The sequence below is a fragment of the Thunnus maccoyii genome, chromosome 3 (assembly GCF_910596095.1).
Source record: "Thunnus maccoyii chromosome 3, fThuMac1.1, whole genome shotgun sequence".
Classification (NCBI taxonomy): domain Eukaryota; kingdom Metazoa; phylum Chordata; class Actinopteri; order Scombriformes; family Scombridae; genus Thunnus; species Thunnus maccoyii.
The window spans coordinates 12,575,955-12,648,043 of record NC_056535.1 but is presented as its reverse complement, the minus strand read 5'-3'; the positions used below and the strand labels follow the sequence as shown (position 1 = coordinate 12,648,043).

Below are 72,089 nucleotides of genomic sequence, written 5' to 3'. Positions count from 1 at the left end.
ATCCTAATTGAACTCTAAGCTTTCTCGCACACACATTCAGGCCGAACTGAAGTCAAGTTTGAAAAGACACGTATAGCTCAGATCAGGTTGGAGCTGACTGAATAGAAAACATACACAATAATGAATATGAATCCTGCTGTGATAATAGATAATAGAGACTACTTTATATTTGAATGTGTTTTGATTTCTACAATTGGCAAAAACCCTGTGAGCTTCACAACAAACTGCCATCATTTTTGTTCTAAATCACTGTCCCCTGTCTAACCTAATTATCCCAGTGAGCTGGGGTAAAGGTAATTTGGCCCTGACTGATTTAGATTAATGCTGCGTTTTCTGCACAGCAGCTGCAAGCAGTGGACCACTGCTTTACTGGTTCCACTCCCTGCCACTTTGCATCTCAATGACAGCCAGAGAGCTCACTCAGTATTCAACAAATGGCATACAATGGGATTTCATGGGGATTCATCTCAGTGACTTATTAGTAGGGTCCATGCAGAGCACCCAAAGCATACAGTATGTCTTTTAAATCACCTTTAACCAAACACCCTCCACCCCCCCCCCCCCCCCCCAAAAAAAAACAAAACAAAACTATAAACTACAAAATTTTTTAATTGCTGGAGGATGGGTGTCTTTACTGACAGGTCTGTCCTGGATGTTTGCTGAATGCTTGGCACTATCATTAGTTTTCTGCTGTGCTTTTTTACTGCGGCTTTTGTGCTGAAGAAACAGTTTTATCTGAATATTCTACTAATGGAGCCATCTGTTTATCTTCTATCCTTGCCAAAAATAAATGATGTACACTATGTTTAACTCACATTCCTATTTGTGTGTGAAAACAAACAAGTAAGATGCAAGACTAATTAATGAGTTTTAAAAGAGATCGGTAGGCCTAATTTTGTAACTATGGAGAGCTGTTTCCAATTGCTTCCAGTCTTTATGCTAAGCTAATCACCTGTAAACGCTTGCTCCATACTCAACACATAACTGTGGGTTTAATCTTCACATCTAACTATTGGCAAGAAAGCAAATAAGTCAGATTATTAGTGTACTGGGACTAGCTACCGAGACATTTTTTTCCAGGACAGTCACTATCACTACAAAGTAGGTTAGTGTTATTCTTAAAAAGACAATATAGAGAAGTGAAGTACACCCTGGATTCACACTCACATTCCTAAGATTCACACAATTAATAGTCTGCTGATCATATAACCTGCATGTCTGTTACCTGTGGGAGGAAACTGAGCACCAGGAGGACAAACCCACTAACCACTGAGCCACCAGAGGGATGTACTATGAAACCAGATTAGTGGGTTAGCGAGGTATGTTGAGCCTAAAGCCAGGGTTTTCGATGTCACAAATGTGTGTCTCTTTTACCTGGCTTGATCAACATGGTAACTTATACTGCAAACTTAACCTGGTCTGGAGTAGGTTATGTTCCGAGTTTCAGCTTAAATCAGCAATAAAAAGTGCTGCCCTTTCTCTTACTACCTGATTTGCAGCCAAGTCTGTTTAACACTGCTGGTACTACAGCTATTAGAACACCGATTAAAAAATTGATTTGTTTTTTATCATACTTACCATTGATTTGATATGTCATATTGTAAATCTGTAATAGTGCAATAGTTTCAGGTTACTTGTGGGATGGGATTTTGTCACAATATTTCGAACGGTATTTCAAATTAAAAATAAAAAAATAAAAAAATAAAAAACTAATGAACAAATACTTTGAACAAAAAAATAAATTAAAATTGATTAGTTTATTGGTATTTGTCACAGATAATACTCAATCTATAATATTAATTTCACTTTGATTGGGCCAAAACCTAAAGTGATTTCCACTTATCCCTCATTATGGGACAGAGTCAGACCTGAATGCACTTCTTGAGTATAATGTTTAAATCTGCTGCATCAAGTTTTAAGTTTAAGAGCTCTTAATGTGGGAATCATTGAGAGTTCATTGAGTGGCAAAATAAGTATATTAACTAATTACGAATTGGTTTTTTAATTAACAAATTTTCTGCCAGCATTCCTCTCTTGCCTTATTTGCAACAACAGTGTTGCTTTTTACTGTGATAATGTATTTATATTCTTCATAGCTCTCCATTATAATGACCTGTTCCTCCTGACTGAATTAGGTGGCACACCATCAGTCCATTTTGTGTGGAAAAAGAGTCAAATGAAGCGCCAAACGCCCCTTTTTATGGGGTTGCGCACAGAGCCTGAAGCAGAAAGCCTGGATTAACAAAGAAAGTTCCTAACCACTGTCGTGATACCACTTATCTCTGATCGTGAGTTTAGAGTTTGTCGAGCCAGCTCACACAAAGAAAGCCTGGGTATGTTGAACTTAGTTCGTAGTACAGCCCTCTGGTGCCCATTGCAAGAACACAAAATAAAAAGCACATCATGACTATTTATGTAAAACTTTAAAACTGAAGAAACCATGTCATTCGCTTAGCCTGCTAAAGGGTTTTCAGATCTGAAAAGGAACATCATTTTAGTTATTCAGGGTTTAAATTTAATCATCGTGTCATTATTGTTTTATCTACAATGAGTATATAAATCCCCTGACAGTAGCTATTATAAAGTAGACACATACTGTAACTCATTTTTAAATCAGCACAAGCTAAATTTATAATAATCTCTCTTTGATTAGCCTCCCTGGTGAAAGTTGATCAGTTTATAATTTCATTCTCTCAGTGTCCTCCAAGCATGACGGATACCTGATTTAAATTCCTCCTGACTGTACAATCCATACCCCATGATCCCTTCTTCCACTGGTAATGGCCATGCCTCCAGGCAGCCTGGCCTCCATTAGTGACATTGATTAACCCTGTGGTGTCTGGCTGTTCACCGCTTGATGGGGCTGGACAGGTGATATGTCTGAGAACAGGCCAGTTGAGAAAAGAGGTAGCCCGAGTGGACTTGTTAAAATGTATGAGTTTTATCACATCTTATTGAGCCTACTTCATTTGCTGATTGAAACAGAGATGTACAAGAATGCAGCTGAATGAGATTTGGTATTGGATTTTCATGGAGGGGCTGACCGGCCTGCCAATTAGGTGTAATTTGAATGGTGCATCTCAAATTTGTTCCCTCTTCAGCTGGAAGCAGACACAAGAGGATCTGAAAACACAGTGGAAGTAGAAACCTGTGCTCAGGGAAAGAGAAATGGTTGCTTTGATGACTGGTTGATATTGCTTGATTAAGCTTAAAACTACATTTACAATTAACAACCAAACTATGCTTGCTCATGTGTCTGCCTATAATCATCAGGTTGTGACCTCAGTTTGCGTTTGATCATAACAACAATGGATCAAAAATGGCTGGTAGCAAAAAAAAAAAAACATGATACACTGTCATTCTATATTTCCAAATATATGTTATACCAAAATTTGAGTATCAACATGCTTTCCCTGTGCCAAAAGTAGAAAGACCGGTACTTAGACTTTTGCCACATTTCCACTGACAGAATAGGCCAGCCAAGTGATATACTGTATATCACCAGGTGACACCTGGCTATAATTTTCAATCACAAGATATAATACACTGGAAACCTGGCTGGAACAAGGTAGAGTCAGTTAAATGCACTGTAATCAGTAAATGTCAATTTATATTTTAGCATCACGTTTGAAAAGTTATTGGACAGATTGCTATGACATATGGTCCATACATTCATGTCCCCCGTGCATGAATTTTAATCACTTAACTAGCCCCATCATGAGGTCAAAATTATAATTTAGTTTATGATGAAATACCTGCAAACCAGCCTCAGCTGTTCTGTATGTTTATTGCTAATTAGGAAATGTTAGCATGCTAACAATATGGCAAATATGATAAACATCATACCTTATACATTATACCAGCCTCACAGAGGTGTTATCATGTCTCTTGCTCAGTTAAAATTGATCAGCAGGGGATTTGCCTACTTAGCACCTACTGTTTCTGTACTTTTAACATTTCTTAAAATTAAGATACTTGGGAGAATGGTTTGATGAAAGACAGACTGGAAGTATTATATAGACCAACTAATCACAAAATGCAGCAATGTTCTGAATGTAATGCATTAATATCTAGATTAATATCTAGTTGATGTTCCTCATATGTATATTGCTACAATGAAGTCAATGCTACATTATGAATGTATTGCATATGGATCTGCAGCAAAGAGCTAACAAAGTAAGATTAATGCAATATAGAATCAGGCATGAATAATTTACAGCAGAGCATTTAGGACCTCTCTGCTTTGCAAGCTGAAGTGGAAGGGAAGAAGTGCTTTTACAAACAGAAGAGGACAATTGACTTTGAATTATTAGGCTTCTTCAAGGGTATTCAGATGTTTGTCCGGCAAAAAAATCCTCAAATTATGCTGCGAACAAGAGCCTGCTAGGAATAAGAGTTTTATTTGTATAGGAAATGAGATGGATGTGAGAGCTGGATTACAGGAAAACAAGTTTGCTCTGACTGTCCCTTTATCAGAATTAAATGAATTAAAACAAAATATTATGCAACTGTACCAGCTGTTAAGAGTGCAAGACATTATTGCAGTCTTAGTGGCATTGCAATGTTTGGAAGAGATTCATACAAGGGATGTAATAATAAGCACACAAAGGAATTAGGAAGAAAAAAGGAAGGACAAGGAAGCATAAGGCATTGGTGATATTGATTTCAGCAAAGGTTGGGGGATAATTGAGCAATTACTTGACCTCTATTCATTCAGAGTCTTGTGCAAATCTACCAGAACCTAAAGTACAGACAAACATTATGATTAAGCAAGTAAAGAAATATTACCGAGGCTATTTTCGTTTTCACGTCAGTTTAATTTCTAAAATCACTAACACTTCTAAGCACTTCTAAGATTCTTCTTCCCTCTTTGTGCCTTTGTTTCCTTTCAAGGTTAACTGCACCAGAAATCTTGCGTGAATGACTGTGAGTGACAATCCCCGCAGGTACTGTCAGGCCATAATCATAAATATTAGACATACTTGAAAAAAAGGGACTATTTGCCTGTCTGACAGCACTTGTTGCGTTCACGTGTAAAGGAGAAAGAGCTGTGTTACAGCATCTTTCCAAGTTCAAATAAGATATTGTAGCTAGAGGTCACAGACTGTGAGATTTTCTAAAGCCTTGAGTTTGAGTCTGCTGCTCATTGCCATCTTGTTAGTTGTTGGAACCAGAAAATTCAGATTTTGGCACATGATGCAGTCTATGTAGGAGCCTGTCCTCCCAAGAAAAATGAAACAATAAGTTGTAATGTCAGTCGCCAAAAATGACCTGTAGTAATGTTTGAGTGAGATAAGCCATCTAGTGGCTGTAATAATATGACCTGGGAAAGTGGCGCAGTTCAGATGACATCTATATAAGGTGACAAATTTCCATATGTAAAGTGGACTTAGTGGACTTTGCTGCAGCAGACCGCTGAACATTTCCCGTTTCCACCTGCGAGTGTCACGTTTCCAACTGCAAGTCGGGACAGTTTTTTTTTTTTTTTTTTAAAACTACTGTTTACTGTTAGTAGCCCAGAACGGACAAACCAAACACTGACTCTAGAGAGGGCCTTTTGCATTTTTTGCAATCTGCAACCTCACTGCTAGATGCCACTAAATCCTAAACCCTGGTGCTTTAAGGGATTTCAAACAGGACAAGTTGACAATTTATGGTGCCAACTTGACATAATATGGACTCATGTTATATTATGAACATGACAGAATGTGCATTCAGTCAGTAACTCAGACGTTCAGAGTTCAACAGACAACTGAAAGCAGGAGAAAACAAAACTGGAAAACAGCCTCAAAAGAAGAAGCTCAAGTTTTATTTTGTTGTAGAGCTCCGGTTTGCTTTGTATTCAAGAGGGTTTTTATTACAACTGAATAACAATGTTCTACTTTAACTTCAATACAGGGTTTTGTTTAAGGAAGACATTAGTTCCATCCATTCATTTTGTGACCCCACTCTCATCAACAAACATGCGTAATCCATTTCATGGAATCAGAGAATGAATGTGATAATAATATGAAGTTCATTATTAATATTTAGTAAATAGCTTAACCCAGCCCATGTTGTTATACTCTCCAGCTTTAAGGTTTCATTCCATGGCATTTTTACCTTCATCTGATAATTGGTTGTAAAATTGCAGTTCAAAGACTGACAACTTCCCATTGTTGAATACATTGTTCAACTTTTGTAGGGTTGGTCTTTTTCAGCAAATGTGGATTATTTAATTTTTGAGAGTCTTTTATAATGATAATGATGAAAACATTATGAACAATGTATGTCTCCGGTAAAGAAATTCTTGATTAAGGTTCTTCTCAAGTTTCCTTTTCACAGTCTCCTTTTTAAAAGTATGATATGTTGACAATTTTATATTCAAGGTTTGCATTATTCAAAAAGGTTCACAGAGATTATGTTCATTTGAATTTACTTTAATACATTTGGCCCTTTCCTGCAGTATTTTCTGAGATGCACTGACAGGAATTACATGGTGGGGAATTGAGAGGTGGAAGGTGTTAGTGCTCCTTAATGCCCTGGAGAGCTGGCCTGACTTCTTTTATCTCAAATGAGCAGATCAGAGGACTGCTGATGGTTTGCTGACTGCATGTGAGAGATTTTCAGCTCTGCTGGGTGTAAACCAGGTAACTTATGTTGAGGATTTGCACTTGCATACAAATAGGCCTGGTTGTTATCTACAAGTTGTGCAATTGAATATTTTAAGACGGAGCCATAAATATACATTGAGAAAATATTTTAAGAAGTAGACTGAAATATTTTAATATAACATTCAGAATTTGTAGGTAATGTGCAAATACTGACCTTAATACCACATGTAGGGATTAATCCATAGTGTCACATGACATCAATCTTAAAGTGCAGTTGCTTTGCAAAATAGGAAATAATAACCACTGCTAATCATTATCTTGACTTCCACACATTACAGTTTTGACTTGTAGATTTACAGTATGTGGCAAACAAATCATAGCACCCATAACTTGTGCTGTTTACAGAATTATCTGCCAAACAACTTGTAGTTTCCTTTTTGTTACCCTTATTTGTGCACAGTTAAGGGCAACAGATTTCCATTTTTCATTGGCTGATATGACATCAGTCAATGTTTTAGTGATGAACACGGCTCTCTGCAGCGTCAGCAGCAGTAATCATACTCTAAAGTGAGAGGATGAACTATCAAATATCGACAATAAACTAAATCCAGCTGACTAAAGCTGATTACCATCCAGATAGCATTTCTAGATAATTGAAAGACAGAGAAACAATTAAGACATTTTTCGGATGACAATTTATAACACACAATATAATAATCTATTTCTTTATGAAAATAGTTTTTTGCAGCGCACGAAAGAAGGCTAAGTATTGCTGGGACTAAAGCCTAATATTGCTTGCATTTTAGTCCTTGAGAGGCATCATCATTTCCTGGTGGCTGCTCTTGTTAACAGTCACATTCTGACATTAACAGCTGCTACAATTACTACAGGTCAACCTGTGATTGAAGTCTTTATGTAAGAGAATTCACCAAAGCTCAGACCACAGAATTTGCTGTTTGGTATGCAGACAGAAACACTGTATTCCAATTTAGGCATCACACTGTGATCCTCAGTCCCTAATCCGTGTTGTTCATGGTCACGACTGTGCAGGAATGTGCTCCTCATAGCAACCAAGTGATTAAGGTTTTTGAAACATCTCAGAATTGTATTCTGTGTCACGGACAGACAAACTCTTCATTTTAATTACACCCTGACTTGTTCCTTTTCTCCTACCTGTCAAATTCTGGTATATTATCACTATGTTAACACTGCTACGATATTTGAGCCCATTTCATTCACTGCTTATCTATCAGTTTCTTTTCTGCTAAGTCTTAGTCTTCAGGCTGTTGTTCCCTTGATGGCAGAAAGGCAAAATTGTGCAAATCCATTTTGTAAAAGGGTCACAAAAAGATGCTCCTTGTCCTCACAGGAGACAGTGTGTATCTCTCTGTAAACCTCATGTGTAATGTCAGAAATCTGCTCCCAATGACACACAGTAAGACCTTATTGAGCTCATTGAGTGTCAAAATGAGATCAACCCAACTATAATACATTATAAATGACTTCATAAATTAGCTATTGCCATTTCGAGGGATGAAACTAAATAACATGTAACTGCTCTGGAGGGAAGCAGACAGTTCCTATTTCAAATTGTGTTGTTACACAACCATGTGAATGATGAATAAAGGTGATGGTCAGTTACCATTTAATCTAAAAAGTGTCAGTACAATTGGTCCTATAATGACTCAGTGCAGGTGAGTTATAAACACAGGAAGTCATCCTATATCTGCTTATATATTCTCTCCTGTAATTTTTCTACTTCATAGGTCTGAGGAATGTGTCATGCATATTGCACTACAACCATTTTAACACCCCTTGCCATTTGATGGATGCTAATAATCACTCTTCTTTTACTATCTGTGTATTTCAAGTTTATTTTTTTGGAAGGTGTAAAATATCATTGTGAAGCTCAGGCGGCGGGATGCACAGGAGGTCTGTGATATAGGGGGAAATGTAGAGCTTTTACACTTTTATGAGCAAACCTATTTAGTGTCACAGTGGCTGAAGGCTGGTGAAGCTCAACCTTGCCTGACCTCGCAGCAGTGTTGCCCTCTGGGATTTATGAAACCTTACACTTTGTTCACAGGCTCTGGGCGACACCTCAAATACTGTATATTGTGTTATGGCTCCTTGTGCCCACACTACAATGGAGAGAATACAAGAAGGGTTCGAGATTATTTAAGGGAACTATGAGGATTATCTACAAAGACTCATTATTTATGATATTTGTTACACCTGTGTGTCACAGCTATGAGAAGTCAAACATTAATCTGTTCGATTCAAAGTACATAGGTTCAAATCAAGAAGGATTTTGTGTGTAACGACTCAGAACCTTGGAACCCAAGAGCACGACCTCAGAGACAGGAGCAGAGTCCAATATTCTTTAATCAGTCCAAAAAAAGAAACAGGGGTCACAAACCAGGCAGACAGGCAGATCAGACAGACAACTCCAAGGGACAAGGCAAATCTCAAGACCAGGAAACAGGCAGGATATCAGGTAACAGGCGAGTGGACAGGTAGATAAGGAAATGCTGGAAAGCAAGGCAAACAGACTAGATAATCTGGCAAGGAGCATATGAATGAGGACCAGTATATAAGGAGTGACTGATGAGCCTAATAGGATCCAGGTGAGGAGATGGGTGGGTAAACTCAGGTGAGGGGAATGAGGTGATTGCAGGGCAGATAGGTGTGGCAGGATCTGCAATGACAGGAGAGTTAATGATCAGGCAGGTGAACAACATGAAAAATAGTCAATAAGACGGTGAACCCGTGACATTGTGTTTTTTTTTCATTGTGATTCAATTAATTTTTGTAAATCATGTTTTTAGCAACAACTAGAAAAAGTGTGTAGTTTGCATTCATTATTGGTTTAAAAAGACTAAAAAAGGCTAAAAAGACTTAGAAGCATCATGGAAATCAGAGACTAGAGGCACGATGAGGAGGTTATGGAATTAAAATGGGTGTAACGCAACTTTACTCCAAGGATTTTTTTTTGGATCACAGTATCTTTATAAATCTTTATTAACACTGGGATAGATAAATTAAAAAAACAAGATACAAAAACAATTATTATTGCTTCATTTTCACAAATTCTATTGAGCCCAGTTATCTAAATCACATTTTCATATGGAAGTGAGGAGTAAAGTTCCCTTCATTAAATCTGTAAACGTTAAAGGGGACCTATTATACTTTTCTTTATTTTCAGTCATATATATATGTAATGTAACAATGTCAGATGTTCATATTAAATGTGGCAAAAGTGTCAAATAATGAGGTAAATGTATGTAGAAGTAATCCCTGTGAGCAAAAAGCACCAGCTTCAGACTACTTTGAACGCTCGGTTTCCAGCATTTTTTTCTGCTGTCAGCCCAAGCTGACATTGGCTCATGACGAATATCTTTATATGGTCATCTGCTCCACGCCAAGTGTGCGAGTTCACCGCTCCGCTCAATTAACATTATAGCATTTTTCCATTGTTTTGAGAGTAGTCATGTCAGGCCATGACTTCAGTCGAGCTGGCAGGTTGTGAATGTCTTTCCATTATACAGCAGGGAAAACTAAAAAAAGTAGTTCACTTGTTGGGGGTGTACTGGTCATCTGCAGCTCTTCATCAAACATCATCATCACTGTAGCTGTGTCTGCTTGTACTATTCCTCCTTGCATTATTTCTAACTGATCTGCTGAACAAATAGCTCCAAATATATCTGCTAATTCAGTGAGGAACACATCTATTTTCCTGTAAATTCTTAACAATAAAAGTCTCCTGTTATTTAGTCATTTAAAAGTTTTCAATATGAGACAGGAAATGTGGGGTTTGCATCGGAGGTAACTTAACATGACTGATATGGCTACCCCTCTGCAGGCTTCTGGAAAGCTGGCCAATCAGAACAGAGTGGGCTCATCAGGAGGGGGGCCTTAAAGGGACAGGAGCTAAGCTGAGGGGCTGCCTAAGGGGCCAGTATAAGATAAATAAGGAGTTGTTTGAACTGTGAATCATACAAAGCTACTCTAGTAGAGTCTCAGAAGTCGAAACTGAAAACCAGTGACACTGAAAAAAAAGCCTAAAAAAACTGTCACTAAAAAAGACAGAGATGAAGAACAAGTCTGAAGATTGACATTGAAAAACACATCATAATGCAAAAATATCAACATAAAATAGAATTACAAAATTGTTTTGTTTTTCAGTGGAACTTTTTCCATTGCCAATACAACTTTTTCTGATAAAAGTGTTTCAATGCTAATGTTTCCTTTTTCAGTTCAGGTTTTGTTTTCAATACCAAATTTTATTTTCGATGCCAAAATTTACCTGTCGCTGTTCTGGCCCCATAATCATAGCTTTAAAACACTTTCTCTGGGGCCCCATAAAAAGAGAACTGCAAGCTGGCAAAGCTGGCCTGTGTACGGTAAGTTGTCAAGTACAGTCCAAACTAACCAAAACTAAGCTAGCTGGAATGACTGCTCATTCACCAGACCATTACAATGATGTGCACATCATGTAAAAGTGAGCTTCTTACAACAAAATGTAATGTGCACATAACTACAGTATGGTATACGTAAGGTAAGGTCCTACAACATTTCCAATACAAGTGTTCCAATGCCAATGTTTCCTCCTCCACTTTACATTTTGTTTTAAATGCCAAATTTTATTTTCAATGCCAAAATTTAACTGTCACTGTTCAGGCCCCATATATGACTTGAGTCTCTGTGTGTAAATGTGTACAGTGGACCAGGTGAGCAAATTGTAATTATAACTCATACAAACAATGGTCAAAACCAATTAAAATAGTTAAAAAGCAGAATTTCTTTTTACATATTTTTTGAAAATATTCCAGCTTCATATCATTCTGATAAACTGACATTATATTTTTGGTAATACCAGCACTGTGTTTTATGATTCTTTCAGTAATTGGACTGAAGTATTCCCCTGGGTACAGTCAGCTTACATTGACATTCTCTCAGCATCTCACCATATACTGGTTTCTCTGCGGCTTAAACACCCTTCAAAAGAACACTTTCCTCAGTTGGGATGCATCCTTCAACGAGCCCCACAGCTAGATCAATTCCCTCTATTTCGTGTGTTTGTCAATGTTTGCAGTCCTCCTCCATTTGTTACCATCGTCTCTGCATCTGCTTTCCTCTCTCAACCTTGCCCTGTCTCTCTCTCTCCAGCCTCATCAATCTCTATTCTGCAGCACTATCTCTAAATCTGCCACAGTGCCTTCCCCTCTTCCTCTGGAATCTCTCTTCACTTTCACCACAGTTCTCTGTTGTTCTCTTGCAGAAACCACTTAAAGTGATGTTTTTTTTTTGTTTTTTTTTTTTAACTTTCAACAGACAGACTTTTCCCACAGATGTTTTACACCCTCTTTCCCAACCACATTTGCACATTCAGTGGCCCAAGCTTTATGGTTTAACATGTGCATGAAAATTTTGTGTACTTTTTGAAAATGTGTTTTTCATCATTTAACATTACTGTATATGTTAAAAACAAACTGGATAGTTCTTTCAATAAATTGAGCCATATGTTGCAGCCTATTATATAAATGATGACTTATAGAGCAGTGGTTCCCAACCCTTCTTGCCCTTAATACAAAGTAATTTCTTGTCACACATTGAGTTATTTTATGAATTGTTAAGAATGATTTTCCTCTCACAGATATATATTTTTTCCTGAAGAGGTAAAAAAACTACAGACTTTCAGATACGAAACATGCAAAGATTAGAGAAAAGTCTGAATAATGAACCTAATTTTGTGTAGTCAATCATGTTTTTTGTTTTATTTTAAACCCCAGTAATCATCAACCCTTTAGATTCATTGTGCGAACCCGTGTGGAGGTCTTGACCCTCAGATTAGGATCTAGACCATCGAGCTTTGACTGTTCATGGCGTCTCATGAGACTACAAAGACCAAGATAGGAAAATATACCAATATTAAATAAGAAAAAGGATACTGACATGGAATGTTGAATTTAAGCAAAGAGACCTAAATCCAGAAAGAATATTTTGCTATTTAAGGTTGAAGGATTTGCATATTTACATGCTACAAGTATTCACATTACATAACCATCAAACCACCTTTAACATAAAAAAGATTAGGTTCAGCTAGTAAAAAATGCTGCATATTTTGTTGTAAATATATGAGGGTGATTATTTTAGCCCATTTAGTCACCATTGACCTCCACTGCCTTCCATGATCCTATGTTTAATATAAACAGAGGTCTTCTTGCGGTCAGGGAGGAGGAGGAAGGGGTGCCCTGACTCTTCTGTGCAATGGATTAGCAGCTGTGACAGGTCATTACATACCTGGAAGCTGAAGCTAATCAGAATGTCGGCAGAGCAGCAGGCTTCCTGAAATGATCACCTCTGTTTTACCTTTCAACGCTCATCTGCACTAATAGTGTTGTCAGAGTGCTGGCATTTTTATGGCCACCTATATAGCACATTTCCAATGTAAACAGTGTGAGAAGGTGTCCATAATTCAAGGGTTGTACGATTCTTGCATAAAAAGGGAATAAACTAAGCACACGAGGACAGGAAAAGCAAGAGCGAATCTTTCAAGCAAAAAAGGGTTTTCTTCAGCAGGAAAATAGAGGTATACTGCTGAGCTACAAAGCATTATCATGGGATTATGATGTACAGACTTTTGGCATCCTGCAGAGCTGTTCTCTCAGAGCACATCTACATCTACATGGCTTGATACATCTGCAAAAATAGAATCCTATTAACATGTTAACATCAATATGAGAACATTTTTGAAGCATAATCATGAATACCAACCATGCAAATCATCATATCTTACAACAGATAGTGCTGCTGCTGCTGTTGCATGTATCATATCTTGAATTAAAACACATTTTGTCCTTTTTTATCTTATTTTTTAAGCCATGCTAGTGACCTGGCTGTAGGGATTGCATTGTTTTTCTGTCCATTGGTTTGTCTGTCATGTCCACCACTTTGATCCAGACTGAAATAAACAATTATTTGATGGCCAAATATTTGATGGTAAAGACATTCATGGTGCCTAGAGGATAAATCCAACTGATATTGCTGATTTTCTCTCTTACACCACCATGAGGTTCATATTGGTGTTTTTCATGAAATTTTTCAACAAATATTAGATGGCTTGACATGACCTTCAGTGCACACATTAATGTCCCCCTCATGATAAACTGTAACCCTTTTGGTGACCTGACTTTTCCTCTGCACCAGGTAAAAAGTCTAATGTGTACAGTAATTTGGTTTATGATCAAATATCTGCTAAACTAATGACATTCCCATCAACTTCGGCTGTACTTTGTGCTTAGTGCTAAACTAAGACAGTGAACATGGTATACATTTAACCTGCATAACATAAGCTTGTTAGCACTGTAAATGTGAGCATGGTGGCATGCTAACATTAGCATTTAGCTCAAAGCACCACTATGCCTAAATACAGCCTCACAGAGCCGCTATCATGGATGCAAACTCTTAGTGTTACTGTATATGTCCAATGTTTAGGATCTTCAGAGTGGTTTTGTTGATGTAATTACTTTTGATGTACTAAACAGGATTATTTATTCAGAAGAAAATTTTATAACCCATCTAAATTGCATATAGACTTGTGCATGTTTATCTCCGACTCTTATATGATTTGGAATCTTGGATCTTTTTTAATAGACTAACAGTGAAACGTCATTCTTTATCTCTAAATTTTTCCTTGCTGAATCTCTTGTTATGGTCCTTTGTGTTAACAAGCTTTGAGGTCTAATTAGTGCCTGCATGTTGCCCAGACCTTTCTTAGTTAGCTCTGCATATGCTTGAGGGTCATGGTGTATTTACTGTAGAAAAATATTAGGGGAAAAACATTCACTGTGTCAAATCTGCTGTGGCTTTAAAGACAATCAAGAATTTTATCCCTGCCATTGTGCTCAGTGTTCTCAACTTTCAGTTTTTACAAACAAATTCTAACCAGTGGGTCTATACTTTAACTGAAATCATTTTTTTTTGAAAGACCAGAATTAAATGGCTTTCAAGATAATTTAATGTAATATAATGTGCAATAAAGTGTAATAAAAATGCACCTCTGCTGTTTTCTCTCCTCAACAAAAAAAATCGGTAAAGGAGTGTTTGTCTAAAAAATGTGATAAATCACAGGCAGTTTTTAGGTCCATTGAAACTGTTTTATTAGGAGGTGTCTGTTACTATACTCGGAAAAAATAAAATAAGATAAAATTAATCCAGAACCTGATTTTTACTATCGTGGATATACTGAAAATATACACATCTCATTACAGAACAAGTGCTAATAAACTGAAATCCATATGGTGTGCTGATTCAGTGCAATGACTGCTCAATAATGAGGTTCCTTGTGTGATTTGTTTGTATATTTGTTTATTATGACCTCAAAACATCTGCTTATTTATTAGCATGCATGATAATGTCTTATTTCATTTTATTTCATCTCACTGCTTTATAACAGCAGTGAAAATAGCCTTACGGGGAAGCAATTAACAAAACTTTGGTCAGAATCAATTAGTGTGATGGAGGACGATGAGAAAACAGGGCCCAGGTCAGAAATGGCGAGAGCTAGGCTTTCAGTATATGCCTAATAAGTTCCCGTGGGTAAAGTTGGCTTTATACTAAGACATCCATAAAGAGAGTTTTTTGAAAGTTCTCTTAATGAATTTAATACTTTCAAGTTAATTACCTTTTAGGGTCACTCTATGAACACAAAGTCTATACCCACAAATGAAAACGAAGAGAGATTATAAACCATAAAGCACTTTCTTTTCCCTCTAGTATTAAGTTATGGCAATCCCACTGAAATCTCAACAAAACAGTTTTACTATATGAATTATGATGAAGTTTTACTGCCTGCTCACTGTTCTCCTTCTGTCCAGTCCCAGTAGTTCCACTTAGCACATATTGCACCATTTATTTTCATTATACTCTGACACTGAGACTACAGCCTAAAACCAGCTTCTCATCATTTCAGTGCTTTCTTTGTTTTAGCCCTCCACAGCCCACAAAACTTTGGTAATTTTATTTCATTCTCCACTCATTTATTGCACCACAACATTTTCTTTTTTAAGCTTTAATGTAAAGATTTAGAACATGGCATTTTAATTCACATTAAAGTTGGAGAAGTAATAACAAATAACATCTTTGGAATGTCAAAGTACCAATAATAGTCTCAAACCTCTAATTACAGAAAGCTTCATTAGTTCTTAGCTGCATTTTTTCTGCTGCCCTCAGTAGAGGTAAACAATAAAATGAAAAACAATAAAAAAATGAACAAGATTGTCTTTGTCGTTGGAGGATTCTTGCTCTGCCAAATATAAGTTCAAAGTTTGCACATTTGGTCTTTTATGATGAATGTATGCTTGAAATGAGCTGGGTGTCCAACAAATCTTGCATCTCACAATGAATAATTCATATCTCCCCAAGGCGTATATATAATCCCGCATGTGTATGATTTCTTGCTCAGTGTGAATGAAGCGTAAGCTTTTCCATAAATGCACTCAGCAGTGTGCTGCTTTCATCCTGGAGAGCAGAGACGACTCCCACAGTACCTCTGAAGGAGCAATTACAGGACCACAGAAATGCCAACTGTCATGCTCCTGTCAGGGACGGTGTCCAGACGTACTGCCCCATGTGGGGTCACTTTCTGCCAGCCTGACAACAGGCAGTGACTGTAAGCTTGGATTCAAATATGCACAAAAACTGAACATTACCACAAAAGCTCAAACGCTTTTCCAGAGTATCCTAAATGTGGTGCTGTCCAACTGAAATCACCTCACTGCTGTATACAGTATGTCTGCTGCTGCCCAGCAGTTAACATGCACAGTATGATATAAGAATTGACTGTTTACTAAACCTCTTCCAAAACAGCAGTTGCTCCAAGTGTGGATTGGGCTGTAGTAAAAGTGATAATCTGCAGAGTTTGACAGGTGTCCAAAATAAAAAAAACATGTAAGGAATGGATTAAAGAGTATGTTTATCTGCTCTAAAGTAAGCTACAACCATTAGCATGGCACCTTGGCAGCTTCAGCTTTGAAATCACCTTCCCAGTTGGACCTAGAGAGACAAGCTTTGCAATATTTTAACAATTTACCCATCATATGCCACTACCCTCCCATTACACAAAGGTCACCCGATGTTCTCATAGGTCGTCCTGTCAACATTTCAAATGGAGAAAGCTCAGATGTTCGATTAGTCACTGCTCTCATTGACATCAGCACTGCCAGTAGAGCAGTTACCCAGGACTTTCCTGCAGATGAGAACAGAAGCTTCGTTAGTTTATTTTTTATAGAATGATTGGATTGCTCGACTAAACTACTGGACTGTGGATGCCAATGACAGTGATACCGATTTTTTATTCCTAACATGATGTTTTAAATACCTTTGAAACAAAATGAGGACCTTGGTCTGAATCAACTGCACAACACACACCAAAATGTGTGAAATACTCAGTTAGCAGTAATTCTGCTAACATTTTTGCATCATTCCTGGCAATAAGGTAGGCTTCCATCCAATGGGTAAAGTGATCAATTACATCCAAAATATATTGTTTTTTGCTTTGTCTCTGTAAAATGGACCACAGAAATCAATCTGAATCTAAGCAAAGGGCACAGTAAGACGGGGGTTGTTGATGTGCTGGTAGTCTGAGAGCCGGTGCCGAATTACAGCTGAGAAATGTCGTCCAGTGCTTAACGTGATCATTAATGTGGCCAGCTTATAATCACCACATATAGTTCATCTTTTCAAAAGCTCGTCTAGAACCATTATGAGCTAAGCTGTGATATAGCCGAATCATTGTTCCCATCAAGGACACAGGCAATACATATTTGTTTGTCGGGGCTCCACCACATGTTATCATAATCTAATTTACCTTAATTTTCCATCCAGGACCCTTTCTCGTGCCTAGTAGCAGCTTTTTCAATGTTTTTAAGGCCAGAGTAGGATTAAAATATTTGGAGCAGTTTGTGTATCTATAGCAGCCATGTTGTATTCATCCTTTCTGTCAAACATAGCTGCGTCTTTAGCCAAACACCACCATGAGCATATTCATTGCCTCTACAGTGCTCATCCTGCTCCTCAGTATAGGCCTTTATTTTTATCACCGCATCCTCTTCTGGTCTTTGTATAGGTCTGTATAAGTCCTGCACCACTCCCCCATTTTGAATTGGGGTTCCTTCACTCATGAGGAACCCCCTTATGGTCCAAACACTCAGGTAATCATGACAAATACCAAAACGATAGCAGGAGTCAGTGTAAATGTTTACTTTGTATCCTGCAGCAGCATCACAAGTTGCAGTTAGGGCTGCTGATGCACCGGGAAGTGAGCCCCCCTTAATGAGCTAACCTTTCCAGTGCAGACAGCCCACCCAGTATATTTGTGTCTATCTATGAAATGACAGACCCATCTACGTAGAGGTTAAAGACATTTGGGATAGCTGCTTCCTTAGCCTTAGATAAAGGGAGTACCGTATGCTGTATATCACAGTAATGTGGTTTGCCCCCCTCTGCCCTGCTCCTATATCGGACTCTGGTGATTTCAACCACACTGTTTGCAATAAACCCTTTTCTAAACTGCTTCTGTCTGAGTCTGTGTTCTGTATTTTGGGTCCTAAATTGAGTAATTATAACAGTTTGGGCATAATGTTCTAACAATGTTATCACTAAACATTTTAAGAAGGTTGTCACCAAACATTTTTAGGATGTTTTTAGAGAACGTTATCCTAGAACGTTCCAGGACCAAAAGAAAACGTCCTGCTGAAAATGTTTTAAGGAACGTACATAATGTACTAACAATGTTATCACTAAACATTTTCTAGGTGTTTTTAGAGAACGTTATCCTACCAGGAGCCAAAAAAAACCCATCCCGCTGAGAACGTTTCAAGGAACATTAGGTATAATGTTCTAACAATGTTATCAATAAACATTTTAAGAAGGTTGTCATCAAACATTTTTAGAATACTTTTAGAGAACGTTATCCTAAAACATTCTGAGAACCAAAAAGAAACTTCCTGCTGAAAATGTTTTAAGGAACGTACATAATGTACTAACAACATGTTATCAATAAACATTTTTAGGATGTTTTTAGAGAATGTTATCCCGGAACGTTCTGGGAACCAAAAGAAAACTTCCTGCTGAAAACATTATTAGAACATTACATGTAACATTCTCACAACGTTTTTAGAACAAAAAATGTATAGCTGAGTAGACACTGAGCATATGTTGTCATCAACACCTTGCATGTTGTTAATGCTTTCTTCAACGGTGGAGAAGTAACTCTTCTTTGTAACATGTCCAGAAAGGCACAGTCATCCTCTGTAGGATTTACTGCTCCACTGTGTTCTCTATACAGTCTGATCATTTCCTTATTATCACTTTCAATTTTCATAGCTGCCAGAGTAGGGAAAGGCACGACTGCCAAAGCACCATTTCCCCAAACATCTGCCAAACTTGCCCAGATAGTCAGGGGGCATTTTGCTTTACACACAGTAAACATATCATATGCATGTAACTAAGACACTATTTCCCATTCAACCAGCTTATGCCAAAACAGCGTATTTGGAGAATCATGTTTCAATGACAGGTCTCAGACAGTCACAGACCCATAAACAGAAAAGATTCCCTGTCAAAACAGGAGAAAGAATGAGACAGGCAACAGTTGCTTCTATTCAGTGCAGCTTCGCTCAGCAGCAATTTATTTGCCAGTATCCAAAATATATCTTTTTTTAAACCTCTTTCTCTATTTTGTTTTCTGGATTCCAATGTTATTTTATCAATACAAAGATTTATAATATCAAAAATAAAGCATATGCATAGGCTAGTTACAATATCTTTTGCTTTCAAATAAAACACATTTTCCATTTCTCCATTTACCATTAAAATAATCCTGAATTCAATCAGTGTACTACTGCATTAATGAATCCTCATTTAGTCCATTAACTGAGCTAGTGTTTCCATTTAGTTCACAATTACCTAAAAGAAGACAGTTCCCACATGTTCCCTTATTTACTATATACTTCTGCGTTCTCCCAAGTTCCTTTTGCGTTCCCCAGAGAAATATTTTGAGTGGAAAAAATTACTTCCGGTCAAAACCCAAGGGAGAAGGAAAAGAGAGCGAACTGGTGTTAGGTGGAGCCTCTATCAAAGTATCATCATTCGTAATGTTACAGAAGTAATAAATGGTAAGTTCTTCAATACATTAACGTTAGTTCACTAAAATAACTTTACAGCTTTGGTAACTTTACTCTTATCGCTAACGTTACCCTTCTCAAAGTTTTTGTTGATTTTATTAGCAACTTTTGCTAACTAGCTTACATTATCATGCTAACATTTGTATCTGTATTGTTAGCTTTAATGTTGCAAATGTTGCGCCGTTATTCTGGGCCTAAAATGACATATTATTCTAGAAAGACGTGCCATGGAGGGGTCTTCAAAACTTTCTATGGTCGAGAGAAGTCCCAGGAGAGGACATAACCCATATGAAAAGGGACAAGATATTAGGCCTAATGACTCGTTTAATAGCTAGTGTTATAAACATGGGCATGAATTAATACAGGGCAGTATCGCCCTATAACTTCTCAGATGACATAACTGCATATGCCTTTAAATCAAATATCCTCTCCATCGGTGGTCATTTAACTCCCTTTCTATTTGTGTTTATTCATTTTGCTCCTGCCTCCCTTACATGCAGCTGTGCGAGTGGCTGTGGCTTGAATTTGCCTAACATTAGTAGAGTAGTAGTAGTACCTAGATACTACTAGATACTCCACTAGTATCTAGTAGAGTATCTTGGGGGAACACAAAAGCATCTTGGGAGAACAAAGTATTTATCTTTTTTTCACCCATCTACTTTTTTCTCCTCTATGTCCCCTTAGGGGCTCCATACTTATTGTTACTAATGACTGTGTCAGTTCGATAAAAAAGCAGCTGAAGTCTTTCACAGTCTAACTTTTCAAAGTAGGAGATAAATAGTATTTAACCCAAAATGAAATGTGCTGGAGCCAAAAACTAGAACATGCTTGGATCTTACTTTGATCTCAATGAAAAGTTTACAGCCAGCGCTATGTTGGGTCACATGTGACACGAGGGAAAACTGTATTATTCTAACTCTATTTGTTCGCAAATCCATATAAATGTACTAACATTTCTAACATTTAATTTAAATGTTAAGCAACATGTGTATGTCATTATACAAGTTTTAAAACTTCACAAACCTGTAATTAACAGGAGAAAGGTGCTTCTGTTAAGTGCAGCTTCGCTCAGCAAGGAAGCAGCGTAACCATTATTTATATATAATTGGCTCATATTAGAATATTCCTCTCACAGAAATAACATTCCCCCCCCAAAAAACATAAACAAAATTACATAAAATGTGACCATATATTTTGTGTGCGTCACAAATGTAGGCATAGAAGATAACAAATTTTACATATCAGTTGCATTCATGGGTTTGTATTGGATTTGTGTTTGGTGTTGAAGAACAGCCGCAGCTCCTCCTCCATCACCATCGGCCAGAGAAGTTTGTGGTCTAGCTGTTACTTGTATTTGGATAGGGGGTATCTGTTCCGTGTTAAGCAACTCAGGATACAGATGGGGGGCAAAAGGGGGTGGGATGGAATTTACTTCATCTCATTGTTTAGTTTCTAAATTTTTCACTTTCTTCTTAAACCCTTCGATTTCTTCCTTCTGACTTTTACATTGCAGTTACAACCCATCATTTTGTTCCAACACTTTTTCATAGTTCAACACTACTAAAGCAACAACAACTTTACCTTTTGGCTTTTCTTTTGTTTTTTGAAAATTTTCTTTAAACCATTTAATTTGATTTTCCATCTTGCAACAAGGCTCCAATAGGACTCTCTGTATCAGGTTACAAAAATGACCTGAGATGAAGCTGAGAGAGCTAAGTCTCTGATTTCTTTTGACAGAAAACATCCGGTTTCTGCTTTCAATAGAATCACATATTCCTCATATGGACTATTCTTTGCCTGTGATTTTTTCCATGGTATTACAAAACCCTCAGACAGGCTTCCTGGACTGTCCTTTTTCAATGGAATTACCTTTTTCATGTAGACTTCTGTTATCATAAATCACCTAGATCAACCAATTCGAGTACTTTATATCATACTGTTTATGTCTTACATCAATAAACCATCATCCATGCATTCAAATGCATCTAAGAGATACAGGTCACCTCTACACAGCAACATAAAAGAGGAATTTCCTAACCTACAGTATAATAGGTGGTAAATAAAAGATCACCTCTCTTAAAATACCTAGTTTTTGCTGCTGAAATAAATGATATTCTGTATCCCACCACTGCCACCAAAGTTCTGTAGGGTTTTCTTCAATTGTGATGATTATTAAGACAAAAAACATTAAACTCACATGAGTTCAACCCAAGAATTAATTATGGCTGGGAAGCAGAACAGCATGTTGAATACAGTCTTTTCAAATATTCTGAAGTACGCAGTTCATTTTTATAGGTTTGTTAAACTCCTCCCTACATCCGTATACAGACATGTGTCAGTATTCTAAATGTACCCCATCCTTATGTTTCTTATGTTCATGACAAGAGGCATATATTCAGAGTGGGTCATATAGGGGTGAGGCTATGGAAAGAATTCTTATAATAGTCAGCACATTCATACAGTTTAGAATACCCTTACACTGTCAATACAGTACATGCATACAGTATATCCATTGCTAAAAGGAAAAGCATAACAGGCATACCCACAGAAACTAAAGGGGACGGAGCTTAGCGAATAGTTGAATGTTTGTCTTCTTTGTACGATAGTTCAAAGAAGGTGAAGATAAAGGGAACAGATGAGATACTGAGTGGGAGAACAGTACAAGCTCCACAAACTAATGTTTCCTTTCCTTGTTTAGCCTCTAACTAACTAACTAACTAACTAACTAACTAACTAACTAACTAACTAACTAACCAACTAACTGTATTCTTACAAAATATTAGCAATAATGCTGCTTTACCATGAGTATTGTAAAATTCCAGGTCCTCCAGTCAAGAAAAAACCTTTACTACAAACCTCTTTCTAGTCATGAAATGGCCAAAATGGGTAGACTTTGTCAGCTAAACACTTCAGGCTCTAAAGTTTCTGGGCGAAAACACAAAACCATCGACTTTCAGACTTGGAACAAAACAGCTTGGCTGTCAACAACCCCTGTGCCTGTTCTGCGTTTTATCATCACTATAAAGTTGGAACCATACCGATAGCTTCTCTGCCCTGCTGCTGAGCTGATTTTTACAGCTTGGCAAACTACACCAGAGCGCTTGTTGTTCATAAGACACATGAATTTGCCAGAGGGGCGGTTTGGAGCACATGCCAGTTTATTGGGTGAGCTTGGCACTGCTGCACATGAAACTGTAATAAAAACCCATCTGTTAGAAGACTGACACTGAGCCAGTCTGGTGGAGCTGAAGCTTGTCCCCTGCATGTGTGCATATATGTGTGTGTGTGTGTGTGTGTGTGTGTGTGTGTGTGTGTGTGTCTGTGTGTGTGTGTGTGTGTGTGTGTGTGTGTGTGTGTGTGTGTGTGTGTGTGTGTACACTTGATTATCAAAGAGTCTTCTTCTCTTTCTGAGGCTCTGATTGTGATTTTCAGATGTTTTTTTTTTTATCTGAAGTGTATTTTTTTAGTTTATGCAGATTAATTACATATGTATTACATCAATGCTGCTGCTGAAGACTCAAGAGAATGTTGTCATGTAGATGTGAGATATGACAGACAACATAAGCTATTGAACACTGATATAACCCACACATGCTGTCAATCTCTGAACCCAATGCATTTCAGCATCTGTGAATGCTTAATGTTGAACCTCTCTTTTCCTTTTGAAAGCAACTGCAATGTATAATGGTGTTGTCATGACAACAGGGTATAGTGATGGAATTAAGTAGCTGCACACACAAGCGAATGCAAAATTGATTGACTTTGCACAATGCGCCCTGAATCATGGGCTCTCTCTTTGGGAATGCTGATGAACACGGGACGAGTCTCATGAGAGAACAAACATTCTGAAGGATACTACACAATCTGGAAATCCCATCATCTTACAAATTAACTAATGCATTTTTTAGCAAGCCATGTGCGGATGGAGCTCTATATTTGTTCATGTGATCCCTATTACAGAATTATACCTGTGTGTGTGTGTTTTTCTGGATCAGGTAGATGTGTTAAAGTTGGAGATTAAAGACCTGAAATCATCTTAATAATATGTGATGGCAACAAAACACATTGCCACTGCAGTGCCTGGACTGATTTCCCCCAGTTCTCTGATAGTGAGTCCTGTTGGGGATAAACATAAGAAGAGAGATTGAATGTGGATGGAGCAAACATTGACATGATTTAAACCATAGGACTGTGAGATATGGATTAGTTTGTAATGAACTCCATACAGCAAATGCATGGAGATAGTCAGGCAGGCCAAAAAGTTTCTCACATTTCAGTGTGTAGAATAGTTTGCTTTATAGTTGCTAGCTGAGTGGGAAAGGAATCATCATACCCCGGAGAAATTCTCAAGTACTAGCTTCGTTTTAGAAATCTATTGTTTCACCCTTCTTAATATTTGAAGATACATAATAGGTAAAAGTGGCAATAGAGCTCCCAGAATTGTCTCAAATGGGGACATACTTCATTAAATATGTTCAAAGACAGATGATTCTATAACTAGCAGCCCACTGTCGCCAAAACAAATAATCTTTCATAAGAAAAGTTTTTCTCCAAGACAAATGCTTTATTAGGTTTTCTCCAAAGACATATCTATAAAGAATTTGCTACAGTAAATTCTTGTACTATTCTGTCATGGCACGGTCACATGCAGCTGTAGCCTATTGAGGTACTGAGCTCTCATTGGGCAATTTAAATTCACCCGTTCATCCATCCATCCATCCATCCATCCATCCATCCATCCATCCATCTGTGTATTTCTGTATGGTAACTATGAAGCTACAGCCAGTAGCCATTTAGCTGGGCTTGGCATATAGACCAGAAACAGCTAGAAACAGTTACCCTAGTCCCGTCCAAAGGTAACAAAATCCACAAGCACCTCCATAACTATCTTGTTTGTTTAATTTGTACAAAAAACATATGTTTTTTCATTCATTAAGCTAAGCTAAGTTAACAGGCCACTAATAATAAGTGCATTTCCCAACATGTCAAACTATTCCTTTAACATAAAGATCATCTTCCTGACTATTTTCTTTTCACAAACTATGACTTCAAAAGTGAATGTTGTGTGAATGTTAGCATACTTTTGGGAAAGGAATAGTGGAGGCCACAACACAAGATTATTTTGTCGCAACAAAGGGGCATGCATGTATGCATGCATTTTGAAATCTCATGTTGTTTAAGTGTGATCAATGTATGACTATTTGCAGTTTTGCAGCAGTGATGAGTCTGCTCTTTTTAGTTACACTGGCTGCAAGCATTCTCAGGTTTGTTCAGAGTTAATACCATGAGACAATAAATGTTTATGGTAATGCCAAAGGCTTAGCATGCTCCACATATGGGGCTACATGTCTAGTCAGTGTTGCTACTGTTTAGCTGATCTTGGAGTTGGTCACTTAGCTGGCCAGTGGGAAGCTGAAGTGGACTCGAGAGAACCCGAGCCTGCAGTACTGATGAAAATTGGTAGAAGATTAAAAAGCAGTTGAGTGCAATCTGCGCCCACTGTGTTGAAATGCCAAGGGCTGCTGAGAGTGAGAGCACAGAAGATTGCATCACCTCCTGTGCAAAAAGCTTGCTCTAATAAGGGTGTATTAACACTGCACTGTTAAATAGCCAGAAAAGATCTTGCTTGTCCAGCTCCCTGTAGACTAGCAGGCACTGTGAGTCTACAGAGGTGGCATTTATAGTAAGTGATCACAAAGCTATTGACTGCTGAGCCATTTGCTTTGAGAGCAATAATCAAGAGGGAAACTTAACATTATTTTCAATGTTCATATGTAAATTGCACGAAAGTGTTTTTATAAGCTGGTAATTGCATATATAATGACTCATTTATTCATCCCCCACTGTGTAACTGAATTATCTGACTAAAACTCTGGTTTATAAATTTGAATTTCCCTGAATATTCAGCATCATTTTATCTATGACGCGCACTACACTCATCACCACCACAACCTGATCTATCTTTATTCATGGCATGTTTCTGTCAAGCCACATTAGCCTCAGGAGGAAGGCGGTAAACGGAAAGATGGTTAATGTGCCGCACCTGCTGCTGCCGGGATGCTAGTTGACATCTTCGCTTCTCAGCAGCAGCCAGTTAAAATTGTACCAGAAATGAACAGCAAAGATTTACTGGAGTGCAAAGCCGTATCCAGTGAACCAGGAAATGGTGGCAAGGTTTTTGCCATCATATAATTTTTCCCGAATGGTCAGTGAGATGACAGGTAGAGACAGAGGAGAGAGGCTGGCCAACGATATGCCTGACTGGAAAGTGATGAATGCTGTGGAGTGTGAAAACACTTTCCTCCTGTTGAGAACTAGTATCATGGTGTAATGTTCATAAAGGGACTCATGTGGGTAAATGACATCGCATCAGTTTGACACAAAAGATGAGTTTGACAGTTTCCAGTCTGGTGGTTTGGCAGATGTAAATGAGGGATAATTTTTCAACCAAACACATTTGACAAGTTGAATTTCATTTTTAAAATCACTGTATAAATGTTTTTTGCTGTTGAACATCTGCAGTTTTAATGTCTATATAGTTGTATATAAAGTATTGCATCAGGTGAGGAATTAGAAAAAGAAAGCATTATTTAATTGTCATCAAAATGAAAGTGTACCTTTCTTCCTCTGTGATGTACTTTCAATGCACAGCGATTATTAAAGCTCATGAGAGTTCTGTGCTTGGTGTTATGAAGAAGTTGAAGTACAGTCTCGCTCTTCTCACGTCAGCTTTCTCTTCCACTTGACCCCCAAGAGGGACACTAAAGTGTAAGCCCTGCACGTCACCAGGCTTTGGCAACATTTTCCAACATTTGACTCACAAAATAGCTTCGCTTTTGGAGGCGATACCTGCGCTATCTACATGCTAAAAAGCTTGGCCATTGCAAAGAGTGAGAGAAGTGGTAACGCCTTAGGACTTAAATGCCTTTGGAGTTAAATCCCTATGGATCGTGTAAAGGATCCAAAACAGCCTGAAAACATAGAAATGATTGAGCATGCAAGCAGCTGCGTCTGCATTTTAAGCCCTCACCTTGTGCATTAAAGTTGTGGTTATATGGCTTCCAAAGCTTGAAGCTCGGTTTAATATTCATGAAGTGCTGTACAGCCTGAGATCTCTGTGCACTCAAGAGCCAAAAAATATATTGTTATTTGATGTGGTAAACAGAGCACTAGAAAAAAGTAGCTGAGAGGCCATTTGCCACACGCAATGCCATTTCTCTAACCTTTTCAGAATACCAAATAGCAGAGTTCAGGAAACTAAGGGTTAATGGGCAGAGGTGAAAATTAGAATTAGAGGGGAACACCAAGGGCATTTTTAGTTGTGCACCCTGATTCTAACATGCAAAAAGAAGGACTAGAGGAGGTGTTATTATTCAAGTAGTAAAAAATAACAAAAAAGAGGAGCAAAATGAATGAAAACAGGGCAGATAGTGTAGCAAAGTAAGCAAGTGTCTAATGGCGAACTGTCTTAAACTGCCCCTAAATCTAAGTACACAGCTGCTTTGTGACAATATATTTTTTTTAGATAATCCATTGGGTTTTGCTGTTAATGGTTTAGTTTGCTTAAGATGAAAGAGAATTTTCTTAACTCACAAAGGAACACTAAATCTTTCAATTTTACTAAAAAACATAAAAAATCCCCAAATTTTCAAATTTGTAGATATGACAGTGTGTGATGTCAGCTGATAATTCAGGCCAGGTAAATGAAGATGAGTTTTGGAAACTAACCAGCCTTTTATGTGTTATTACTTCATTTGTATGATGACAGCCCAGGGATGTCCAAGGAGAATATAAAAAAATAATGACTTAAAAAATAATGATTAAATTCAGGACTTTCAGGACTTCATGTGAAAATGATTGTTATATTTGCTCTTCTTATTCTTTTATTTATGTGTTTCTGGGGAATATAATGACAATGGAAATCAATCAGTGGGGGCCCATGAGACTCTCTGCCTATGGCCTCCAGAGAAATCCCCCATGTCAATGGGAATAGCCACTGTATGTGGAGACAATCCACAAACCCAAGTGTTTTTGATTTGCCAATACATATAAAAAACATGAATATATAATAAAACACAGCAATATTTAACTTATTATTATTTTGAGAACAACTATTGTCCGTTACATTCTCTGTTGATTGTATCAATTTGCTCAGAAAGAGAAATGCACTCCTCAGTTCTGCTGTATTAAAGCAGCAGGTAAAAGAAGCGGCTGAATGTGTCAAAGAGAACTCAATAAATAATGGATGTCATGAAGCTTCTGTGGAAGCTGTCGGCTTTGAAATCCACTCCCTGGTTGAGTCACACTCCCAGATCGCTCCCTTCATTTTACATTTAACGGGCCCTGTGCTGTATAACTATAATCTCCAATACACACACGCACGCGTGCACACACACGCACACCACACACATATATACATACATGTATACATACCTCTGTCTGGGGCTGTCTGAGGCAGTTAGTGCCAGGGAGGTGCTGAGCTCAGAGCTACCAGGCAGGTGTTGTGTCCGTCTTAGGGGTTCACGTCTGCATATATCAACTTCAGTTTCACCCTCAGTTCTCCTGGTTGACACCCCTAAGAAGAGAGCAGACAGCAGCACCAGCCAAGAGGGAAAATAAACAGCTGTATGAGCCTCTTTTGGACCAAGCACACAGTGAAAATTGTGGGGTTTCTCAAAGACCTCTAAGGTTAATTGGTTTTCTTTTGTCAATGTGAATTGATTTTTGAGATCCTCAAATGGGGCTATCTTTACATGTTCATACGTTGAGGGAACAAGCTTGCAGCAGTGTATGTCCCAAATGTCTAAACCCCAAACAAATAATTTTCCGGTATTAGCGACACTAACATAAGACAGCAGGTGCCTTGGAATTAAATACCTCATTAAAGTTGGAGCAAACAAATTGATTTTATGGCCCCCAATGACTGTAATACAAATATATGAACCTGGGTGATCAAAATAACAGTTTCAGTGTGTTAAAACTGTAATTTAAAAAATGTTGATTTTTTTTCCCCTCAGAAATGCATGCTGTGAGCTCCACATGTCAGGCTCTTGCACAGATGGATCAAAGTCAGCAGGATAAATGGTTCCCTTGCCTTTGATAATAATTAATTACACACTTGAGCAAAAACAAATGCGTATGCAGGCGCCATACTAAATGTGATATATCTCTCATTATAAAACCCAGAAATATACAGAGGCCTTTTTTCATCATAATTTTCTCATCATGCATTTTACTTTATTTGTCACCAAATGAGAACAGCAGAATGATCGTTTTGGTCAGTGTGAATGGTCTACTGCACTCGTAATGTGCAAAAGTAAACATACTTTAACAAAATACCAGAGACAAAGAGAATAGTCTCCTCCTTGTCTCCATGTCTCAATGTGAGACCATTGTCCTTCACCTTAAACGTGAATCTTTTGGCTGTCAAACTGAGGAAAAAAAAGAACACTGGCTAAAGGCCACTTGTCTTTTCACTTTTTCCAGACTATGTTTGCATTGTCAGTCCTGGACAGCTCAACACAGACTCATATCTAATCACCTCTTTATCACTCTTTAGGACTCTTGATACAAAAAGGTTTGGATTTTGTTGACTGTGCAGGGTGACTAACAGGCCTTGGATGAACCTCACCTGCTTTAGTCATGATTTGCTGTATCAAAGTGAACAACAAATGTGTGAGCCTTCACAACAATAACCTTTTTTGTACAGCTTAAAGGTGCAGTGTGTAGGATTTAGTGGTATCTTATGTGTAAGAGAACCTATGGTGGCTGTGAAACTAGTGAAAAATGTAAAAGGCCATCTGTAGAGCCAGTGTTTGGTTTGTCTATTCTGGGCTACTGTAGAAACATGGCGGTGCAACATGGCAGCCTCCATGGAAGAGGGCCCGCCTCCTGTGCCATTTTTCCCCTAGGATGGTGAAGTCATCACCTGCCCTACTCTGCCTCTGACTGGCTAGTATTCGTTGCCTTCGTTGGTTAGGTTGGTTAGGTTTAGGCATGAGGATTGAGACTGGTTAGCATTAGGATAAGAATATCAGGGTAAGCCAATCAGAGGCAGAGTAGGGTCGGTCATGACTTAGCCATCATAGGAATAAAAATATTGCACTGGCCATATAGATATAAAGGGCTCATTCTAAGATAATGAAAACACGATTCTTATTTCCAGGTGATTATACACTAATTGAAACATATTTGTGAACATTACATTCCATTTTTGCCAAGTCCATTCCACTAGATGCCTAAATTCTACACACTGCACCTTTAAACAAACAAAATATATCTCACTTCCGACAAAAAAGCGAATATTTTCCCAAAAGGTCAAACTATTCCTTTCACCTCTCAACTAAAACTTGTAAGCAATTCTCATACCTGCTGCTGTATTAGCTTATAACCTAGTCTAACCGTGTGAAAACAAACAACAGTGACAGAGGTGTTTCCCTCCTTCTATATTATATTTGTACAAGTTTTCAAGATTGTACAAGATTTCTTGAAAGCTATATTTTTAATGTCACTGCCTGGATTGAGTTAACAGGATTCAAAACGGGCCATAACGTCTCTGTGAGATCCCTCCGCCTAATTGACTCCCGGTGTGAGCCGCTGCACCTGTCTCCCCGCTGCTTCTCCCTCCGCCTCCGCTGGCCGCATCATCTCCTCCCGCAGAGGCAAGTGGAGCAGCAGCGTCTCTCCCCCTCCTGTCTCAGCTTTATGTCTGTGAGGGCTACTCAGCGTCGGTGGGGATATTTCATCGATGCTCTCCACCTAATGTGACAATTTCATACTACTGCTCGAAACACCGGCTGAAGCAATGGGAGCCTTTGGAGTGATAATAGGGATTTTACAGTACGCGGGACTTTACATTCAACTTAACGCAGCTCTCAACGTCGGACACAGTGAGGTGGACAATCACATCTCTGGAAATGGTAAGTTTTTTATGCCCCTGTTTGTAGTAGCTAGTAGTTTTTATAGGTCAAGAAGCCATTAATATTATTATATTCACTCTTGATGGGGGGTGACTGGGTGGGGTTCAGTGAACATTGTTCTGGTGGGGATCTCTTTTTTCTGTTTTTGTTATAATAGACGACTATTTCTTATTGTTGTCTGTGGTTAGTTCAGATACCTGACGGTGTGTTTATCAGCCTTAATTAAACGTATGAATATCGCACTTTTATTATGTTTTAATGAGTCCACATGAAAGTGGCTGAATACAGTACAAGCTGATTAAGCTTTAAATAGAAGAAATAACTTTTTAACTTATTAAGAGCTGGTGTACACATTCCACATTCATATTTTGCATTCAAATTGATTCATTATAATGTCAGCACAACCCATCTTGCTTGACAAATTCAGGCGCCTCATGAAGGACTTCAAAAAAAAAACTGTAGCCTATTAAGCTGCTTCAGCCGGCAAACGGGAATTTCAAGAGGCTGGTGGTCATTATGTGTTCAGGAATGTTGTGTGTACGTATTTCTGCAGAAATTCCCTCATTTAAAATTACTCATATATAAAAATTGTACAGATGCAATATCAGAGGATGGACTAACTTCAGCTGTAATAAGGTGAGCAAAACAAATAGCTACAGTACAGCCTCCATTATGTATGATAGTTATATTTTGTAAGGATTATGACTGTTACAGTGGGGTCTCTCAGGATATAAATAACTCTTTGTTCACCTGTATGAGCTGAACGGTGTTGTACCTGATTAAAATTAAAATAAGCTTTGTGCGTTGTTTGGCATCAAGTGAATTAAAGGGAATATTATCAACTTTACACAGAACAGATGAACTTTTTCAGGCCCAGCTTTGCATACATACTGTACTCATAAGATCACACCTCATAGCCACTGAAGACTGAATTATATGAGGGTCAAGTGCTTTGCTTACAGACACTTTAACAGCGATAACTCTTAACCCTGCCGCATCAGGGATTCAAACCACCAGAATTTCCGGGCACGAACACTCTTCTTTGACCCAGCACTCCCATTTAGGATTTAGGTCTAGGCTAGTTAGAGTTAAAATGCTATCTTCTATGCAAAGCAGTCACTTAAAGGCATACTGTGCAGGATTTTCTTAAAAAACTATGTATAGACTCATACAAAAATAATCCCTCTCAATCATCACTTATGACCCACCAGAAGTGTATGGTTGTGTACAGTATGTATATATAGAGACTCTGCCCTCCGCCTGTATTTTCCTATTATTTTGCTGTGTTCATGATGTTTCTGGGCATCAGCCTTTGGGCAGTGGGTGCGTAGCCCCCAGCCAATAACAGCACACAGGGTGTGATGTTGGGACATGTAGCAGAGCGACCAGGTTACATCACTGTCTCTGTCTCTCTCCTCTGCTCCGCTCTGCTCTCTGTCTCCATATCATGGATGTATAAAGAGCTGCAGGTCTGTGTGTCTGCTTGACCGAGGGCGGGACTGAGCTACACACACACAGAGCAGAGAGGCCACAGTGGACAGGATGAAGTTCTGAATTCACACAAAATCCAGTAATGCGGCACCTTCCTGCAGGCTTGGGTGTGTTTATTTGTGCTTTAGAACGTAACCGCTGTGAAACAATCAGAAAAAAACATTGAATTTCTCTGATTCACGGCTTTGTTTTCACCAGCGTTGCTTCCTCTCTTCATTCACTCTCTAGCTCGCTTGACCACTGCTGCTCTCTCTCTCTCTCTCTCTCTCTCTCTCTCTCTCTCTCTCTCTCTCTCTCTCTCTCTCTCTCTCTCTCTCTCTCTCTCTCACTCTGGTGCTCTGGAGGGGCCAATATTGAATGCTTTGTGTTTATAAACACCAACCGACAAATCCTGCATAGTATACCTTTAATTTTTAGGACACTTTGTAGAGAATTATAGAAAGCAGGAATATGATCTCTATATGAGAACTGTATTTTAAATAATACATCATTCATATAAGGCAAAAACCATACTGCCTATGTGGCTGAAGGTTTCATGAAATGGCAACTTGTAAGATGATGCAAGCCAAGGTGAACCATTAAAACTAAAAAAAAGCACAAGGGTATGTGCCTTCAGTGTTCTTAAGACAAATTACTGCTCCTGTAGGCGCCCAAATGAGAGAGGGGATCTGTGCTGTGCTATGTGCTTTTTATAGAGGTGGGTGAAAGCTTTGGATGCCCTCTTACTGTACTGTAGCACCTTTACCATATTTCATATTCACAGCTGGATAGCTCTTGTTGAAACAAATAACAGTATGAGTTTACAGTTGTTCAGGGCTTTGTTGGGTCGCTAAGTGACTGATTAGTTTGTGTCCTATATTCCTATCCTAGTCCTATATTAGTATATGAGTATATAGTATATATTTTCACCTACAGGTAATAGTGATTGAAACCACAGTTTCATGCTGTAGGTGAATAAATCCTTGAATATGTTATTGTTTGTTAAATAATAATGTTCAGACAACTGCTAATTTTGTTATTTATATCAGTGTCAGCTTTTTTGGGACGTAATTGGCATTTTTACCTTCAAGTTATTTAACCTCTCTAGCAGCTCCAAACATAGATTTACTGTTATCTAATTAAAGTGTGTTATAACCACTTCATCACTGTGTCTCACTAGCTGTCCCCTGAGTCCTTTCTGCTTAGCAAGTTAGCTTTAGCTCGATCACTATAAATGAGTCCGGTGTGCAGCACTTCCAAATGGATTGACTGTCTTGGACAGGTTAGAAAATGAATTAGTAGCATTTCTCCCAGAGGGAGTTAATTAAAATTGGCTATAATCGTTGTGTTCTCTTTCCAACTCCATGTCTCAAACTGGCCATAAAGAAGTAAAGCCTTTAGGGAGTGGAGTCTTAAAAAGGGATGAAAACTCCTCTGAAAAACAGGCTGTTCAGGTTTTCAATACCAAATTCAAAAAATAATCTTGAATGAAATAAAAGCCTTGTATTTTCACTTTTGAACAACAATGGCTCCACCACCCGAAAAAAAGAGTACAGAGTTTTTTTTTAAAAATCGGTCTCTTTGATAAATTGCCCAAGCAAGCGGGGGGAGCTGAGCCTTCATGTAGAGCAGAGATGGTGGATGCACTGTTCTGGAGAGTGCTTGTTATACTCAGCCCAGACTCGTTTGTTTCAGATAAGTGCATCTGGCTTGGGCCCGGTTGGCCCCTGTACCCCTATTTCCACTTCAGCTGAAGCATAAATCGAATCACCTGCAACGCAAAATTAAACGTTCTGTGTGAAGACAAATGACCAGGTTAGGTGGATCACTGACTTCACCTCATTGTGTGCTATATGTGTCAGAGTAAGTTCGCTGCTCACCTGCCGAAGGTTTAGTGCATGTGTGTTCTTGTGTCGGGGGGTTTTGTCCTTGTAGGAGGCGAGGAACAAAAAATGATAATGATGACCCCGCGCGTGGTTTCATGATCAATTCCAAACACTTCATTTCCAGCGGAAGACATTGCGATGTTAGTGCTCTTTGGCAGTGTTCATCCTGTTATCCATCTTGAGCGTACCACTTTCACAGTGTGGGGGCGTGTACCAATTCATTAGGCTTCCAAAGTGTCTGGGATCCTCTGCCAGTCCTCTGCTTGGTGTCCTCTTAATGAGGACGGCCAGCCCAGGCAGTTTGCATTGGCTTTCAATTTAATGGAGCTCTGACTGTGCGAGGGGGGGCAACAGATTGTACAGTCATGCTGTCACAGCAGAGGGTGCTGGCGGAGGCTCAGTAGGAGAGAGCAGGAGAGCGAAAGGATGGTTGAATCAGTGCTCACCTCGAGAGGATATTGGAGACAGGAGTTTAACATGTCGGAACTTGAATTGACAGCTGCTTCCTCTGGTGACACAGTGATCTCGTGACCCACGGTTGAAAAAGTATAAGAGATCCTTCTATGAAATCCATAGGAATAAAATAAAAATTTCCAAAGACAATAAGTATTTCCAGAGATATTTTTTTAGAGGAAGTAATCTACTTTCAGTTTGGGTTTTTTTCAACATCAGGATCAAATTTGTTGATCAGAGTTCATTGTTGATAAGGTATCAACTTTCATTTAAGGTTTATCTAATTAAGAATACAGACAATTAGAGCTGCAATGATTACTTGATTAACTGATTAGTCGATTGACAGAAAATTAATCAGCAACTATTTTGATCATCAGTGACATTTACTGGTTTGCAGCTTCTCAAATGTGAGGATCTGAAGGTTTTTTTGCATCCTGACAGTAAACTGAATATCTTTTGGATTCTGAACTGTTGATCAGACAAAACAAGACATTTGAAGACATCACTGTCTAAGAAATTTTAATGGCCATTTTTCACTATTTCCTGACATTTTATGGACAAACAGATTAATCGATAATGAAAATAATTGTTAGTTGCAGCCCAACATACAAAACACTCATATAAAAGAGCCAAATGCTTAGTCTTGTCTCTTTGCTTTAAAAAAAGTAATTATTTTCATTATCGATTCATCTGCAGATTATTATCTCCAATAATAAATTCATTTTGGTCTATAAAAATAAACAGAGTAAAAACACCCATCACATTTTCCCCATAGCCCAGGGTGATGTCTTCAAATTACTTGTTTTGTCTGACCAACAGTCCAAAACCGAAAGATGATCAGTTAACCCTCACATATGACAGAAATAAAATTAAATATATTCACATTTGAGAAGATGGAACCAGTGGATTTTTGGCATTTTTTGCTTAAAAAATCATGGAAAAGATTAAATGATTATCAAAATTGACTAATTGATCCAGCCATAACAGGTTGAGCTCTTAAAATTTGTCCTGAATCACCGAAGGGAGCAGATAGCATTGTTTTTGCCATAGGCGAAAAGTCTTTGAGAAGTGAAATCACTTGCCACTAAAAAAAGGGAGGGAGGAAATCGTCCCCGAACTGTGACACTTTGTAGTGAGCTTTGTGTGGGCCCTTATCTCTTTGCACGCAGTAAACACCAGGGACAGAGAGAGCTTCACCTGGATAACCTGCTCAGTTCTGCTCAGTAAAAAGTGCAGTGATAGCAAATAATGTACAGATTTTTTTCAATCAAGAGGATGGAGAATATACAGTACATTTGTGATGAGGAACTGTTTATATGATCTCACTTATAGTAAACTCACTTGGTAACTGCTGTGCTTAACTGTCCCATCTCATGAACACATACACAGCATCACTTAAAGGTTCTCAAGGGCAACATAGTCAATCAGAACATGATGTTATCTTACATCTCTGGGGACTCCAGATAGTGTGCATTCCTGAAAATGGCTCCAAGCCCCGGTATGTGTTGTCAACAACACGTGCTACTTCATGTTGCCACACACATGCAGAAATAGCCTCTGAGGCTTGTTTGTCTCAAGGGCTATGAAAAATTCACTCCGCAGGCCTGGAATATCAGCAGCAACAGGCAGACAGCTGCTTGCTTGATTACCGGCTCCATTCTTATTTCATTATTTTACCTTCCACCTTGAATGGCGGCTGAAGGTCTCACAGTGAGCAGTTATTTCCCTAAGGAGACTGCTGTCTGTTTGCCCTACCGCTAGTTCTGAACCAAATACAGCATTATTGACTTTCTGGCAAATTCCCAGACTACTTATTTTTGTTTATCAGTGTTATTGTGTTTTTCACACATTTAGTTACAGGTTGTCACTAGTAACTGCTGTATAGAAATCTCTTGAAATCAGGTTGATAGTAGTATTGAGAGCTGCAGACATAATGTTTGACTCATCTGTGACTTTAAGTAATATATAGCAACATTATAAACATGCCAGTGTTAATGTCAATGAAAATAACTATATAACTAAATAAAACTGACTTAATCTTGCTGCTAAATAACATCATTTTCATTGGAATTACGTGAACACTTAAAACATGTTTCTAAACCAGTGCTGCGACATTTGAATGTTTTTCCCATATTCACTAATCAAACTAAACCAAACATGACTCTCACTAGTTAGTTATCTGCATGCAGGATTAAAGCTTTTTAAGATCAAGATAAATATCTGCAGTAGGTCTCTTTATTACAGGAGCTTCTTCTTGTTTCATTCACCGTTCCCGTGAGTCTTCCCTGATTATTAAAGCCATTCATCAAATTAGTGAAATACCTCTTCCCAGAAAGATTCTGTTCACGGGCTATTTACATTCACCTTGGTGGAAGTTATGATGTTAGCTGTTTTTTTATGTCTTGGTATTTACAGCGTCTGTCCTTTTTTCTTCCCAATGAATCATTTCTTCTCTTCAGTGCCCTGCGGATGTGACTGAAATGGAAGCATTGAGTTAATGACCCTGATTTCAGCTGTCCCCGTAAGGTGGCAACTTTTCAGGTGAAAAAATGTTTGCATTTAACCCCGAGAAGGATTTTCACAATTCTCACAGCTACTAGTGTTTAACTTCAAATGTCCCTTTGTGTCTCATTCTTTCACCACCTTTTACATGACTGTAAGGTACAGTATGTGCCAACATTTTGGCACAAAGTTCCTGATTTCATGCATATATACAACATGTGTTCTAAATTCTTCCATTATTTGTAAAGTCTTTTAGAACATTAGAATAATTCAAGTTGAAAAAAAGATGAACACAAATTAATTACCACATTATTTACCCATTCTTACTAAGAGGAGAGTAAAAAATTAAAGGCAATGTTCTATATTTTTCTTATTGTCAACAAATCACGATGAAAAGACCAAAACCAAGAAACGTGTATTGCCTGTGTAGCCAGATATAGATCATTCCTCCATTGTTAATGAATTGAATTGAATGACTAAAACAGTTATTCCATTAATAAAATAGTTGCTGATTAATTTTCGGTTGATCGACTAATCAATTAATTGACGTTGCAGCTCTGTTGACATGTTCTTTCATTATCATGGGCACTATAGTTTATTTGAAGTCAGTTCCACATACAATGTCTAAAAAACTAAAAACTATCCTGCCCAGCAATTTTAGAAAATTACCAGGCCCTTTTTAAAAATAAAATAGTTGTGATCCATTTTTAAAGATTTCTGTCTGTCGTAGGAACAAATTGACTTAATGAAAGTACTTTGTGACACATCGTTGGTTCTGCTTTTTGCATGGGATTTGTTGACAGCGTGAAAAATATAGTCAACCTTATCCTGGAAAGGTTTGACAAAGAAAAAGAGAAGCTTGCAGGGTTGGTGACAAGCTTACACTGCAAGCTTTTCTCTCTTTGTCTCGCTCTCTTGCTCATACACACAAGCACACACACACACGGACAAGCAAAGATACGGATGTCACACTTGCTTCTCGTCCATGCTAATAAGCCCTCTGTAATTTAGTCATCCTCAAACAGCTCAAGCTCAGAGTATTGCAGGGAGGGAGAGGCAGAGAGGAAAAGAAGATCGATGGATTGACCTCACACTGGCACTCAGGCTGGATTTATCCCTCTCATTTTGCCTGGGACCTAAAATGAGAAAATATTTAAGAGTGGTGTCTTTTGGGTTTGAGCAGTGTACGTTCATTTGTTTATATATTTAAATCCTCCACCGCATAGTTTTCTTTCATTATTTTCTCCCTGTTTCATTTTTAATGAGTCTTTGGTGGATAGCAAGGAGCCGCCTCTGCGTTCTCGTGGCCTCACTTCTATCACTGCTCCAAGAGCAATATAGTGAAAAATTCCAAGGAGGACCATTTTAAAAATGCATGTACTGTACTTGCATCTTCAAACAAGGGTCCCCTGCTTCTGCTGGAAGACGGCTCTGACAGTACCATCTTTATGAAAATCTATACTTAGAAAAGGCCAAGCCAAGCAAACTTATTCTGTGCCAGCTATACAGCATTATATATGAGACAACCCAGTGTGCTTCAGATTTCCCTAGAAGTCAATATTCACTTCAGAAGTGAATGTTTTCACTTTGCCTGTTGGCGGCCATGATAATTTACCAGTGGAGTCAGCTTTTGTGTTGATTTAGCATTCTACCAAGGTTATGGGATTGATTTCTGGTGACGCTACTGTGATTAAAGTCAGGAAACAGTTAGATGTGTGCTGAGCAGGCTTGTCAGGGCTTGACGCCGGCTGGGAGACATTCTGTTTGTCAACAAGTCGTGTTTCACAGGCAGGTTGAAGAGGGCGCCTGCATAGCAAACCGAGAGGCAATTTGACAACTGTCAGATCGATAAAGCCGAGAGGAGGAGGAAAAAGGATGGGAGAGGCAGGAGGGCGGGGCATTTATCAGGGCCCTGCATGATTTGATTGTGTCAAGACAGTATGATCGTATGTGTTGTAGCTTTACAAAAGTCTACTGATTTCAAGCAAATTATGATTAAAAACTAACAAAATTTTGTTTTAAACGTGAATAGTTTTTTTCTGATGTAAAGCATAACACAGTAAACAGTACTGTAATAAATACTATAATTAATCAATCAAATTTATAGATACTGGAAAATATTTTAACAATAATGTGATATATAATATTGTGATATACTGTATATTTATTATCAGCCGTATCGCCCAACCCTACAAGATCATACAGATCATCACTTACTAAGTCAAGAATAGGTTTTGAATTTGAGAATCGATTCTGAATAGAATCACGACACCAAGAATCTGAATACAATCAAATCATTAGATTCCTAAAGATTCCCACCCTTACAGACCCTCTATGTGAGAAGCATAAAATGAGTGAGGTATCTGCTGGAAAAGCACATGTGGAAAAAAATGTGTGGAAGTTTTGAGGGATAATATTCATTTGGGTGCTGAAGAAATTTGACGTCATCACAACTTATATTATAAGCTTAATTTAAATGAGAAATCAAGAAGTCTTGAAAAGTTCACCTCTCATGTTCTGGAAAGCAACAGACGCTCTGTCTCTGCACACTTGAGACAGAACCTCTGACAGACAATTAAATCAAAGTTCCATGAAAGCACTCTAACAAGGCTCTTGACAGACAAGTGAAGAAACATTTCCATTAGTGAAGGGTGAAACTGAAAGAGTGTCAGGAAGCATATTGTAACCCCATTAACAAGCTGGAGACTGACAAGCCATAGGGTTATTGTATTGTATTGACTTTAATAAAGCAAAGGGGATGATATGGGGTTTGATTGCACCTCCTGTCTGTCAGCAGCCAGACATTTCTCCATTCTCTGTTTAGCGGCGTCAAGTCAGGCTAACCCATTATTGCTAACTTTGGAGCTAAACCCCTTCACTTTTCCAGCAGTTGGGGAAACAACAGACATGACTTTTCTTGGTCTTGAGAAGCTGCAGCGTTTATTAACTGACACACTGTAGTCTGTACTGTACATTTACTGCCAGACTGACAACTTACTGCTAACCTTTTCCTCTGCTCTGCTCGCATTTGCCGTGTCTTTTCTGCCACTCACTCAACCATACACTCACTCAACTACACACTCGCTACACCCACTGCCCTATTCCTCAAAATGGAGCTACGCTACCAAGAGTTTCTCGGGCAACGACACAGAGTTTAACTCACAAACAGCACCGCATAGAGAGGCCCCCAAATGCTATTGATTTCTGAATTAATGGTTATTTTTGGCATTAAAAAAAAGATTTCTTTGGCCTGGCAGCCCACCAGGCCTGTACAGTTATAGGGGAAACACTGGAACATTTGTTATATTTCTATTGAGGAAAATTATATTTAGATGATTATTGTTATCGTTTTATCGCCCAGCCCTACCCACTGAAGTTTTGTGGATGTGCATATCTTTGTATAGGGTGACAATATTTTCAGACCGGGACCCTTAAATGTGCTGCACGTTCAGGCACGCGAACATGTATGCGCTTGTGCAGGCACCATAGGCGGTTTCATCAGGATGGGGGACAGTTATTTCAGCGTATAGCACACCTACCGAGCGCACCTTTCAACACCATGGACAACACCTCAGCAGATGAAAAATTATGTTTTGTCTCCCAAAATCTACCAAGGCATTTTTCAGTGTGCAGACTGCTGGCTAAATGGCTGACTGTGACACATTCTCTGCCAGCTTTTTTTTTTTAAAACAAAAAGTACAAATCTCTTTATGGACTATAAATAACTTCATAGGCTATAACATAAAAATAACTTTAACTTACATGCTAAACGTTTATGTAAGCACTGAAAACAAGTATACAATTATAATTATTATTTTAATTGTGGTGAAAACAATTTGCTTGTGAATATTGAAAACTGGGACATTTTAGTGTTTTTACAGATATTTGTCAGGACTCAGGACATCCAACCTTAAACCAGGACAATCCCAGACAAACCGGGACGTCTGGTCACTGTATCTTTGTACATAGTTTAGTCTTTTAGATACAGCCACTACAAACATCAAAAATTGCAATATCACAACTTATCAGAAAAATAACCGTAAGTAGAGCACTTGAAAATATATAGTAATTTTGTCTGATAATTGACTTAACTGTTTGTTGTGGCTGCTGTTTACTGTGTAGAATAAGCACCTCTACACTTTGGTTGAAAATACTCTTAACATATTCAGAAAAAAATCTTTATACTTATTTGGATCTATGTGATTAGACAGAGATCTACAAACTGAAAGACTGCTGGTTATTTACACAACTTTTTGATATGGCTGTGACTATGCCATTGCTAGTAATGTGGCAGGTTAGTGTTAGTTTGTGCTTGCAAAGCCACATATATCTATTTAATTAAACATACACAATGTGTAGATAGAAATAAAAATATGTGCAGCCCCTAAAAAACCTGCAGATCAACATAGGGATTCAAAGAGTGTAAAAATAATCACATTTTGTTACTACCATGAAAGAAAGTAGAAGCCAGAGTTTTCAAAACTGCAGATTTTTTGTAATGCTTCCAGCACATAATGTAGAAAATGTTTCCATAAATTGCTGCATCTGTTGGGGAGAAGTTCTTTCTTTGTCCTTTGATCTTTATTGTGCAGTTGGAAGACACTGGTCTGTGTGTGTGCTTCTGTATGTCTGTGTATGTGAGGGAGAAACCATATGTGTGTTAAATGTTGCAGGATGATAATTTAAGAGGACCATCTAGGCTTCACATCAAGGCATTCTCCGCCTCCACCTCGTCCATTACTTTCTTAGATAGGGACACCTTGTGCATTAAGACTCACATAAAACATGTGACAGAAACACTCAGCAACACCATTATGGTTGATTTGTGGTTAGAAAATATTACGCATTACATCTTCTAAAATGCATTTCAAATGCTACATACAGCTACATCTACACACACACTGTATGCTGAATACAAGCCACAGGGCACACACACAGGAAGACTCCCAAGATGCTGAACACCTGCCAGAGTCATTGGGCAAGGCTCCAGATGTATTGAGCTACTCAGAGTGTTGGAAGCACCTCTTTATGCTAGACACCAGAGAGCCAACAGACACAGACTGCCCACTCAGAGAGGTAGAGAGAAGGGAAAAAGTGAGGGGAACTGAATTAAAGGAGGAAGGAAGGTAAGAGAGTATAGAAGAGGCTTGCATGAAGAAAAGAGGTATTAGAGACCTCTAATAGGTAGAAAGTAAGAATGAAAGGGCAATAGAAAACAGAGATAGAAGAGTTAAAAAGCAATGTGTTTTCAACAACACGAGCTGGAGATTTGTGGGAGATGTTACTGACCTGGAAAGATAGACGGCGAGAGAAAGAAAGAGCTAAGAAAGGATTTAAACAAGAGAAAGAAAGAGGTGGAAAATTTAGGAAGATCTTGTGTTTGCAGAAATGGGGTCTTATTGGCTGGGAAAATGGGAAAGTGCAGGAATTACCTTGCTGCTATAAGCCTGTCCTACTGTAACTCTGGACTCTCGGGTGTATTTAAGGACTCCCCGTGCAGCTCTCTCCTTGTCTTAACTTTGACTTCACACTATGGTTTCAGATGGCTGTGGAGATTCAGCTAGATTCATTAATTCTCCCTTCATACTCTACTTTGGTTGTGATTGCAAAAGAGTTTTATATATTTTTGAAATGCATTTAAGGTTATTTTTAAAGCAGATATAATCAAAAGTTTTATAATAACAATAGATTAAATGACTATGTTTAATGTCAGAGGGGTTGCTTGTAGTGACAGACACATCATCCAACTCTGCAGTTCTCCTCAACTCTAAGGAATTTTATATCTTCTTTAAGCTTTTTTGTCTTCCGGTCCACAACTTCACTGTTTTGATTCACTTCACTCGGTTCACTGCTCTCATAGCAGCAACAGGGAGCTGTTCTCATTAAAAGGCTTTGATGAACCCACTGCATGCTACCTGCCTGGCACCAAACAGCAGAAATTTGGTTGCAATCTGCAACCTCACCGCTAGATGCCACTAAATCTAAAAGTTAAAGTATATCAATGTTGTGTTTACAGATTGTTCCTGCTACCCCCAAGTGGGCAATTAGGTTAAAAAAGCTATTGCAGGTTATTGCAGAGAGGATGTTGCAAACAATCACACAAAATTATGTGAAATCCTATTTAATATAAGGAACTTGGTTTAATTAAGCAATGCTACTGTTTAGTCTACAAAACATAAAAAACAAAGACAGAAATCTTACTTAGTCTATGACTATAAATGTTTTGGTTTTATGATATGAACCGTAGACTGTATATAAAGACGGACATAGCGAGGTGTAACGTCACTGAATGGTTTGCATTGGAAACAGTTTGAAGCCCAGAGTTGCTGCTTGTGGTCGATGCCATCTTCCAAACAAGGTGTGTGGAGTGTTGCCTTTCACGCTTTGGAAACATGCCCCGCTAACTCAGACTGAAGTTAACACTAGCTTACTGGGAACACACTTGGGCTAACATTAGCTCCTTTAGCTAAATTATGCTAACAGGGCAGGTATAATAGTGTAATAAAGTAACATTAAACTTACAGAAATATTGCAACAATTACATAATTACTTATTTATTTCTTCTCATCCTCTTATTACTTTATCTTAATCTTACTACTTATCTTAGCCTTTCTTAAAGTGTGAACAGGAAATGTGTACATGTTTTACTTGGTAAGTGACAAAAATAATCAATTATCAAAATTTGTTTTCTATCCATCATCTCTAACCGAGTCATAAGGTAATTATTTCAGCACTATTTCAGTCAATTAAGACTGTGTTTTCACAAATGCTTTTATAATCCCTATATGCACATCTTGTTTTTCTGTCTTTGACTCTGTGTTCCACAAACATCTTTTTCGTCTGTAGGAACGCAGCTTGTTCAAAGTGACAGATGCTGCTGTCTGTCTCTGCCGCTAGCTGTTGATATTGTATCATGAGGACAAAAAAAAAGTGCCAGCACCCGCATTGCATACTGAGAAAATTCAGATGATTGAAATGCCACCTCCTGTTGTTTTGGTCATATATTTTATGTACAGTGAAGCTCTCTGCTATTCCAGGCTTCAGCTCTGGCACCATAAGTTCAAAGTTACAAGCCATTGTGATAAGTTTTGTCATACTCTCCATGCTCTTCATCAGGCATCTCAGAGAAGACGTGCCAGCCTTGAATAATAAGATATATAGAAGAAGAAAAAAAAAGACTAAAATGTTTTTTTTCACTTGGAGGACAGTTCAAAACACATTTACAGTTCTTTCTGAAATGCAAAGTTAATACTGTTATAAAAAGAAGAATTCTGGACATGAAATCATAAAAAGACAGGTGAAAACTTTTGTGTTGTTGTTTTTGCTGAAATCAGTTTCAAGATGTGTTAGAGTTGACTTGGTAAATAAAAAATATTCCCCCTTTGTGGCATCAGAGTGAAAGGAATTTGTCGCAATCAAATGATTGAGAGACATTTATCTTTTGTGTCACCAAGTATTGATTTAGCCTTACTGTGTAATGTTTTATAAATAATTGTCTGCTTACTAGTTGCCGTATATATTGTGTAGGTACTTGCTGCTACTGTGAGCTCCTCGCAGTCTGGTTATGTTACAGAATAATTTCTGGATTCTTTAACTACATAATAATGATCAGAACCATTCCCTCAGATGCTATTTCTGAATTTCTTGGACTAGCTCAGTTCAGATTGGATTGCCTTGTTATTCTGAAAGAGTTTCCTGCCATTAGGAGAGACATGCATCATCAGATGAAAGTGAATCATAATGCCAGCTGTGATTACAGTCTACCGTGGCATCTAAGAAACAGTTAGTGCCACAGGAAATTGTCCTAGAAAAGGCCTCCCACTGTGCAGCAGAATCACTAGAAATCAGAGAGGAAGCATTTAACGTGTTTCGTCTCCTTTTGTGTTATGCAGAGCTGCACAGAAATCAAAAATATTACACTGAACAAACATTTGTCTGCTTTATATATCTATACTATATATATATATATATAGCTTCTTCCTTCCTTTTCCTGTCCTTTCATCTGTCTTAATAATGTATCCTAGAAGGGTGATAGTTGAAAACACTCATTATCTGTAGAAGTTTCTATTTGTTTGAGTAAGTGGCTTCACTTTTAAAGTAGAAGAAGAAGATACAAGAAATCTTAGGAAGCAGTAAAATGTATCAACTGTCTTGTGTATCCAGGTAAAATATTAAATGTACTTATTGTAATAATTATAAGTACGTTATTTTATCTCCAGCTCCTTGTGTAGCATGTAGAAATTATGTCACCCTTTACCTCTGCTTTAATAACAATAATCAACTCTCTGCAAGGTTTCAATTAAGACTAAGCATCTAAAGCCACACCAGAGTAAAAGAGGAAAAGTCAGGAGATCACCAAAGTTATTAGAATTCATCCTTAGGGGGAACATGAATGTGTTTACCAAATTTCATGGCAATCTGAAGAGTCATTATGATTCAACCTCTGTGGTACAAAAATTATCATGTGAAATAACGAAAACTGTTCAAACTGCAGAAAATAATGTATTCGTGTAGCATTTCATCACTCATACTGTTGTGAGAAGCTGTTTGAGAAAATAGGTTATCAGAGCCTTTAATAGCTTTCACTTTGATCACAGCATTATGCTGCGTGTTCTTACATACTACCATACCTTCAGGCTGTGTGTTTCTATATGTAATAGCTTCAGGCCGTGTGTTGTATAACACACCTCTCATGACCCACTTGTAGCTGACAGGTCCGTGAGAACTGCATGCGCTACGCTCTAGATGATAGCTGCTTCTTAACGCGGGCCTCAGAGAAAAAGGAAGAAAATATCTTCTCTGCCCTTGTATCTGTCAGTATCTTAATGTAGGATGCAGATGGAACAGGATTGGAGAGGTAGACTGAGCTTGACTGAAATGCATCTCATCTGTTATTTTTCAATCTCAAGATAATTTGCATAATAGAGGAGAACATGACAGGAAAAGTTTAAGAAAGACATAGTCTCCAGTGGCTAGAGTGTACCGTGTGCTGTTTTTTACCATCAAGTGCTGTCTGCTCATACATAATGGACCTCCATGTTGCCAAATGACAAAAGCATACTCCTTAATGATCAGGAAAACATTCCAACCATTTGAATATGAAATATGGAGACATCTTGTTTTTCCTTTATAATCGAGCCACCTTTTTTTTCTCAGCTGAAAATGTAAGAATAGACACAAGTCTTTGAATGCTTTGATTGTGGCTTTCAATTGTTGTCTCAGTAGAATGTCAGGGATATATACTCTAGTAAATATGTTGATTTTCACTGTGTTTTACTGTGTGAATATAGTGGCAGCATTCAGCAGCAGCAGAAGAACAGCCCGAGTGTCAGGTGCAGTGTGTCCACTGTTGTGGTTAAAAGAGGGTGCAATATAAATTCACCAGGGGCCCAACAACACAATATTACCAGGCTATATGAGCCGCATTATTGCTGTTTCTAATAATTTGCAATAAGTTGGGTATTGAGATGAGACATACAATGGCTTTCCAGTTTATGAGGTACACCTGCACAATCCAATCCAATCCAATTGTGCAATAGATCCTATCTTTGTAAAGCTTATATTGTTCCATTTTTTTAGCCACACAAGAGGTGTAGCTTTAGGGATGGAAATGTCAGTCAGTCTACCACTTTGGTCCAGATTAAAATATCTCATCAAATCATCAAATACCTCAACAGCAAGATGGATTGACAGTTAGTAGAGATATTCATGGTCTCCAGAGCAACAAACCTACTGAATTTTTTGCTCCCCTGGCTTTTCCTCTAGTGCCACCTTGAGGTTGGCATTTGTGGTTTTGAGTGAGTTAAAATATACCCCTACAGTCCCACAGGGCTCTGCCTTTGAACAATTCATAATAATACAAATAACACTGTATAACAGTTTGAAATTAAACATGGATTTAAAAAGGAAATATTACTCACTACTTTTGGAGATTTTGTTTCTTATGGATTGAACGCTGATAAAGTTTTGGACAGCATTTGTGCTTCTTATCATCTGTTCCCCTCACATCAAGGCAACTAGTGAGTCACATTTCAATTTGTTTGGCAGCTGCTTGTTTTTTTTTATCATTCTGAATGATAAAAGCTGTGTTTTATCACACTGTCAGCCTGCAGGTCACAGCGATGTTTTAATGATGTTTCTTTTCTAAAATACTTTGGAGAGAAGTTTTGATTATCTGAGCAGCTGCTGGTGTTTTAGCATTCTGATTGTGGTCGGCTGTGTTTTATCATAGGCTGACGGTTTTGTCTGTGAGTGTGTGAAGAAAACATGCCAAACTGCTGGTGGCGCTAGAAGATAAGTCAGGGATCACCAAAGTCAAAACTACTTAGGGTACTTTTTGTCGTTCCTGTATTAACAAGCCTTTCTAAAGGTCTTTTTCTTTCTTATCATTGTACAGTATGTGTGGTTCTTTGCTTTTCAGCTTCTCAGCCTTTCCTATCACTTTTCCTCACTTTTCCATCGATCTTTCTTAGCGCTTTCTTCTCACCACACTCACCTCACTTCACCTCTGCCCTTGTCCTTTTCTCTCTTTTCCTCTCTTTTCTCGTCCTCTCCTTTATTGGCCTCTGTGCGGCTCCATCCCTACAGTACGCCTCCTCCTGACAAATGAGGCCACTGCCCAGCCGCAAGCAGCGGTGCATCAAGGGCAAGACTCCTGAGGGCTCAGTCAGTCAAATGGCACCAAAGCCCTCTCTGCAGCTTCTCCATTCTCAGGCTTTTCCTTATATCTTCCTGTTCATCCCCGGATCAGCTTTGTCAATTACAGATGCAGTGACTGATTCCTCTCTCTGCTCACCCGCTCTGAAGATTTCCCGCCTGTCTCTCTTTTGCAGGGTTAGGCTCTTAAAGAGCGTTATCGTAGAATATTATCTATGCATAAAGCAAAGAAGTCACAGCTTACTTTGTAATGACACTTCATGTACCAAAGACTGTCTCTAGGACCTTTTACTATTTTATAACAGCTGCTGTCAAATCTCCAGAGTGAGTAGATCATGTGTTAAAGTTTCGCTCATGTAGGAGTCTTCCTTCAAATTTCAATGTGTGGGTGTGTGTAATGAGTTTTAAGAATTTTACTGTGTAAAGCCTTTTTATATTTACTCTTTGTGTAATGTGGGAGCTTTCAAGAGGCTGCAGCAGAGATCATCAGAATAAATACTTACAAATAAATACACAATACTTATAATATATATATATAATATAATACTTATAATAATTATAATACTTATAAATAACTACAAATTCACCTAATAAATACAATAAATTAGGCTCTACAGGTTCTGTGTATTGTTGAGGAAGCTTGACAATGTATTTGATTCTAATTGTTGCACTACTTCCAAATACTCCCTTAAAGAATAGGTTCACAATTTCTCAAGTCTATCTTAAAACAAGTCAGGTGTCCAAATGAACATTGAAATGATTGAAAATTTCCTACTGTAATCATTCCTCCTGTTCATACTGGCTATTAAAAGATCCCCTTCAAATGTGCTTTCAATATAAGTGAAAGGGGCCAAAATCCACAGTGTGTCCACACAGTCATTTTGTGCAAAAATGTATTTAAAAGTTGAGGCTTCAGCAGTCATTATATAACATCTGAAATCCTCCTCCTGCTGCGTTGACATTCTGCCTATAGGCTTTTTCAAAAATGTTTCTAACTGCATGGCTTCAGATCTTCTTCAAATTGTCAACACATGTCTTCTCTCAGGTTTCTTCCCACTGGCCCTGAAAGCTGCAGTCATCAAGCCACTCTTAAAAAAGAACAATCTATACACTTCACTAATGAACAATTACAGGCCCATATCGAATCTCCCATTTTTAAGTCAAATTAATGAAAATGTTTTTCAACAGCTGAACAACTTCTCAGCACTAAAGAACTGTTTTCATGTCTTCCAGTCAGGATTTTGACCACACCACAGCACTGAGACTGCTCTTGTAAAGGTCTTCAATGACATCCACTTAAACACTGACAGTGGCAGAATTTCAGTCTTTGTATTATTGGATCTCAGTGCTCAACCACAACATATTTCTAGACAGACTGGAAAACTGGGTGGGACTTTCTGTACTAAACTGGTTTGAATCCTACTTAAAGGACAGGGTTTACTTTAGGTAATTACACATCTGAGTAGGCAAAAATGACATGTGGAGTTCCCCAAGGCTCCATTCTGGGGTCTCTTCTGTTCAACATCCACATGATCCCACTGGCTCAGATTATAGAAAACAACAAAATATTTTACCATAATTATGCAGACGACACACAAATTTACATAACCACATCACCAGGGGACTATGGTCCAATACAATGACTGAGTAAGTGCATTGAACAAATCAACAATTGAATGTGCCAGAGTTTTCTTTAATTAAACAAATAAATAAAATAAACAAATTAATAAAACTGAAGTAATTGTTTTTGAGCCAAGGAAGAATGATTAAAAATAAGCGCTCAGCTTCAATTAGTAATGTTAAAAACCACAAACCAAGCCAGAAATCTTGGTGTAGTCATGGACTCAGACCTGAATTTCAACAGCCATATTAAGACAATTACAAAGTCAGCCTACTATTACCTTAAGAATATATCAAGAATTAAAAGAATTATTTCTCAGCAGGATTTTGATAAAAATATCTATGCCTTTATCTTAGTCAACTTGACTACAGTAAGGGTGTCTTTACAAGTCAAACAGCTGCAGCTGATTCAGAATGCTGCTCCTCGAACTCTCACTAAAACCAAATAAGTGGATCTTATCACTCCAGTTCTCAGATCTTTACATTGGCTTCCTGTCTGTCAAAGAATTGATTTCAAAATACTGCTGTTGGTTTAAAAAGCACTGAATGGTTTAGGGCCAAAATACATTTCTGATCTTCTGCTACCTTATGAACCATCCAGACTTGGAGAATCAGCTTTCAGTTTTTATGCTCCACATATCTGGAACAAACTCCCAGAAAACTTAGGGTCTGCTGCAACTCTCAGTTCTTTTTAATCAAGGCTGAGGACTTTTCTGTTTGCCACTGCCTTTTATTAGATTCAATTTGAGGCTTTTGATTATTCTTTACCTTGCGAGACAGCTGGATTTGCGAGATCATGACGTCACAAGATCACACAAGAATCCATCTTGTCAGGCTTCAAGTTATTCGCTAGACTGTAAAAAAAAATTTGGACGTAGTTATTGTGACGTCACCCACTGGTTTGTGGACTGCCGTTTTGAAGCCTCGAGTTTGGGGATTTGACCATCCCATCTTTGATTTGTGGAGCAAGAAGTGACCATATTTGGATGAGAGGGTGGAGCTGAACCTAGTATGAAAATGTTAATGCTAATTTTCATTAGCAAAAAACAGGCTTAAAACTATTAAAACAAAATGTACTTACCCGGAAAATCTGACCAGCCGACCCCATTAGAGGGTCTTTTAGTACAACCAAACACTGAAAAAGACTTTTAGGTGACCAACATGTTACAATTAACTTTCATGAACTGAAAACACACTGAAATAGTGGCAGCTATGCCTACATTGTGAATCTGGGGTTACACCATGGTTATATGACACAAGCAACATTGCTGTGGTAACGACTTGTCAATCACAAGGTAGCCACACCCTAAAGCATACCCTGCTTTATCGTCTATTTTACTGTAAATGGACCATAATTTACTAAATGAATATCATGCTGTATTGAAGAAGACTTGAAACTAGTGATTGAGATCATAAACTCATTAGGAAAGTGTTTACTGAGGTAATAAAGTGACAAGTAGGGTCATTTTCCCATAGACTTCCATACAATTGGACTTCTTTTTGCATGAGTCACCCCCTGCTGGCCGTTAGAAAGAATGCAGGTTTAAGGTATTTCGCATTGGCTTCACTTTTTGGACTGGGAGCTACCCGCTTGGTGTGGACCAACAAGCGTCCTATGATGTTTCTTGCAAGAATCCAGTTGCCTCACAAGGTAAGTCGGTGATAGACAGATGGTTCATTCAATCACCTGCCAAGTATTTTTTGAAAGTGCCTAGGCCTTTTCCAAACAGTTTCCAAGGACGACTTCTCAGATGTTTCTGTGTAACAAACCATCTGGTGTGTCAGGTTATTAATATCTTTCACTGCACTGTAACTTTTATTCTCCTGTTTTATTTGTTTTATTCTATTTTAGCTTATTTTTATTTTCTATTAACTCTTTAAAAAAAATGTATTTTGCCTTATGTTGCTTTTACATTTTGTCTTGATGCCTTTTATGTTTATGTAAAGCACGTTGAATTGCCTTGTTGAAATGTGCTATACAAATAAACTTACCTTGCCTAAATATGCTCATATAAATTTAATGCAGTCACTTAGGTTGAGAGAGAGGATGTAAGAGTTGACCAAGATGAGAAAGAAGTGTGTATTTGTTGTGGTGATTGTGAAAACATGACTAAAATGGGCAGTTATCTAATTAATGCAGATTATCTTGGATTTTCACTATATATTAACCATATCATAATTACAATAATCAGTACTTTATGAATACTGCCTGTGCAACATTAAACTGACTATAATGAGATGACATTTCATCACATAAAAGCTCAGCATGGTGTGTATGCTGATTGTGTATTGATTCCATGTATAGAAGTTATTTGTACAAAAGAGCAAAACCACCATAAAGGTTAAATTCATGTCATTTCTGACTGGTATCGGGGTTCAATGTGTCCATCAGTTATATGTCTTCTCCAGGCTTAATATACAGTATTGTAGCAATGATTAAAAGCTGTAATCATGTAAATGGACCATATTTATTTCAACATAAAGTTGGCAGTCAAAATCCTTCCAGCATTCAAGTGAAATTTGTCACATCTAAAACTCCAGACCATGTGGGGGGGGGGGGGCTTTTTAAAGGAACTCCCAAGTTGTAAGTGCTCCTTAACTCAATTATAGTATCATCCATTAACAACCTGAGTCATGTTTTCTTTTGTCTTGTCTCTCTTTGTTTTATTTTATCACAATCACCAGATGGTACGCTGTGGAGTGGCGGTCTCTCTCCGCCATTCTGAGTAGAAGTGGATTAACAATGAATTACAGTGTGTTTTAAGTCAGCTGAATGTGTGTTTACAGATAAAGGAGCATTTGGTCAGTTGACGTCTCTATTTTCTTGAGCTCCTATACACCAGAAGGATTACAAGTGCTCCCCCCACACACCACACACACACACACACACACTCACACTCTCTGAGTCAGATGATATGTGATGAGAAATGTGCTGTTATGATGAATTATTGACCATTACTGAAAGCCAATCCAGAGAGAAAATGATGTTCTCTATGGAGGTGGTTGGTCTTGTGTGTGGGATTGAAGTGCAATGACACTTACAAATTAGTATATCTGTATAATGTTCAGTTCAGGCTGCTGTACCATCGACAGTAGATAAATAATGTCCTTAACACCCTGTCATTTTAGTTTATATATATTCAGTTTTATTCAGTTCTGCCCTCTTTACACCACTTGTAAAATGATGACAACAGATTAAAAAGATTATTCAAACTGTAAATGTAAATGAGAAATGTAGATGTAGGGGAAAAAACAAAGGGAATAAAAACTACAGAACTGTACTTATTACAGGATATACAGTATGTAATGCAATTGATCATGCATGTTGGATAATACCTAAAAATTATTACCAAATAATCAGGGTACAAGTAGCTCTGGTTTGTCAAGTTGATACCTTCTTTCTGAATTTGCCATTGCTATATTTACTTGGCTACTGACACTTTGTCCTCATGTATCACACAGTTTTTCTCTTGCTGAAGTGTGATGCAGCCATGTCACCCGTTACATGTTGTCACTGAGCTCTCTTGGAAATAGAAATCTTAAGGATTTGTGTTTCTGTCATTTTGGGGATGTATTAAACCCATCATTTGTCTCAACTTTTCTTTAATTTTTCTTTTTTTTTCTCCTCCAGCTCTCTTTACAGAGGTGCCGCACGACATCACGACGCACAGTGGTGAGGATATAGAGATGGCTTGCTCCTTCCGCGGGGCGGGCTCTCCCTCCTACTCTCTGGAGATCCAGTGGTGGTACATCAAGGACCACAGAGACTGGCAAGAGAAGCCTGCACAGATCACTAATAATGTAAGCAAGAAGTAATTAAAAAGAAAGTTTTTTTCTTGTTGTTGAATGTATTAACGTACGTGATGACTGAGTGTGTATGGTGCTTAAAGTAAGTTAGTCACTCTTTCCATGTTATGCACCAAATACCAAAAATAAATTAAGATATTTAGTAACACATATCCAAAACCCTAAGAAAAGCATCAATCATAATCATAATTACATAAGGTAACATATGGGCATTTATGTTCATGTATAAAATGCCAAATAAATTGTGCACCAAGTAGAAGAAAAAAAGAAAAGAAATGGTATAACGTTAACCCTGATTCATGCATTCATTCAAACCTTTATTTAGACAGGGTAGGCCACTGAGAGCAAGCTCTCTTTTACAAGGATGCCCTGATTACAATACAAATATAAAATATAAGAAGAAATAAACATAATCGGCAAATATAAAAAGCAAATATGAACAGATAAGCAATAAGTAATATAAAATATAAGAAACAATAAAAGCAATATATAAAAGCAATAAAACACATAATATGAAAACACATTAAGGCAGTAAAAAGCAATATATGCACATAAAAGTTAAAGCTCAATTAAAACACATGCATTTACACTGCCCTGTGTCAGCTAAAAGAGATTTAAAATGATTAAGAGGGATTAACTTATCTAATTTTACTATCTTCTGCAAGTTGTTCCACTTGTGCGGAGAGTAATATTTATAAGGCAATTTCCAAATCTCAGTGCTAACATGTTGATTTTCAAGGATCAAATAGTCTTGGGACCTAGGGCAGTGTGAAATGTAACTGTAGTTAATAAGACATGTAAGGTACCCAGGAAGTTTGCCAAGGAGAGCTTTGTATGTAAATAGAATGCAGTGCTGTTCTCTTCTCACTGCCAACGACTGCCACCCAACTTTCTGATGTAGAATACAATAATGCGTTCTAAAGCCTTCCCTAGTTATGAACCTTAGGGCCAAATGATAGACTGCATCGAGAGTGCATATAAATTACATCAGTGCATATAAATTACATCACCATAGTCCATAACGGATAAAAAGGTTGACTGAACAATTTTCTTTCTTCATGCCTTATTTCTATAAAAGCCAGTTTTGCTTTTAAAGACTTTTTTAAAGACCATTTCCTCAGTATGTTTTTGAAACACAGCTCGTCATCTATCCAGAAACCAAGGTATTCATAAGGGGATTCTCTTTCAGTTGGTGTCCCATTAAGAGTAGTAATATTTACTTCAATGGCACTGTAGAAATCAGCATACATTTTCTTATATCTGAGTTTAACAGTAATTTAAGATCAATCAATGTTTGCTGTACCGCACAGAAATCAATATGCAAGTTTTGAACCACCTGGGTGGTGATAAAGGGTCTAACTGAAAAGTTTCATATATGTCTTTGTGCATCGTCCATGTTCGAAAAAATACATTTCTCTATTTCTGTGTGTAAACAATATATTGTTTGTGTGTGTGTGGTTTCCAGTAAAAAGGAAAACAAAATGGAGCTTATTATCTGTATCATTGAGATACTTTTGCTCATGGTTAATCCTTAAAAGCAGCCTATCATAACATAATTTGTGATGGATATTTTCTTATTCATGATATCAGTTAGAGCATTTTTGTGATAATTTTATTCAAAACCTTTTTTTACTCAGTGACCCACATTTTTTCTTCCAAGCTTAAACCTTTTTTATTTATTATGTCCATTTGCGGTTTCACTTTTTCAGCGGTTACAGTTCATTTTATTGGACAGAACTGCTCAAACTCAACCTAAAGCGTACTGTATACCACCAGACTGAGGGAAATGCAATATTAGCCACGGCAGAAACCCTCTGGCACGGAAACGAAGGGATAATTGCTGATTAGCATTTGCCAGCACTGGGGGAACAGGTTGACTCTCTCCCATCATGGGGGAACTCAGGCTCCCCTGTTGTGCCTCTAGACACTATAATTGGCACGGAGAGAGAAATAGATTTTCAAAATCTCTGTCTGCTCCATGCATAATTCATACCTATGCCCAAAAGAATACCTCTGTGCCTCTGCATACACACACACTCTCCTGCTCAGAGGCTCACATGCCTGGTGCTGTCGACTGCGTGCCCATACAAACATGCACATATAAGCATGCATACACATGCAGACAAAAACATAAATCTCAAACACCAAAGAAAATGGTAACTGGAACAGAACTGAAATCCAAGGAAGCTAAACTTTGTTAAGAAAACCCACTGAAAACATCAAACATGTCCACTGTTTTTTTGTTGTTTTTTTAAGTGCAGCCTTGATCAGCCTTCTGTTGCTAATGCTTCATCCATATTTCTGTGCAGGTTGTGCCCCTGGAGAAGACGTCCAAAGATGCCACTAAAATTAGTGTGAGTTTGATTTAGCACCAACTGTCAACTAGAAAAAAGCACAGTCAATATATCAAAGTAGTTGATTTTTTTAAGCTTCTTACCCAGCAAGCTTTGCAAGATTGTTTCCATTTATGGATGGATGCTATGTTAACTCTATAAAGTTCAGAAAAAGGTGTAGTTAGCTTGCAACATTAAATTATGTTGTTGGTTTATGGTATTATATTATATTACTTTTGTCCTCATTAGGTGGTGAAAGTGGCCGGCAGCAACATCTCCCACAAGCTCCGCCTGTCCAGCGTCAAGCCGTCAGACGAGGGCACGTACGAGTGTCGTGTCATTGACTTCAGCGGCACAGTGGCGCAGCACCACCGTGTTCGGGCCTACCTCCAGGTAGAGCCTGAGCGGAGACAGGGGTCGGATGACGTTCAGCTGCAGGAACCAAGGCACCGGTCGCAGGGGAACACAGTCCACCCACACCCTCACCACCAGACAGAGGGCAGGGAACTGAAGAGGAGATCAGCTGACAGCACCACTGACTGCAATGAGAGCTGTGTGCTTTAGAGTGTCATCAACACATACACACACACGTCACCACAGGGTTGAGGCGTCAGTCGTTAAATGGACCCTTTGTGTTTTCTTTGTCTTATCTTTAATATTGTTGTTTGGATGCCAATGTTGTTGAATGCCAATAAAGGGCAGCATTTTTTTGACAGTACATATGTTCTTTTTGTTGCTTTGTTATTTGTGTCTGTGCTTTTTCCTATTGCATTCAGTTGATGTTTAAGTGACAGTAAGGCTGTAAAAACAAAGGAAAAACTTTTATGTTGTCTGAGCAGGACTCCTTCATTGGCCAAGCATCCAGAACATTTCCTTACAGATAAATTTCTCTGACACAGAACAGACCCTGTCCTTTGGAAATGGCTCATTTCTACTCTTCTACTAAGCACATGCCAAAAGCTGCAGTATTTCAATATAAATGCTCTCTAAAGAATAAAGAATAAAATATGCATCTTTCATTTATCAATTTTTTTTAATTATTTATGCAATCTTTGTTTTAACACTTTGAAGGGAAACTCTGTATTTAGCGTTCTAAATCACAACTAGAATATTTGTCAAAATACAAATGTATGCCTTCATCACGTCAAGATGATACTGTATGTAAATTATTGTCTATATTCAATCCTGGCACTGTAAACTTTTACTGTTATGACTGAATTAAAGTTTATTCTGTGCTACGTAACCAAATGACTCAAGAAGCACAGCTCGTATGTTAATCACTCATTCTCTCAGCTGCAATATAAATATAACTTTTTGTTTGTCATTGCTGCATCACATTCTCCTCCTGACTGTGTTTGTTTGAAGTGCTGCTGTTTGATATCTGTTCTGTTAAATACATTCATTTGAAATGACTTTGGTCCCTTTCCATTGATTTTTCTGTACTTCTGTTAGTTGAAAGGACTGATAATACTATGATACATGATTTCAGCTGGAGTGAAACAAAAAAAAAAAATCAGAAATATTTGGAAATGTTTCAACATAGTAATTAGATCTATTTCATTTGATAATGGCTTTTGTGGGTAGGCCATTTTCCCGTGGTTTAGCAGCACAAACTTGGTTTGTATATCCTTGTGTGTCTTAACTTGTTATGTGTGGTGAAACTACATTTTTACAATTAACACATGTTGTAGATGGGATGGTAGATGAAGGTTGTCTGCATCCCTGCCAAAAGGTGTTAAACGTATAACTGTTTACTTATATATAACAGTTAGGTCAGTTTAACCTGCCCCATACACTCAATACAATAGACAATTTTGCATGTGCATTGGTTCCTTTCACTACACCAAACATCCTGTTCAAGTTCATGCTAACAGTTGACTGGCTGTGTGTTGCTGCCAGCTACTGTGCATCACAAACAATGCATTTTACAGTAGCTTTCCTAACACTTGTAAGTACTGTTTCTGACCAGCAGAGAGCAGCGCTGCCTCTAACCTCAGAAATAAATCAAACATGCACAACTACATGAATGCACACATGGAAAAATAGATTTTAGCAGAAAGTCATTTTTTAGGTCATAGTAACAGCAGTATAAATTCCACAGTGTGTAACATGAAAGACTTTGGTACACTATTGCATAATTAGGTTCAGCTGGAGCAGTATCACATTTGAAATTCACTGAAAAGAATGCCAATTACTTTCCTGTTTTTACACTCTTCTCTTCATTTCCTTAAATCCATTATTCCTTGTACTTCATGTACAGTAGGTCTACAAGCAGGACTGCAACCCTAAATGGTGGTTCACAGCACTGCAGTACTTTAGTAACATTGCATAACTGCAGATTAATGGGTTCAGTGCACCAGAGGAGGTAATCAGTGGTGACTGCAGGGAGTTCTTAAATAAGGTCACAAAGGACCGCTGAATAACTGTTGATTCTGTGTCACATTTGTTACTGTTGTTGTTTGTTTTACAGATCATTGTTTTCATTTCTGTTGTTGTTTAATTCAATTAAACTTTCAGGCCAATATCATGTTGTGTTTCCTCTTGCCAAGAGTGTCAGTTGTGTTCACAGACACTGGGAAACAGTGCCAAAAACAACAGGCATCTCCCTGCTCAGAGGAGGCATAGAGGGTACAGTCACTAGAAGCATGACAGCTGGTGAACAGGGCAGTCCGGGGTAGGGGCCATAGTAGACAAGTTGAGGAAAAGAAGGGTACACCAGGCAAAGGGGTTCAGGGTATTAATACAAATGATTAGTCACAAGTGTTATCTTTAATGTGTTATTGGCTACATACTACAGGCAAAATGTGAAACATTAAAACCAGCACATTTGCTACATTTGGAGATGCCCTCCATCTTCTGATTTTGAAAAATGTTTGGGCTGCATGCTGTCTAACTTAATGCATATGTTCATGTTAATATTACTTGATCATTGTACATCAACAACAAGGTGAAACAACTTCACAAAGTCCACACCAGATGCTTCGTCATCTTTGCTACAGGCTGCTTTATGTGTTATGTGTTGACTATATGTCTTGAAGTGTAAACTTAAAAATACATTTACATGTTGCATCTATGCTCCAGGTAGAATACATTTTGTCCAACATATTCAAGGTCTGTGTGAAGACAGTCTATATGGTTGAAAAATAAGAAACAATTATTTTAATTGTAGCACTTAGAAAATATAAAAATAGTACATGGTACTTATAATACTAATCATCACATCAGAATGTGAAAAGAGATGGTGGATATACAGTTTTTAACTTTTGCATGCACAGATTTGATTAGTTTAAATGAGTAAAAATGTTCACAGGTCACATTAAAATACTTATGGCTCTGAACAAAAAAAATTATCAATCTTCAGTATACAGTAAGTAAAGTATTTGGACAGAAAAAGCATTTTGTTTTAAACACTATGCAAAAAAGTAAGAATGATGTTAGCTAATATCAATTTAAATGTAAAACATGCTTCATCCTCTTTTTGTCTGATGGGCCGTGAAGGTTGATAAACTCTATTTTCCAATGATGACATTTCTGTAGCCCTTAACGTGACACAGCTTGTTGCTGTCAAAGTTGACCACCAGCTTTCTCAGCCCAGAATGGTTGGGAGTGAAGTAAATTTTAGCCTTGACTTCTTCCCCAGGTCCCACTGCAGAGCCCAGCCTGTAGGGTAAATATTTAAATATTAGTGACACGTACTATTAGTGCTTTATGACAGTCCGCATAGGATTGCATAAATATTTAGAAAATAAGGTAATTACCACTGACAAAAGACCTGTGACAGTTCTGACTATTTATGGAGACAAAGAGATGGAGCTGCAATGTTTGAACTGTTCACTAGACAAGTGAAGGTTTTGTTCCTTCTTAAATACACCTGAGCATACAGACACATCATCACCGTTCATGCATTCAAAAATCTAAAACTAAATTTATGCAAAGTAATTGATTGGCTACTCTGTACTCATTCAGTGAGCTCAAAGTATACAAATAACCTCATAAAGAGATCATTTTTGAGCAATAACAAGCCATCTCATCAGTTTTCTTGACCTGACTAAACAGCAGCACATCCAGTCATGCATCTAAACGCAGCATCAAGACCAGAACAACAAATAAATCAAATATAACACACATCTCACTGTTGGAAAGTCAAATAGGGAGGAAACATTGCCATTACACAAGTGTGACTAATGTTAAATAGCCAAAGAAGCCCATAATTTTCATTGTCATAAAAGCAGAGTGTGTTGGCTTGGTTGAGTAAGTAAATAAATAATAAGTGACAAACTGATAGGTAGGTAGGAAAATCGTCCTTCTGCATGCATGTTTATGTCTATTTAGTTGTGTTACAGTTTTTAATACATGACTGGTCAGTTGTCGCTCTGTGTTAGTGAAGAAATAACAAAGTCAAGTCGGAGGCACTTATACAACCTCTCAGAGATGGCGCGCCCCCCAGTCAGGTTGGCTCCCTCAATGCTGAAGCAGCAGTTCTCCAGCGGCTCTGGCAGAGGATTTTGTAGAGTGATCTCTGCAGCCAGTTTCCGATTCTCCTTCGGTTCACCCAGGATCTGCAGAGAACAGCCACCTCTGGGTGTTAGCTGATGCAAGCCTCACAGTGAGTACAGCACAGTTTTGTTTTGGCAAAGCTCTTTTAATACATAGGAATGGCAGTTGGTGTCCTGTAATATATCTGTGCTGACATACTCTTGCAGCTCTTCAGACAGTAATAGTTGAACACTGTAGGCCACAGTAGCAGTAGTATGGCAGAGCTTCAATAGCATGGTATGGCTGATACTGAGCTTTTCAGAACATCAGCCAACATCAAGAAAACTTGTCACTAACATTGTTTTTCATGATTCATTAGCCTAAGTTTTAACATGTCAAATCAATTTTCATAGTTTTGGCTTTGAGCTTGCATTAACTTTAATCTTTTGCCACTGTTAGTGACCAACTTGTCCTTCCATAGTAATGACAACCAAAAAGATGTCCTGACTGGATTTTACACACTGCTGTCTTGTTTCTTAAGTCTACTGTAGATCTCTTGTTGCAGGCTATTGCACTTACTCTGACTTTGATCTCAGGATTATCCAGTACAATGTTTCTCACTGCCAGCGTTGCCTCTCCGGTGCTGTAGTCAACCAACAAAGCAGCCAGACGGATTAAGTTGTCCTCAGTGAGTGCGCTACTGTACTTAGAATAGTTCAGCTTTAGTGGGACCTTCCTCCCTGGAATAACACATACAACATATACAAGCCTGCCAACTGTATATACATATTTATGCAAATGTAACACAGTGATTTGGCTTACCTGCTCCTGGTGAGAGTTCAACATTGAGCAGATCTTTAAAGCCACAATTCTCTCCCAGAGTCCCATTGTAGGACGCAGCACAGGATCCAAACACCAGGCGGCACTTCTTGACGCTGTCTGTCTTGTTAATAACCTCGGCATATACGTCAAAGTCGCAGCCCTTCCTCATCTCTGATGAGGGTTTGATAATGAGTTGTAGGCCTTGATTCTGCTGCTGATGGAGCAGCTTGTTTTGATGGTTGGCCTTCTCGAAAGCTGCTCGCTCTTCAGCAGAGCCTAGCATCATAAGAGCAACAAAATCACACATTGAATAACAGAAATCTCAAATTTTAAGTTTTAAGGTTTGCCATTGAAAATAGTCAATTTCTATATATGTAGCATAGCAAATGACCTGTACAATGAAGCATAAACCTGACCTTCCCAGACAAAGGCAATGTAGAACTGATTTTATGTATATTAGGAGTAACACAAATACAGATAAGGAATGTAGGAATTTACATAGAAAGTGACCTTGACACCTGCTGGTGTTCGGAGGACGTTTGTCATCTTTATGGTGTGTTGTAATAATATACACTATTTGTGATTAAGGCCAACTTAGCGTCCTAGTGAGCACTCTTGTGAAAAGTAATAACTTTTCTTCTCAAATCTCAAATTGTGGAATGGTTTGTATCATATTGTTATTAACTGAGATGTTTGTTTACATGTACAGTAGGAACAGCAGTGTTGTCTACCTTCAGAATACTTGTAGAGATGGGTGATGTCCTCTCTGTCGTCACTGCCTACACTCTTCGTACTGATCTTCTGGCCCACCACTGTAGAGGTAGTGACTTCTGATGTGCTGCCGTCTTTTCTCTTCATGAAAGTGATGACGTCAGCGTTGACCTCAGCAAAGATAAACGGGGCATCATACTTGAACGTGAGTTCGCCCTCCTTGATGGCCCTGAGCGGGACGGGGCCGCAGCAGTACACTCCTAAAAGAAGACACACTTTGGTGAGCATCTCCTTTGATAAATAGGATAAAAAGGCTTTACAGGTTCTTTAATGCAGAGAGTTGTTACCTCCACTTTTCTCCTGGGGTGTGGGGTCACTGGCCTGCCAGCCGTTAAAATCAGATTTAAGGTCAGGCCTGGTCATCCAGCTCTCCACCCAGCAGTGATAGTTCCTGTGATACAATACACACCATCAGCTGAATCCCTATTTGATACATTTTCTGTTTTGGCATGTATTATGTTCTACTGAATTCTTAAGCAATGTTTTCTGATTACTTTCATTTCAATTTGAGATTACATTGCCATATTTGAGGTATAGAACATAAATGAAAAAATATATACATACAGTTTATATATACTGGATTGCATTTAATTTTTCTATGCACCCTTTTCAAAAGGAGCATGATATCTGACACTTCAAATGGCCTTCTGAGTTCCTTACATTCACTTTCAAATAATTCACAGTTATCCAGGCAATCCTAAATTCATTTTTTTTGGAATATATTAAAATCAATCTACCAAATATGTGATGTGTGTACAAGAGCGTTGTTACAACCCCTCCTTCTAATGTAGGATTAAAAAGATAAAATTTAATAGGCGTTCTGACCAGATCATTTCTCCAGATTTCAAGAGTTTTCCATTTTCATCAATGTAGCGTTCAATCATCAGGTTGCTGTTGCTGTCGTGGGCTGACCAGTAGTTGGTGACGACTCTGCAGGGGATGCCAAGTGCTCTGGAAACTAACAGAGTACAAAAACAACTTACATCAGTATTGCAATGCTCGGAGGAGGAGCAAAATCTATGTCATCACTGTGTTTTCACATATATGTTGTTGTGTCTTTTTGAGAGAAATCAAGTGTGTTTCCTTGTGATAGGCTCCCAAGTTCTGCACTATCCTATCTTACTTGTGCAGGCGACTGCAGCAAACACCCAGCACTGTCCGTAGCAAACAGGCTGACAGGCCTGTGTGTCCCAGTTCCGCAAAATCTCCACACTGCCCCTCCAGGACATCGGGCTGACACCTCCGTCATACTTGCCTGTCCAGTTTCCCAGCACCACTCCTTTGTCATCATTACAATTCACCTACCAAGCACAGGAAAGGAGTGTAAAAAAGTATTTTTTACATATGAACTCCAAGCTTTTCATGTTTAGTTTAACTATGTCATTGGTAACACTCACACCTAAACCTTTCTATGCACATAAATAAAACAGCAGCAACAAGTATCTATTTCTAATCAGAAAAGTGAATGGAAATAATAGAAATGAATATGACATACCATAGCACTAAGCACTCTGGACACGTAAATGGGATTTCTTCTGCCTGAACAGTCTTTGCCAGGATTACGCAGACATTTAGGATTCATATCCAAAATCCTCAGACAGATATCGAGGATTCCAGTTTCAAACTGTACAGAAAAAAACAAGCAGGTGTTACTGCTGATCAGCTGTTTGTCAGTGATAAGACATGGGGCAATCAGAGTGAGGTTAATGGTCCAACATCCTTTTGAAAACCTTTAAAAAAATTTTTTTTTTGATTTTTAATTCTACCATGCCGTAAAGTCTTGATAGCTGCATGAGTAATGCACTAGTAATGCCAGGCACTTTATCAGACCTAGACTGTCTACTGTCAATATCTCAGTTCATTTCAGTGTCAAAATGATAGTGTGTTTGCCATTATGTAACACACCGTAAATCAATTGATAGGTCTTGGATATTTTCCTGTTATCAGGATACAGTAAACATGATTCTTTCACCACTCTGGCACAATGTTGGCTCTCCAGGATAAATATGTGTGAATGATGAGGTGAGGCTGAAATCATTAGTGTTGGTGTTGGTACCTGGCCAAAGTTCCAGGGAGTAGGTATGGGATGTTTGTTGGAGCCTCGAAAGATGATTCCATCCTGAGACAGAACATACTCTTCCAAACTCTTCTCATTGTCCATGTATACTACATCTCCTGTTGCCAAGAGACATCACAAACACTACAATAAATGTTCCAATTCATGTCAAGACTGGTACACATATCTTCATTTCCTGGAAACTCAAAAGCACAAATATTCTCACCTTGCAAGTTTTTTCATAGTGAAACTTCTACTTAAACTGCATCAATTATTTTTTTGGCCACATGGACTCATTTTAAAGAAACATATCAGCTTAAAAGGTGATAATATAACAAACTTGCTAGCAAACAGTTACTTATTTACACATCCAGCAGACACGGAGCAACATTAGTGTTCAGTTGAAGTTGTGCCTCTGGTAGCCCTGACTGATTTAAGTCCAATATTATCTCTTTTTTGGTTTCCATCAACTCTTGAGGGAGATATCTGGATCTTTAACTATTAAATGCTTCACTATATTCACCAGCATTTGTAGTTGCTGCCATTTGAGCTTACAGTGGGTTTTTAGAGCTCTTTCACTGAAAACCTTCTGCTGCATCAACCAACCAGAAAACCAAAACAATGATCTGAACGCTGCTAAAGCTCCGTAGAGCTGAGGGGAACTGCAGAAACAGGTGAATGTTTTGCATGTGTTTGTCACTTTGTGAGCCCCCTTTTAAATAGATGTAGTCATTTGATCCATTGTTAATATAAAAATATTGATGATAGCAGCTTTCATTTAAATTAATTCACTAGCCCAATTCCCCATCAATAGTTTTTGCACTAAATTACTAGCATTACCACTGGTCCTGAATAGCTCCTGTCATAAGCCCCACCCTGACATGAAACTCCATCAAAGCATTTTGTAACCTTGGATCACTACACAAGATCCACTACACGACAGCTTGACATATGGTCTGTTTACTCACCTTGGCACCAGGGGTTAAAGAGCAGGATAAACTCAATCTGCCCGGATTGCCCCAGGGTCAGGGTATAGCGGCCTATAGGTGCATTAGGGGCAGAGCAGATAGACAGGGCCACCATTTCTCCAGGGGGACTGGTGACAGCGGCGCTCCAGCAGGAAGTGTCAATTTTGGCAGACAGACCAAAGGAGGCCCTTGTGCCATACTGCTCAGAGGGTTGAGGACCTGCATGTAACAGTGAATATGGTCAGAGTCCTGAGACTGCATTTGGGAAGAAGCCAGGAGATTTTAGTGAAACATTTGTGCCTGAGGAATGGAAACTCAGAGGGTACACTTTCACTGTTTTCTCAACACTGCCTAAATTTAGTTCAAACATTTCTGGAATCTCTGCTCGTGCATGGACAGCATAACTGTGGAATAGCACCCATTTATGACCAAAGTTGACTGGGACTCAAGTCTCCCTCAGCGACCGCAGTTGAGATTTGAGTTCTGGTAAGTTACATAAACCTAAAATCATTTGTGTTAACTTCAGTCCCATGAGTCTGTCACTTCTTCCATTCAGCCAAACAAAACCAAGGGCTCTTTGATCACTTCCGTCTCACTGGAATGGATTAAGGATTCCACTTAAACCCATTAAAATGTACTTGACTTATAATGGTTGATAGTGTTATCTATGATTATGCACATGCCTTCCTGTTGGCAAGCAATATTTCCTGTTTAAACAGTTGGATTTGGTGGCAAGCAGCAGCTGTCTTATCAAACTCATGAGATAACAAGTAACAAACATAAGAAGTCTATCCAAATACGAACTGAGGAGGAGAAACAGATAGTTCCAGGGTATTTCTAGGGTACTCTGAGGGCAAATACACGGGAATACCGTCATTGCTATCAACAATAACCCCGAGAACAAAGAGGGAGAAGTCGAAAAAAATAACATAACATCTTACAGTTACTGTAAGTGGGCTCAAAGTAACAGTAGCTGCACCACTGACAGCTGAACAAGGGAAAATTACATCCTTTTCCTTTCCATCAACATCGCCACTCCTTTCCCCCTCTTACCTTTGAAATCACAATAGGTAGCAAAACATTATAATGCAAACAGAACACAGCTACTGTACTAGGTGTTTCCAATGTGCCCTTAACTTCCTAACAGGACACAAACACAATGCTTTTCCTTCAACCTCTGATCATTATAGGATTGTTATGAAGCACATTTTTCAAATATTTGTGCTTTTTTTTTGGTCTGTATGTTTTGATGAAGTGCCTATGACCATTAAACAGTCCACAAACAGAAACCTGAATATTTTAAAGGAATAAAGAGGTATACATTTACATTTAATACGACAACTCCTGATAGATACACTGCATTCATTTACCAAGCATAATTAAGAAAGATGCAAAAGTAAAGGGGTAAATGAGGTGTATCACCTGTTTCTGCAATGCAGTCAAGAGAGCTGACTCCAGGTTGGTATGTCCCTGAGCGGAGGTACAGGCTAATTGTGAATGGCTGGCCTCTCCTCACAATCAGACGATCTACACCGTTGAGATCAGTACGATGGTCGGTGTTGTTGAACTCACACTCCAGGTTCCAGCGATCGATGTTGAGAGCTTAAAAGAAGAGAGAAGAGAAACATATTCAATATTCAATGTTTAATTTAGTACTCACCTTTACAAATGACCACACCTTGAGAAAGATTTGTGCTTATAGTCAATGTGTTACAGTATTTTGCAAATGGAAAATACCAACTTTGATTTCTTCAAGAATCCTTGTAATTTTCTACAATTTGCTGCACAAAATGCCGCAAAGCAATAAAACTATCTCAGTATAATAAAGTTTGTAGAAAACATACACCTCTTTTTAGCTCCTCAGTTATGTTCTTCGTTCTCATCTTAATTTAATAGGAGAGTAATGTATATGTTTATGGAGCCCTTAAAATGCCACAACACACTCTTAATGAAGTGTAAGTTGTAAAATTGTTGTAAAAGTTGTAAAATCTATAGCTATGTATAGGATACAGGAAATTTAATAGAGGTTCAACCGGTTCAACCGTCAAATAACTTCCTTATGTCAGACTTATGGTAAATTAACCAGAAAATTGTGGTTAACTACAATCTGGAATTTTTTGCATTGCGGCTATAAATGTGCTTATGTATGTTTTCTAAAAGTGAGCCATTTTCTTTGCTAGTTTCAACAAGTTAACTTTCATAATGACTTTACTTAAGTGTGAGTTGAGTTATTTTTAAAAAACAGAAAGGTTTAATATTTGTTAAGGTTTACACATTCTGTGTTGACTTTGGAATAAACTATGAACAGCAGGACACTTACAGTCATTTCTGGGAAGATCATTTTGTTTCACAAGGCTTTCTGTATGGATTTAGCAAGAGGTAAACACAGACAGACAGTAACTCCCTGTGAAGTGTGCTAAGACACGGCCGCTCCTTGTCTCCAGGGCAAACTGTGACTAAGAATCCCACCCTCTGATTTCCTGTTTGTAGGGAAAAGTTAGGGTCCTCCTATACAATACAATGCTTCCACGGTCCTCCTGCAGCCTAACCACTACCTGGGCTGCTCCATGACAACTCAAGAGGTTGACCGTTCCCCATTTATTAAGACTTGGTGTTAAGAAAAGCCCTGGAAACAAGCATGAGGTAGTAATGTCAAGGTTGGGCAAGAGAAAACATAGACTAAGCTACAGAGACTTCCTGCTGTTTTACTACATGAAGGGAGATCATTCCTCAGTATTTCTTAGGCTCTGATGTTTTACTGATCTAGACCCTGGTTCAGTTCCTAATTGGATACATGTTAGTGTAACTATTTGGAGCAAATTCCTTAAAGATGACAACGCTACTTATCCTGCGACAGCTGGAGATTGTAGTCAGAGGATTATTTGGGCTTTGCTGTTTAACCTATGCGTTCTATCCAGTCAGTTCACACATTTGTTCTGTGCAAATATCAAATTAATATGAGCTTCACATTGGAGCACAAATACTATTTAACAGTTTATTGAGGAGCCATCTGGAGAAAGAAACATCTCACTGGTGTCCAAGAAATTCAGATTTATTTTTCACTCGTTCTTTTTGAAGAATAAAGACTTTGACTGTACTCGCAGAGACCAGTAAAATGTATCCTCAGCTTACAGAATGTGAAAACCATTACAAAGATTAATAACATATGGAGGTATGTGACCCCAAACAGTCAGGAACAACAGGCACTAGGAAACTGTTGTCATCCTTTCTAGAGCGATTCAGGGATCTTACTGTGGCTACACAGTTGGTATAAAAGAAAACCCATTTTGATTAGCTCCCAGACCACAGTGCAGCAGCCTGTGTTGTTTAAGGTGAAGCAGTTGCAGTGTGACAGATGAAATGCATGTGTGACCTAAAGCTAAAGTAGAAGAATCTCACTGGTTTGCAGTTATATAACTGCTAGCAGCACACAATGCTGTAATATGGAATGCATGGGCAGAGATTCCTCAGCCTTGACCCAGCCTTCCCCACTAACCTTTACATACTGTACACGCCCACACTAGTACACGCCCTCCCCCAGCCTATCCCACACTGACCCCACACCACAGAGGGACTTTCTGAGTGAGCAGCTCTGACGCCAGCATAAACCTAATAAGGACATTAAAACAACTAGCTGTCGTGAGCTGGGCATTAGCTGGTACAGTAAACACAATTTTAATCCTGGAAAAATAAATATGCTAACCCCTGTCTGAAGAAGAACTTTTCAGTCTTTCAGTCTTAAACCCATGCTGACCTCAGAGCTCTATTACGGGCATTTTAATCTCAATTGAATGCTTGTCCAACAGATGGAAAACAGGTGACACTGATTCATAAACAGGTTTGCTTATTCTACATGCAAATTCTGCAGCAGCAGTGCAGCAAAACCCCCTGAGTCTGTTTTATGAATCAGACTAACTAGTTCCAGTTATCCAAAGTGTTCTGTTTAATACACAAACTACATGCTTTTCTACTACAGAGTGTCAAATATCTAAACTACATGCTTTTTCTTCTACAGAATGTCCAGTATCCATCCATTTCTGGTATGTGACACCTTTTACCAACACAGACAGATAAACTTCAACCGTTGGCAGTGCTTCAAAGCAAACTGGAAGTTTGACAGGTTTCTGTTCAAGGAGGTTTGGATGTTTTCAGAGAGGCTTAAGGCAAACTATTTGTAGGCTGGTCTCCCTATAAAGATAGCAGCAGTTAACTAGAGGCTGCTCCAGCTGCTCTCAGTTGCTATTGTAAGTGTCAAACTCCCAGGGCAACAATCATCGGCTGAAACATGAGGGCGAAACATTTTTCAGGTTGCATAAATCTTCAGATCTCTGATGAACCTGACACAGCATGACACAGTTACTACTGCAGCACTGAAGCCAGTAACACAGGGTGATGAAATGTGTAGGCTGTGACACATCTGTTATTAACTGACATCATGCCCACAGCAAGCTCAGTTACAACAATGAATGAAAGTTTCCTCTATTCACTTCTCAGTCAGTGGCTAAAAAGCTGAAACCTACACACCACCAAAACACACTGAGAGTGAGTTACATGTAAAGTTACATCCACACAAGCACCCAATTTAGGAAATGGTGGGAACATCAGTTCGAAAGGGAACTGATTTGTGCAAATAAATAAACATTGATTGTGTCATTATGAATACTAGTTATGTAATTTAATCCGTTTGGAAAATTACAAAGTCTCACTTGACTATTTAATGGAAAATAGTTTCCATTCATGATTTAAAACCCCTGATAATCAATGACAGGTTTGTTTAAAAAAACAGCCAGGATACTATAGGTAGGAGTCAGAGTAACTTACTTTGAGCCATGACTGTGTTCGTTGAAAGTCTGTTACCAGATAATTTTCAGCTCCAGAGAAAATGCTGTGTCCTTCTTAGCCGTTATCTCGGTCTTATTTGTAGTCCTCCTCTTGCCAGTCTGGCGGAGGGCGTGACGCGACCCTCCCCTCACACGAAAAAAAATCAAACGTACCGCATGCAAACACATGCACACAAGCGCATACATGCTGAGTTGTAGCATCTCTGTACATCCCCCAGTGATTCATCGCAGACTGCACGTCAGAGAAGTGTTTCTGTTACAATTATGTTATTACCAAAGAAGTGCAGAAGTTGACCTTGTGTGGAGCTTTGGAAAAAAACATCTGCACCACGTACAGTAACTGGTACTACTGCTTGGTTACCAATGAATAAAGAAGTGACACGGAATTATTACGTAGGCGCATTGGTATTGATTGCGCAAATCAAATCAAATTAAAATTGTTTTAAATTGGAGGAACGTTTGTCCTCGTTGGTGATACGCCCGTCCTTCCTGTGGTTTGGGTTTAGGCACAAAAAAACACTCGGTTAGGGTTCGGGAAAGACCATGGTTTAGGTTAAAACAGTGAAATGTGGTAAATAAAATAAAATAAAATAAAAAATGTCCCGTTTAACGACACTGAAATGCCCGACGTGACAACAAAAAATGTTGGGTTAATGGTCTACAAGACGTCCGGCAAAAAATTCCAGGAACCCCCTCTGTGCCAGTAAAACAAACTACTAGCGGCACAGAAAACCAGTCCAGACCAACAGCCTGTAGACTAACGGAATCAATAATTCATAGTAGGTTAATTATTGTACCGTGGCCAGTGCCAAAGAATAAGTACATTTCACTTTTGGACCTTGTGTGGAGCTTTGGAGCAAAAAGAACAATAGCTTATTGCAAAGGTCCAGTATAGAGTGCAGAATTGTTTCTGTATCCAGAAAATGCTGCTATCATTTTTAATGAAACAAATAACACACGTTATAAATAAACCTATAATTGTAGCTAATTTGGTAGCACTGGCTGATGGAAACCAAAGGTAGGTTACTGGTAAATATATGCTAAATATAGTTATTGTCTATAAAGTACTGTAGCCCTCTGGTTTAGGAAATTATTTAGCCTCTTTGAAAAAATGAATATTTGCGACCAATTTTTAAAGATATACTGTATGCCTTCAGTAGGAACCAATGGGCTTGGGTCTGAATGTCAGATAAGTCATGAAGTATTTGGTTTTGGTTTCATGGCATTTGAGAATACAACATATACCCTTTAAGAGCTTAAATCTGTCACAGTCATCTTGTCACCGTCTTGCCTTGACCGGGCATCTTGCTGCGCTCAGCAAGAAACATTCACCTCGCAACGTTTCTTCAACTGTATAATCACACGACCAGTATTCACCCGGTTTGACCAGCCTACACTAATTATCATCCAGTAAAATGTTTTATCTACTATGTGAATTATTGTTCACCCATAACTATTATATATATATATATATATATATATATATATGTGTGTGTGTGTGTGTGTGTATGTGTGTGTGTGTGTGTGTGTGTGTGTGTGTGTGTGTAATGTCCCCAAAAGTGACCTAGGTCAACATGTGTGTGTGTGTGTGTGTGTTTGTGTGTGGAGCTTTGGAGCAAAAAGAACAATAGCTTATTGCAAAGGTTCAGTATAGAGTGCAGTATTGTTTCTGTATCCAGAAAATGCTGCTATCATTTTTGATGAGACAAATAACGCACGTTATAAATAAACCTATAGGCTAATTGTCGCTAATTTGGTAGCACCGTCTGATGGAAACCAAAGGCAGTTTACTGGTTTATTACTGTATATGCAAAATATTGTTGGATTCAGAAATTATACACTTGTACTGTTATGTTATAGTTTCATTGAGATTTGGGAAGGTTCACAAACATAATTATAGGATAAAGCTGGTGATAATCTGTATTTTTCTTATTGTCAATTAATCCAATGAAAAGTTTAAAAATAAGAATGAATTGATCCTACGAAGCAGAATCTTCTGTGTACTCAAGGCTTGTATCCAGGGTCCACAATTAACTTATTTGTCCACTGGCCAAATGGCTAGTGAATGTTCAAATTTTACCAGCCACTCAATAAATTATCACTGTTTTCTTGGCTGATGAGTGAAGCAAATCTACCAGCCACTATTTAGCCACTATTTTACCAGCATTTGGCAGGTAGATGGTGCTAATTTTGTTCCCTGCTTGCACCTTATTCTTTTTATGTCATTAAACTGAGCCAATTTTTAAAAATGCTACAGTAAAGTCAATAATGAATTTGTAATCGTAACTGTCTTAATAAAAGTAGAGGATGAAGCCCTTCATATGGTTTGAATCACTCTGAGCAGACTAGTATTAACTACAAACATGGGTCTTGGCTCCAAAGCCAGAGCTCTGTCCAAATCCACACAATGGAAATGACTGGGTGACTTTTCCAAGTGCATTTAAGTCAGAGTGTCAGAAGTACAATGACAGAAAAAGAGCAAAATTGAAATAAAAAAAAGACAGAGAAAACAGGGAAACACAAAAGTATTTTTTGTAAAATCCTTGTAAAAGTGGCTTATAAAAAATATGTAAAAATGAAGGCATATTATTATTATTTAATGCACAATGTATGACTATTGTTGCTTCCAGGAAAGGCAAACGCTATTTCATTTTTAATTGTTCATGATTGGATGGCATCCCAATTCCATGTAAAATGCACACAAAGCTTGTGGCAAGTATTCCAAAGAA

At 38.3% G+C, this 72,089-nt stretch overlaps 2 protein-coding genes and 1 long non-coding RNA gene across 3 annotated transcripts; 1 reads left to right on the top strand and 2 right to left on the bottom strand.

Moving 5' to 3' along the window:
* Nucleotides 1-15,720: 15,720 nt before the first annotated feature.
* On the bottom strand, nt 15,721-30,319 carry LOC121894363. Its single transcript, XR_006095523.1, has 3 exons — nt 30,149-30,319; nt 28,214-28,355; nt 15,721-16,842 (listed from the first exon to the last, which is right to left on the bottom strand). It is a non-coding gene; the product is annotated as an uncharacterized LOC121894363 (long non-coding RNA).
* A 256-nt stretch (nt 30,320-30,575) lies between these two features.
* vstm2l (V-set and transmembrane domain containing 2 like) lies at nt 30,576-56,838 on the top strand. Its single transcript, XM_042406906.1, has 4 exons — nt 30,576-30,699; nt 52,918-53,087; nt 55,403-55,447; nt 55,676-56,838. The coding sequence occupies exons 1-4, from the start codon at nt 30,585-30,587 to the stop codon at nt 55,988-55,990; spliced, it is 645 nt and encodes a 214-aa protein (XP_042262840.1). The 5' UTR covers nt 30,576-30,584; the 3' UTR covers nt 55,991-56,838.
* Nucleotides 56,839-58,176: 1,338 nt separating this feature from the next.
* On the bottom strand, nt 58,177-69,607 carry tgm2b (transglutaminase 2b). The gene is made up of 13 exons (XM_042406905.1): nt 69,341-69,607; nt 65,942-66,121; nt 64,520-64,738; nt 63,552-63,670; nt 62,991-63,119; nt 62,619-62,796; nt 62,321-62,453; nt 61,783-61,886; nt 61,456-61,695; nt 60,725-61,000; nt 60,482-60,642; nt 59,849-59,985; nt 58,177-59,086 (listed from the first exon to the last, which is right to left on the bottom strand). The coding sequence occupies exons 1-13, from the start codon at nt 69,348-69,350 to the stop codon at nt 58,936-58,938; spliced, it is 2,037 nt and encodes a 678-aa protein (XP_042262839.1). The 5' UTR covers nt 69,351-69,607; the 3' UTR covers nt 58,177-58,935.
* Between the last annotated feature and the right edge of the window lie 2,482 nt (nt 69,608-72,089).

Bases quoted from the DNA above. Each gene is read 5' to 3' on its own strand.
- vstm2l (XM_042406906.1), top strand. From the start codon at position 30,585: ATGGGAGCCTTTGGAGTGATAATAGGGATTTTACAGTACGCGGGACTT. The intron at 30,700-52,917 runs GTAAGTTTTTTA...TTTCTCCTCCAG, and splicing joins CAATCACATCTCTGGAAATG to CTCTCTTTACAGAGGTGCCG. The intron at 55,448-55,675 runs GTGAGTTTGATT...TGTCCTCATTAG, and splicing joins AAGATGCCACTAAAATTAGT to GTGGTGAAAGTGGCCGGCAG.
- tgm2b (XM_042406905.1), bottom strand. The intron at 63,120-63,551 runs GTACCAACACCA...TTTTCTGTACAG, and splicing joins CTCCCTGGAACTTTGGCCAG to TTTGAAACTGGAATCCTCGA. The intron at 60,643-60,724 runs GTAAGCCAAATC...GTGTTATTCCAG, and splicing joins TGAACTCTCACCAGGAGCAG to GGAGGAAGGTCCCACTAAAG.